The sequence below is a fragment of the Amblyraja radiata genome, chromosome 2, assembly GCF_010909765.2.
Source record: "Amblyraja radiata isolate CabotCenter1 chromosome 2, sAmbRad1.1.pri, whole genome shotgun sequence".
NCBI classification, from domain to species: Eukaryota; Metazoa; Chordata; class Chondrichthyes; order Rajiformes; family Rajidae; genus Amblyraja; species Amblyraja radiata.
The window spans coordinates 5043667-5113613 of NC_045957.1; the positions used below are offsets into that span (position 1 = coordinate 5043667).

The 69947-nt window shown below is 49.3% G+C and overlaps 1 protein-coding gene across 1 annotated transcript; it reads right to left on the minus strand.

The window, feature by feature from the left end:
* Positions 1–20198: 20198 nt before the first annotated feature.
* Positions 20199–60215, minus strand: LOC116985845 (nascent polypeptide-associated complex subunit alpha, muscle-specific form-like). Its single transcript, XM_033040920.1, has 9 exons — positions 58332–60215; positions 54663–54816; positions 46814–46885; positions 30220–30285; positions 27419–27497; positions 26027–26142; positions 25039–25221; positions 21289–21483; positions 20199–20294 (listed from the first exon to the last, which is right to left on the minus strand). The coding sequence occupies exons 1-9, from the start codon at positions 60212–60214 to the stop codon at positions 20256–20258; spliced, it is 2787 nt and encodes a 928-aa protein (XP_032896811.1). The 5' UTR covers position 60215; the 3' UTR covers positions 20199–20255.
* Positions 60216–69947: the final 9732 nt, after the last annotated feature.

Here is a 69947-nt window from a genome sequence, read left to right on the forward strand (position 1 = left end):
CTGATCTGCATTGAAATATTAAAGGATGTTTCAATGTGAATTCTTTCTCCTCATCTGTATTGTCACATAAACAAAGATGTTTAAAACATCTGCTTTCTGATCCTTTTATTTTATTTATATTTATCATGGAGGGAGTATAGGAGCCTTATGCCTCTGTCCCACTTAGGAAACCTGAACGGAAACCTCTGGAGTCTTTGCGCCCCACCCAAGGTTTCTGTGCGGTTCCCGGAGGTTTTTGTCAGTCACCCTACCTGCTTCCACTACCTGCAACCACCTGCAACCTCCGGGAGCCGCACGGAAACCTTGGGTGGGGCGCAAAGTCTCCAGAGGTTTCCGTTCAGGTCTCCTAAGTGGGACAGGGGCATAAGGCCTCAAATGCAGAAAATCAACAGAGCGCTCCATTCCACCCTTCTCTCAGATTCCATACCCCCTGTTGCCTTACAGGCGACAGCTCATGGCATAAAACCGTAGTGTTGTGGATAAAAACAGGATGACTAATGGAGAAGGGAAGGGGGCCCGAAAGAAACCCACGTACGGTGTGTGTTGTGAACCATGTGTTCCAAGACACGCACGTATAGTGAAGCATTTCTCAAGTTCAGCTTCACAAGCATCGTTCAAAAACCCGTGGTCAAGCCGTAATGTGTTATCTGTGCCACAAACTGACGTTTGGAGTCTTGTCACAGTGACCTGGCGGGGAAGGGCGTGGACTATTTCAAACGAAAAGAAGCTGCACTCAAGGGTTCCCGCATCGATTCGATGGGTCACTGCGCTCATCACAATGAGGCAGCGGTGGAGGCTTCATACCGGATTGCTTATCGAATCGCACACACTAAGAAACCTCACAGTATCAGTGATGAGGTTATTAAGCCATGCCTTCTCGATGCAGCGAAGTTGGTGCTGGGGGAACAGCAGTCAAACAAGTTCAGGCAGATTTCCCATTCAAAAGTCGAATCTGGGATATGAGTAATGATATTCTGCTGCAAGCAGTGGGCGTTGTGAAGAGCAATCGAGTGTATTCACTGTAACTGGATGAGTCAACAGATGTTGCCTCATGTTCCCAACTGCTAGTCTACGTTTGTTACCTCGATGGAGAAGCCATGGATGAGGAGTACCATTGGCCACTACCTCTCGGGGAGAAGATGTGTTCAGAATGCTGGAAGCCTTCCTCATCAAACATGAGCTTGGCTGGGAACGCCTTGTCGGGGTGTGTACAGATGGGGCACCTTCCATGGTCGGATGCAGATCCGGCTTCAAAGCCTTCGTGAAGGATGTCGCTCCCCATGTCTCCTTCACCCACTGCATGATACATTGCCATGCTATAGCGATGAAGACTCTCCCTCCTGGTCTTCGAGAAGTGCTTTCAGATGTGGAGAAGATTGTGAACCACATCCGAGGGAGCGCAACAAACTCAAGAATCTTCAAAGCGATGTGTGAAGAAATGGGCGCCGATTTCACTGTTCTGATATTCCACACAGAGGTGCGCTGGCTTTCGCGTGGTAAAGTTCTCAATCGTATGGTTCAACTTCTAGAGGAAATGGCGCAGTTCTTGGAGAGAAGGTGTACTGAAGAGAAGGAGAATCAGCTTCATGACAAGATGCAGGATGAACTGTTCGTGATGAAGGTTGCTAACTTGGCTGACTTCTTCGCCGAGGTGAATTCCTTGACCCTGTCACTTCAAGGAAACCTCCCAATGCTACACACGGCTCGTGACAAAGTGGCAGCGTTCAGGAGGAACCTCGACCAGAGAAGAGTCCAGGACGGTGACACGACTATCTTCCCTGAGATGACGACTCTCCTGGATGTTACGCCAGATGCTGTATGCCACTTCCACGAGGAGATCTCAACCCACAGTCTGGCAATTAGTGAAGCCATCGAACGTTACTTCCCCGGACTGGACGACCGCTCTCGTGATGAGTGGATCATCCGACCCTTTTCCGTTGAAGACGGTGCCATCAGCGATACTGACGTGACTGTGAAGGTTGAATTTTACCGAATTCGTGAAGATGCGCAGCTCAAGAGTAACTTCGTGGAACAAGAGCTCGCCACATTTTGGCTGAAAGTGAAGGACTGTCCTGGTCTTTCGAAGAGGGCCCTGACCCTATTGGCCTAGTCCCCCTCAACCTATCGCTGTGAGGCTGGATTCTTAACCATGGTAACTCTGAAAACGAAGGCATGTAATAGGCTTGTGATCAACGCTGACGTGAGGTGTGGCCTGTCCAGCATTCATCCTCGTTTTGATCGCCTGATGGCTGCGTAGCTATTTCAGCCGTCCCATTGACTGAGTATTGGCAAACATGTTTTAATAAATCGGGCTGTTTTTGTTTCGGGGGTCGCAGTACTGACCAAGAATGTCTGATGGGCTCGTGGGGCCAAAAAGGTTAAGAACCACTGGTTTAAAGGGATATGGGCCAAATGCGGATAAATGGGACTAGTTTAGATGGGGCATCTTGATTTACATGAACAAGTTGGGATGAGGGGCCTGTTTCCATGCTGTAAGACTGTGACACATTGTAGAAAGGTTGCAATTGCTCTGGTGATGATCCAGGGGTGATTTATAAAGATGTTGGCAGGGCTTGAAGAAAGATTTGATAACTGGGATTGTATTTCCTGCAGCAACGGAGGTGAAGAAGAGACTTAGCTGAGGTGAATAATATTATGAGAATAGGACCTGTTTCGCGTAACAAAGAGTGTAGGAAGAAACTGCAGATGGTGGTTTAAACTGAAGATAGACACTAAAAGCTGGAATAACTCAGCAGGACAGGCAGCATCTCTGGAGAGAAAGAATAGGTGATGTTTCAGGTCGACACCTTCAGACTGAAGAGGTTGAAAACCAGCCATAAAACACAATGACTGTAGATGTGTGTTATCCAACTAAGGGCAGAAATCACAATCATGTGTTCATCTTTATTGACGTGACACCATAATAAATATATTACAGAAAAAATAATGAATGGGGTGGCCCGGTGGTGCATCGGTAGAGTTGCTGCCTTACAGCAACATAGACCCAGATTGGATCCTGACTATGGGTGCTGTCTGTACAGTATTTGTACATTCTCCCTATGACCACATGGGTTTTCTCTGGATATTCCGGTTTCTCCCACATCCGAAAGAAGTGCAGGTTTGTAGGTTAATTGGCTTCTGTAAATTGTCCCTGGCGTGTAGGATACAACTGGTGTTGGGTAGATTGCTGGTCGGTGTGGACTTGGTGGGCACAAGGGCCTGTTTCCATATATACGTTTTGCATATATATCTTAATTTCATTGAACCACATACTTGGCTGAATATGAGGCATTATTTTTGTCTTGTTTCTATCGTCAAAGGGTAAGGTTGATTGATTTATTTGTGCAGAACAGTGATGGAAATCTGACTCCTCTTGTCTTGTTTTTCTGTTTTTTTCTCTATATATATGCATAACAGCATGAATTATAATCTGATTTCCATACATGAATATACTAAGGTAATTTATGTGCTGCACCTGTTGATCAGAGCCTGGCTCTACTGTGGAATGTAATTAGGAATGTAATTTAGCCTAACCTTATTCATACCTAATCCAATTTAAAGCATAAATGGTGCATTCAAGTGTAAGTTAAAAGACTCGCTACAGTATGCACCAGATTGCACAATTTCAAGCTGAAAAATGCAAAAGTTCCCACAGCCTCCCCCCCTCCCCCTCAGTCGCTTCACTCTCTCAGGCTTGGTCGCTGCACTTCCTCGCACTTTCTCACTCTCAACTCTCACCAATGTTGGCATACGTGATCCATATCCCACCATTATCAATGGGTGATGCCGCGAGCCGCAGCCTCACCAGCAGCTATTCGTCCTTTCCACTTTTATTCCTGTTTTTTGTAGTCTAAAAGTGTGTTTTAGTGTGGGGTGCTGGGGGCGGGGAAGGGTGAAACTTTTAGTCACTTACCTTGGTGGAACGCGACTTTTCTCCTAGTCACATTTTCGCCCTCCCTCGCGGCCTATCAGCTTGGATTGGTGCGGCCTCTCCCGGAGTCGGGCCCAGAATTTCAGCAGCGGGCGCAGTGCGTACTTTCCATCGCGGAGCCAGGTGATCCCTTGCCGGGGGTCGCCAGAAGAAGTGCTCTGATCACTGGCCCGCGGACTATAACATCCTGAAGCCACAGTCTGCGGAGCTTCTAGCCCCGGGTGGGGCGTGGACTTTCCATCGCGGAGTCTGGGATCCCTTGCCGGGGATCGCCAGAGAAGAGCTCCGACCGCCGGCCTGCGGCCCATAACATCGTGAAGCAGCGGTCTCCGGTAGGAAGCGGCCGATTCGGGACATGCTAGCCACGGAGTGTCCGTCAGTCCCGACGTCGGAGTTTTGATCATCGTATCTGCCTCCACCATCACCCCTGGCAGCACATTCCGGGCACCCACCTGCGTAAAACAACTTGCCCCACACATCTCCTTTAAACATCTGCTCCTCCACCTTCTAGTGTTTGATATTTCCATTCTGGGAAAGTATTTCTGACTGTCGAGCCAATCTGCGCCTGGTCATTTGATACGTTTGTATCTCAGGTCTCCCCTCAGCCTCCAACATTGCGGAGGAAACAATCCAAGTCTGTCCAACCACCAGCTACAGCTAATACCCTCCAACCCACTCAGCATGCTGCTTCCAGACACAAAAAGCTGCAGTAACTCAGCGGGCCTGACAGCATCTGTGGAGAAAGTTGGTAGAGTTGCTGCCTCATAGTGCCAGAGACCCTGGTTCCATCCTGACCACGGTTGCTGCCGGTACGGAGTTTGCACGCTCTCCCTGTGACCGCGTGGGTTTTCTCCGGGTGCTCCGGTTTCCTCCCACGCTCCAAACACGCGCGGGTTTGTAGGTTGCTTTGGTTTCTGTAAACTGTTCCCAGTGTGTAGGATAGTGTTAGTGTGCGGGGATCGCTGGCCAGCATGCACTCGGTGGGCTGAAGGGCCTGTTTCCATGTTGTTTCTCTAAACTAAACTCAACTCAGGCCCTCAAGTCCTGGCATCATCCTTGTAAATCTTCTCTGCATTATATCCAGCTCAGCAGCATCTTCCCTATAGGAGGGTGGGTGACCAAATCACCAACATCTTGTCCAACTGTAACATAACATCAGGGTGATACCACCAGCCCCGCCAACAATCTGTCTCATCCCCGCTCAGCCGGAAGTACTCATCGGACCCAGGCGCCGTAATCCATCCCGGGAGCCGGTCCCACACAATTTGAGCCGCCTTTCCTCGACACCCTTCCTCTCCCTCCGAGACGCAGGGAGGCTTGTCCTGTACAGGCTCCTCCTCCACACCCTGCACTTCCTCGCCCTGGTCCACCGTCCGGACACCAAGTGGCGGTCGGTGTTGCCTTCCGGTCGCGAGGGGGGCCCCCGGTGGGGGTCCCTCTACGCAGGGATTCTCCCCCTCTACATTGGGGATCTGGGGTGGAGGGTATTGCATCGAGGTGTTCCCTGCAACCTGTTTCTCTCGCGGTTCACAGACTCGCCAGCCGCCTGCCACTTTTGCGGGCTGGAAGAGTCTGAGTACCACGTGTACATGGAGTGCGTGAGGCTGCAGCCACTGTTTGAATACCTAAAGGGGCTGCTCCTTGCCTTCTGGCTGCATTTTTCACCCACCATCCTCATCTTTGGACACCCTGTGTGTAGGGGAGAGGGCAGGGCTGAAGATGTCCTGGTTGGGTTGCTCCTGGGCCTGGCCAAGCTGGCCATCCGCGAGTCATGGCACCAGGCGGTGGAGGGCTCTACCCGAGCCAGCTGCCTGCCCCTTTTCCGGGGTTACGTCCATGCCCGGGTGGGGTTAGAAAGGGAATACGTGCTGTCCACGGGCACCCTGGGGGAGTTCCGGGACCGCTGGGCACCGAGGGGGGTTGAATGTATCCTTGACAAGGATTGCAATATAGTTGTTTAGCAGTTGCTTAGCATATTTGTTCGTCTTGTATTATGGTGGTGTTTTGTTTTATTGTATTGTAAATACTATTTTAATATTTGAATAAATATTTTTGATTAATAAAAAATAAAAAACTAATAAAAAGTCTGTCTCATTTTTCGTCTTTTAAAATAATTTAGTGTGTTTTAAAAGTTTGTGTAAATGTTCTCCGGTTTGTTTCATGTTGTGGGTGGGGGAGGGGGCCGGGGGAAACATATTTTCAGCTTCTTACCTTGCCGGAGATGCGATTATTCTCTGGGTCGTATCTCCGGCTGCTCTGCGGCCTAACATCGATGGAGCTGGAGGCCTCCTCGGACTGTAGTGAGCCCCACGGTGGGACGTGGACTTAACATCGGAGCTGATCCCTTGCATGGGATCGCTCTAACCGCGGTCTGCAGACTTTACCATCGAGAGCTTGCAGTCTTGGGAGAGGCTGAGTCGGGAGCTCCAATGACGCAGAGGCTCGACCCGCCCCGATGCGAGGTTCGATCGCCTGGCGCGGGGGAGCTGACATTCCCCCCCCCCCGAAGCAGGAGCTGATCGCCCTGACGCGGAGGGCCCAATCGCCGCCAGCTACGAGAGTAAGATCGTCCCGTCAACGGAAGGCTCGAGGCTCCCGACCGCTGGAGGACAAAGAAGGGAGGAGATTGGACTTTGTTTCGCCTTCCATCACAGTGAGGGATGTGGAGGAGTCACTGTGGTGGATGTTTATGTTAAAATGTATTTTGTGTGTTCTGTTGCTTTTTATTGGTATGACTGACTTGGCAAATAAAGTTCCTCGTATGTTGCAAAACATACTTGGCTAATAAAGTATTATTTCTGGACAGTCCCCTGACTGATATAGCCAAGTGAAAGGCCTGGATAGAGCGGATGTGGAGAATGTTTCCACTTGTGTGCGAGAGTCTAGGCCAGAGGCCAAAGCCACATAAGGACGTACCTTTAGGAAGGAGATGAGGAGGAATTTCTTTAGTCAGAAGATCTACTCCAACGTTCTAGTATTGATCAAGCCTTTTAGTTATGGAAGAGGAAGGGATTAGTAGCTTTTCGTGATTTGTTTTTGGATGGTTGTTTTATGTCTTTCGAACAACTCTCCAATAAATATAATTTACCGAATTCACACTTTTTTAGATATTTACAAATTAGACAATTTTTGAAGGCTACTCTACCCTTTTTCCGCAACCACATCAAACTGAAATTTTTGGGGAAAAATTTACATTTGAACCCTTATCAGAAAGGATTAATAACGACTATTTATGAGTTGATTTTGAAATTACAAATAGATATATTTGATAAAATTAAGAATGACTGGGAAAGAGAACTCCAATTTTCTCTATCTATAGAGAAATGGGAGAGGAATCTTCAATTAGTCAATTAGTCAATAACATCACTCAGAGACTGCTGCTGTCCTTTTATCGGTGCTCCATTGAGAGCATCCTAACATACTGTGTATGCGTATGGTACACCAGCTGCACAGCGGCTCAGAGGAAAGCGCTCCAGAGGGCCATTGACAACGCCCAGAGGATTGTCGGCTGCCCTCTCCTTACCTTGGAGGACTTACACAGTTCCCGCTGCATCAAAAAATCCCAGAGTATTATAAAGGACATTTCCCACCCCGGACACTCCCTGTTTGAACTGTTACCGTCAGGCAGACGGTACAGATCTACAAGGACAAGGACAAACAGACTTAAAAACAGTTTTTACCCCACTGCTATAAAGGCACTAAATGTAGCCGCCAAGGAACGCAGGGGCGATACATACTAAGAGACTGTGAAATCGACAGAAGGATGTAGGGCTGGGTGTTTATGCGTGCTATTTTCATGATATTTATTTTAGTTGTTTATCTTTTTAAAAATATTTTACCTTGTATGTATCGTTAGCTTTTAGAAATGTTTGAATGGTGCACTGACTGGCTGACATTTTACAATTTCGTTGTACATGGTTCATGTTACAATGACAATAAAGAAACTATTCTACTATTCTATTCTACCTCTTCAATGTGTGCAAGACACGCTCTGATACAATTCAAGGTGGTTCCCAGAGTTCATATGTCAAAAGATAAGTTAGCTCATTTTTATGGTCATATAAAACCTACCTGTGACAGATGTAACTCTGAAGTGGCCTCACTGACCCATATGTTTTGGTCCTGCCCACTTTTGGAAAAATATTGGAAAGACATTTTTGATACTATTTCTGTAGTCTTTGGTATTGATGTAACAGCCTCATCCTATTACTGCAATTTTTGGGCTACCAATGTTAGATTCTATTCATTTGTCCCGCTCCGCCCATCGGTTGATTGCTTTTACCACATTAATTGCCGAAGATCTATTTTATTTAAATGGAAAGACTCCAACTCTCCGACCACACTCCATTGGTACTCAGAAACGATATCATGTTTAAATCTAGAAAAAAATCAGGAGTGACATTGTTGAACCCTTGGTTAAATTTGATAAGACTTGGGAAAAATTTATTCAACACTTTCACACAACATAAATTGCTCCCTCTCTAACCGTTATAAAAACTATTTTACATTTATATGGTGGAACGGACTTGACGACAAAAATGCTTAAATTGTTGAAATTCTCAGCTCAGATTCTGTTTTGCTTTCTTTTTTCCCCTTTATTTTGTTTTTGTTTTTATTTATTTATTTATTTTCTTATTTTCCTTTCTTTTTTTCTTTAGTTTAGGGGGGTTTTGTTTTTTCCTTTTTTCCTTTTCTTTTTGTCTTTTTATCTTGGTGTTTATTTTCTACATTTATAAGTTTCCTTTTAAAGATTTAACTATATTTACATAGGAGGTCGATATTCAATGTATATTTTGACACTGGTCTCATATTTAGGTTATACCTGTTATTTATGTAATCCTGATCCCTATGTATCAATACTATTGTTATGTTTATCATTATTCTTGTTGCTCTGTTTTTTATGTTTTGTCTCTGTTTTTTGGAAAAAAACTAATAAAAAGATTTAAAAAGAAATAGAAAGAAGATCTGCAGTAGGCACTGCCTCAAGAAGGCAGCCAGCATCACCGGAGACCCAGGCCACCCTGGCCAGGCTCTCTCTCATCTCGCTGCCACCATGGGGACATAGATACAGGAGCACGAGAACCGTGAGCTTCAGGTTGAGGAACAGCTTCTTCCCAGTCACCGTCAGGCTCTTGAGCCACCCTGCACAGCACTAACCATGACACCGAACCACTTTGTATAACACTGCGCTGCATACTTTGATTTGCACTGTTATGGTCTGGTTACTTAAGGGCCTGTCCAACGAGCATGCGACTGCATGCGGCAAGTGCGACCTAACATGATCGCTTGAGCCGTACGGCCTCGCGGGGCCGGTCCCACTTCGATCGCCGGAGCCGTATGGAGTTGTGCGGAGCTGATCCCGACATCGCGCGGGGCTCTGAAAAACTGACCGTGTTCAAAAATTCCGTGCGCTCGCCGCATGCAGTCGCATGCTCGTGGGACAGGCCCTGTACGGGGATCACTCGACCTCCGAGCGACCCCGCTTCCGGTTTGGTCGCGCTTGCCACATGCAGTCGCATGCTTGTTGGACAGGCCCTTTAGTAAACCTGATATTTTATTCTATTACTGATTATTTATTTGTTGGGTGGTTGCGTGAACATCCCTGTGAAGCTGCAGCAACAATTTCACTGTTCCCCTTCAATGCAAATGACATTGGAAGACTTTTACGAGGATGTTGCCAGGACTAGAGGGTCTGAGCCAAAGATCCTATAGCAAGTAAAATAGATCACTTGACGAAAAAGACGTAGTATGGTCATATAAACCATATAAACATATAACAATTACAGCACGGAAACAGGCCATCTCGACCCTTCTCCTCCGTGCCGAACACGTATTCTCCCCTAGTCCCATATACCTGCGCTCAGACCATAACCCTCCATTCCTTTCCCGTCCATATAACTATCCAATTTATTTTTAAATGATAAAATCGAACCTGCCTCCACCACCTTCACTGGAAGCTCATTCCACACAGCTACCACTCTCTGAGTAAAGAAGTTCCCCCTCATGTTACCCCTAAACTTCTGTCCCTTAATTCTCAAGTCATGTCCTCTTGTTTGAATCTTCCCTACTCTCAATGGAAAAAGCTTATCCACGTCAACTCTGTTTATCCCTCTCATCATTTTAAAGACCTCTATCAAGTCCCCCCTTAACCTTCTGTGCTCCAAAGAATAAAGACCTATCTTGTTCAACCTTTCTCTGTAACTTAGTTGCTGAAACCCAAGCAACATTCTGGTAAATCTCCTCTGTACTCTCTCTATTTTGTTGACATCCTTCCTATAATTTGGCGACCAGAATTGTACACCATACTCCAGAATTGGCCTCACCAATGCCTTGTACAATTTTAACATTACATCCCAACTTCTATACTCAATGTTCTGATTTATAAAGGCCAGCACACCAAAAGCTTTCTTTACCACCCTATCTACATGAGATTCCACCTTCAGGGAACTATGCACAGTTATTCCCAGATCCCTCTGTTCAACTGCATTCCTCAATTCTCTACCATTTACCATGTACGTCCTATTTTGATTTGTCCTGCCAAGATGTTGCACCTCACACATATCAGCATTAAACTCCATCTGCCATCTTTCAGCCCACTCTTCCAAATGGGCCAAATCTCTCTGTAGACTTTGAAAATCTACTTCATTATCCACAACACCACCTATCTTAGTATCATCTGCATACTTACTAATCCAATTTACCACACCATCATCCAGATCATTGATGTATATGACAAACAACAGTGGACCCAACACAGATCCCTGAGGCACCCCACTAGTCACCGGCCTCCAACCTGACAAACAGTTATCCACCATTACTCTCTGGTATCTCCCATTCAGCCACTGTTGAATCCATCTTGCTACTCCACCATTAATACCCAACCATTCAACCTTCTTAACCAACCTTCCATGTGGAACCTTGTCAAAGGCCTTACTGAAGTCCATATAGACAACATCCACCACTTTACCCTCATCAATTTCCCTAGTAACCGCTTCAAAAAATTCAAGAAGATTAGTCAAACATGACCTTCCAGGCACAAATCCATGTTGACTGTTCCTAATCAGACTCTGTTTATCCAGATGCTTATATATATTATCTCTAAGTATCCTTTCCATTAATTTGCCCACCACTGACGTCAAACTAACAGGTCTATAATTGCTAGGTTTACTCTTAGAACCCTTTTTAAACAATGGAACAACATGCGCAGTACGCCAATCCTCCGGCACCATTCCCGTTTCTAATGACATTTGAAATATTTCTGTCATAGCCCCTGCTATTTCTACACTAACTTCCCTCAATGTCCTAGGGAATATCCTGTCAGGACCAGGAGACTTATCCACTTTTATATTTTTCAAAAGTGTCAGTACTTCCTCTTCTTTGATCCTCATAGTTTCCATAGCTACTCTACTTGTTTCCCTTACCTCACATAATTCAATATCCTTCTCCTTGGTAAATACCGAAGAAAATAAATTGTTCAATATCTCCCCCATCTCTTTTGGCTCTGCAGATAGCTGTCCACTTTGACTCTCTAATGGACCAATTTTATCCCTCGTTATCCTTTTGCTATTAATATAGCTGTAGAAAACCCTGTGGATTTACTTTCACCTTACTTGCCAAAACAACCTCATATCTTCTTTTAGCTTTTCTAATTTCTTTCTTAAGATTCTTTTTAAATTCTTTATACTCCTCAAGCACCTCATTCACTCCATGATGCCTATAATTATTGTAGATCTCTCTCTTTTTCCGAACCAATTGTCCAATTTCCCTTGAAAACCATTGCTCTTTCCAATTTTTACTATTTCCTTTCAACCGAACAGGGACATAAAGATTCTGTACTCTTAAATTTTCACCTTTAAATGTCCTCCATTTCTCTTCTACATTCTTCCCATAAAACAAAATGTCCCAGTTCACTCCTTTTAAATCCTTTCGCATCTCCTCAAAGTTAGCCTTTCCCCAATCAAAATTCTCAACCCTAGGTCCAGTTCTGACCCTCTCCATAATTATATTGAAACTAATGGTATTGTGATCACTGGACCCAAAGTGCTCCCCAACACATACCTCCGCCACCTGACCTGTCTCATTTCCTAACATGAGGTCCAGCACTGCCCCTTCTCTAGTAGGTACCTCTATGTATTGCTGCAGAAAACTATCCTGCACACATTTTACAAACTCCAAACCATCCAGCCCATTTACAGAATGTGTTTCCCAGTCTATGTGTGGAAAATTGAAATCTCCCACAATCACTACCTTGTGCTTACTACTAATATCTGCTATCTCCTTACATATTTCCTCTTCCAATTCTCGCTCCCCATTTGGCGGTCTATAATACACCCCTATTAGTGTTGCTACACCTTTCCCATTTCTCAGTTCCACCAAAATAGCCGTGGGCAGATTCATGGGTAATTTTCGGCCCCATTTCCGTAACCGGCTTCCGTCTCCGCACCAAAGATCCCATCATAGTGGAGCAAAGATACTAGTGCGGAGACGGAAGCCGGTTACGGAAACATCCTCGTAAAAATAAAAGTTCTTTAGGAAAAATCTTCTCCTCATTTTCAGAATTATAATTTATTAACACAAACTGTTCCCCCGCAACGTTGATTACACTGCGAGTCGGGTCGGGTCGGGTCGGGTCGGGTTACTGAAATGGATGAAAAAAAGGCCCAGGTTCCGCTCCGTTGCGTACTACACGTCAGCCCATTGCATTTAGCAGGAGTGGTCTATAGGATCTTTGGTCTGAGCTATAGGGAGAGGTTGAGTTGGCTGGGTCTCTATTCCATGGAGCGCAGGAGGATGAGGGGTGATCTTATAGAGGTGTATAAAATCATGAGAGGAATAGATCGGGTGGTTGCACAGAGTCTCTTGCCCAGAGTAGCGGAATCGTGGACCAGAGGACATAGGTTCAAGGTGAGGGGAAAGATTTAATAGGAATCTGAGGGGTAACTTTTCCACACATAGGGTGGTGGGTGTATGGCTGTTCATGGAAACACGCGAACCCTTTCATACAAACTTCAGTCCCGAAGTGTACAAGTTGGTCTGGAAATGTGGCGATTCTTTGCGTACAGCCTCGGTGAAGTCTACTAATCTTGCACAATCGTTGCACTTTTGCACTTAGTTGCGCTTGCGTTTCGTATGAATTTACTGAATTGTGTGCTAAACAAAGCATTTCACTGTATCTGATCACCTGTAGCAATAATGTGCCATTGATTGATGGGCCCCAGGTAGTCAAGATGGGAGGGAATACATCGAAGTCCTTCACCCTGAGCACAGGATCGCCCCAGGGTTGCGTCCTCAGCCACCTATTGTACTCCCTGTACACACATGACTGTGTGGCTAGGTTCAGCTCCAACTCATTAATTAAGTTTGCTGATGACACTGTGGTGGTGGGCCTGATCTCAGACAACGATGAGAAGGCCTACCGGGAGGAGGTGGCTGGTCTAGTACCCTGGTGCCTGGATAACAGCCTTCTCTTGAACATCAAAAAAACGAAGGAGCTGATCGTGGACTTTAGGAGGGCACATCATCCGAGGACGTACACTCCATTGAGGATAAATGGGGATACTGTGGATAGGGTGAGCTGCTTTAAATACCTGGGAGTCCACATCTCCGAGGATATGACATGGGCATCACACGCCTCAGCACTCGTGAGTAAGGCAAGACAGCTCCTTTACCACCTCAGGCAATTGAGGAAATTCAGAGTGTCTCCGACGATCCTCCAGTGCTTCTACGCAGCGGCGGTGGAAAGCATCTTGTCCGGGAACATTACCATCTGGTTTGGGAATTGCTCTGCCCAGGACAAGAAGGCTCTGCAGAGAGTAGTGCATTCGGCCGAACGCACTATGGGAACTTCACTCACCCCCCTGCAGGAACTATACATCAGGAGGTGCAACTCCAGAACCAACAATATCATGAGAGACCCCTTCCACCCCTGCAACGGACTGTTCCAGCTGCTACGGTCAGGCAAACGCCTCCGTTGCCATGCGGTGAGAACGGAGAGGTTGAGAAGGGGTTTCTTCCCAGAGGCCATTCGGACTGTAAACGCCTATCTCTCCAGGGACTAACTCTACTGAACGCTTTTCCTTCCATTATTTATTATGTAAAAGAATATGTGTGTTATGATTGTGTTTATAGTTTGTTTGGTTGTTTGGTTGTTTGTCTTTTGCACAAAAGTCCGCGAGCATTGCCACTTTCATTTCACCGCACATCTCGTATGTGTATGTGACAAATAAACTTGACTTGATTGACTTGACTTGACTTGAAACATGCCTCTTAGTCTTAAGTCTGAAGGTCTCGACCCGAAACCCAGTTGCATTTACTCCCATCATCACCAAGTGCTTCGAGAGGCTGGTCCTGGCACACCTCAAAGGCTGCCTACCCCCCACATTGGATCCCTATCAGTTTGCCTACCGCAAGAACAGGAGTACGGAGGATGCCATCTCAACGGCACTTCACTCCGCCCTCTCCCACCTCGACAACAGAGACACTTACGTAAGAATGCTGTTCATCGATTACAGCTCAGCATTCAACACCATTATACCCTCTAAACTGATCACCAAACTCGGTAACCTGGGCATCGACCCCTCCCTCTGCAACTGGATACTGGACTTTCTAACCAACAGACCCCAGTCTGTTAGGTTAGACAAGCACACCTCTTCAACCCTCACCCTGACCGGCGTTCCACAGGGCTGTGTGCCGAGCCCCCTCCTCTACTCCCTCTTCACCTACGACTGCACACCTGTACATGGTACTAACACCATCATCAAGTATGCAGATGATACAACGGTGATTGGCCTCATCAGCAACAACGATGAGTCGGCCTACAGGGAGGAGGTCCAGCACTTAGCAGCATGGTGCGCTGACAACAACCTGGCCCTTAACTCCAAGAAGACCAAGGAGCTCATTGTAGACTTCAGGAAGTCCAGGGGCGGCACGCACACCCCCATCCACATCAACGGGACGGAGGTGGAACGTGTTTCTAGCTTCAGGTTCCTGGGGGTCAACATCTCCGATGACCTCTCTTGGACCCACAATACCTCAACTCTGGTCAAGAAGGCTCACCAGCGTCTCTTCTTCCTGAGGAGACTGAAGAAGGTCCATCTGTCTCCTCAGATTCTGGTGAACTTCTACCACTGCACCATCGAGAGCATCCTTACCAACTATATCACAGTATGGTATGGCAACTGCTCTGTCTCCGACCGGAAGGCATTGCAGAGGGTGGTGAAAATTGCCCAACGCATCACCGGTTCCTCGCTCCCCTCCATTGAGTCTGTCCAAAGCAAGCGTTGTCTGCGGAGGGCGCTCAGCATCGCCAAGGACTGCTCTCACCCCAACCATGGACTGTTTACCCTCCTACCATCCGGGAGGCGCTACAGGTCTCTCCGTTGCCGGACCAGCAGGTCCAGGAACAGCTTCTTCCCGGCGGCTGTCACTCTACTCAACAATGTACCTTGGTGACTGCCAATCACCCCCCCCCCCCCCCCCCCGGACACTCCTCCCACAGGAAAAACACTGTCTGTATATATGTAAATAGCTTAATTTATTGAAATCATATTCTATGTCGCTCTTCCAGGGAGATGCTAACTGCATTCGTTGTCTCTATTGTACACTGACAATGACAATTAAAGTGGAATCTGAATCTGAATCTGAATCTGAAACGTTGCCTATTTCCTTCGCTCCACAGATGCTGCCTCACCCGCTGAGTTTCTCCAGCATTTTTGTCTATCTCTTCGTCTTAAATTCCCCCACCCCAGGCAAAATACTGTGACCATTCATCTTATCCATGCACTTCAGCATTTTATAAACCTCTAAGGTAACCCATTAGCCTCCAAGGTGAGGGATGAAATGATGTCCAGCCAGGTAATAAATAGATGTTAGATACAACAAGCTGGAGTAACTCAGCGGGACAGGCAGCATCTCTGGAGAGAAGGAATGGGTGACGTTTCGAGTCAAGGTTCAAGATTCAATTTATTAAGGTGCAGTGAAATTTGAATTACCGTGCAGCCATACTAAAACAAAACAACAAGACACACAACTACATAAAAATTAACATCAACATCCACCACAGCGGATTCCCCACATTCCCCACTGTGACAGAAGGCAATAAAGTTCCCCCCCCCTGCCACGGGTACCATGTAATCCCGTGCTACCTGCTCCATGGTCGGATAGTCGGCGACTAAACCATCTCCCCCACCTGGTTTGCCAGGTGAGGAGGGGGCTGTGGACCTAAAACAAGACCTGTCAAAGGGCGGATGAGCTTCTAGCGAGTCAACGGCCATCCACACTTCAGTAGAAGTTGCGATCACTGTCGTACGTGGCATTGTAAGGAATGATGATAAAACACACACACACCAAAATCCTGTACTTCCAGTGGCGGAAGTCCGCAGGAACTGGAGGACAGAGATGTGTGGTGCGTCCGTCACCGTTCCCGTCGGATACCAGCGCCACTGCGTTGCTAACGTTTACAACGATGATGAATGAATTCCATTAGCTGGGGTGCTGTCCGATTCACCTCCAACCCATTGCTTTGTCGATGGAACTGATGCACTACAACCCTGGCAACTACATTCTGCACGATCTTCCCCTTTGCTCCACCTATCTAAACTAAACAGTGGGGGGGGTGGAGTCAACAACGTGGAAGCGTATGCGTGCAGTTAACGGGAAAGAGAGTGCAGGAGGTCACGTTTAAACTAGCAGGGCAGGGGGATGGGAACCAATACAAGGAGACAGAGGGCCATAACATGAGGACACAAGCAAAATGTAGAAGGGAGAAAAGAAAAACTAACCTGAAAGCTTTGTGCCTTAATGCGAGGAGAATTCGTAATAAGGTGGATGAATTGAATGCACAGTTAGTAGTTAAGGGATATGATATAGTTGGGATTACAGAGACATGGCTCCAGGCTAACCAAGGCTGGGAGCTAAACATGCAGGGGTATTCCATATTCATAGTCATAGAGTGATACAGTGTGGAAACAGGCCCTTCGGCACAACTGGCGAGTCCACACCTGGAGTATTGTGTACAGTTTTGGTCTACTAATCTGAGGAAAGACATTCTTGCCATAGAGGGAGTACGGAGAAGGTTCACCAGACTGATTCCTGGGATGTCAGGACTTTCATATGAAGAAAGACTGGATAGACTCGGCTTGTACTCGCTAGAATTTAGACGATTGAGGGGGGATCTTATAGAAACTTACAAAATTCTTAAGGGGTTGGACAGGCTAGATACAGGAAGATTGTTCCCGATGTTGGGGAAGTCCAGAACAAGAGGTCACAGTTTAAGGATAAAGGGGAAAGTCTTTTAGGACCGAGATGAGAAAAACATTTTTTACACAGAGAGTGGTGAATCTGTGGAATTCTCTGCCACAGAAGGTAGTTGAGGCCAGTTCATTTGCTATATTTAAGAGGGAGTTAGATGTGGCCCTTGTGGCTAAAGGGATCAGGGGGTATGGAGAGAAGGCAGGTACAGGATACTGAGTTGGATGATCAGCCATGATCATATTGAATGGCGGTGCAGGCTCGAAGGGCTGAATGGCCTACTCCTGCACCTATTGTCTAGATTTCTATGTTTCTAACTCGCCCATTCAGGAAGGATAGACAGAAAGGAAGAGGAGATCGGGTGGCATTGTTGGTTAAAGAGGAGATGAATGCAATAGTAAGGAGAGACATTAGCTTGGATGCTGTAGAATCTGTATGGGTAGAACTGCGTAATAGATAAGGACAGAAAACGCTTGTTGGAGTGGTGTACAGAACACCACACAGCAGTAGGGAGGTTGGGGAGAGCATCAAGCAGGAAATTAGGGATGCGTGCAGCAAAGGTACAGCAGTTATTATGGGTGACTTTAATCTACATATAGATTGGGCCAACCAAGTTGGTAACAGCGCTGAGGAGGAGGATTTCCTGGAGTGTAAACGGGATAGTTTTCTAAGCCAATATGTAGAGGAACCGACTAGATGGCAGGTCACCCTAGACTGGGTATTGTGTAATGAAGCTTAGTTAGCGATTTTGTTGTGCAAGGCCCCTTGGGCAACAGACAATAGACAAAAGATGCAAGAGGAGGCCATTCGGCCCTTCGAGCCAGCACCGTCATTCACTGTGATCATGGCTGATCATCCACAATCAGTACCCTGTTCCTGCCTTCTCCCCATATCCCCTGACTCTGCTATCTTTAAGAGCTCTATCTAACTCTCTCTTGAAAGCATCCAGAGAATTGGCCTCCACCGCCCTCTGAGGCAGAGAATTCCACAGATTCACCACTCTGTGTGAAAAAGTTTTTCCTCATCTCCATTCTAAATGGCTTACCCCTTATTCTTAAACTGTGGCCCCTGGTTCTGGACTCCCCCAACATCGGGAACATGTTTCCTGCCTCTAGCGTGTCCAAACCCTGAATAATCTTATATGTTTCAATGAGATCCCTTCTCATCAGAGTGTACAAGCCCAGCCGCTCCATTCTATCAAGATATGATAGTCCCACCATCTCGGGAATTAACCTTGTAAACCTACACTGCACTCCCTCAATAACAAGAATGTCCTTCCTCAAATTTGGAGACCAAAATTGCACACGATACTCCAGGTGTGGTCTCACTAGGGCCCTGTACAACTGCAGGAGGACCTCTTTGTTCCTATACTCAACTCCTCTTGTTATGAACAGTGACCATAATATGGTGGAATTCTGCATTAGGATGGAGAGTGACACGGATAATTCACAGACTAGTTTCAGAACTTAAAGAAAGGAGACTTTGAAGGTATGAGATGGGAATTGGCTAGGATAGACTTGCAAGTTATACTTGAAGGGTTGACGGTGGAGATGCAATGGCAACGATTTATAGACCGCTTGATGAACTCCAAAAAATCAGAAAGCAGGAACGGGGTACTGATTTTGGAAGGCCGAGTGGTCGACCTTCACCTATTTTTCCATGTTTCTATTGACGAGTTTGGTTTGATTGTATTCATGTATAACATTATCTGATTGGATTGCGACATTGGAGAGGTGGCACGGTAGGTCCAGAGTCCCGGGTTTAATCCTGACTACAGGTGCTGTCTGTTTGGAGTTTGTACGTTCACCCTGTGACTGTATGGGTTTTCTCCGGGTGCTCCGGCTTCCTCCCACATTCCAAAGATGTGCAGGTTTGTAGATTCATTTGCTTTTGGTAAAATTGTAAAGTTGTCCCCAGTTTGTAGGATGTTAGTGGACTGGCTGGCTGGATGATACTGGCTTGTCAGAGCAGACTCGGTGGGCCAAAGGACCTGTTTCTGCCATGTATCTCTATAAGTCTAAACTTTGCTCCATAAATGCTGCCGCACCTGCTGAGTATCTCCAGCACTTTTGTCTACCTTCATGCAAACAAAGCTTTCCACTGCACACGTGACATTAATTTAGTCATTTTAGTCCTTTTCTTTCTTTGATATTTTTAGTCTGTTGTTAAATGTATGTTTTAGTGTATCTTTAGTTTAGTGTTATGTGGGGTTTGGGGGAAACTGTTTTCATCTCTATCCTGGATGGGGAAGCAACTTTTTCCGTATTGTATCTCCGTCCGCTCTGCGCCTAACATCGTGGAGCTGGGGATCGACCTCGGGAGCTGCAACCGCGGGAACCTGCGGACTTTAACGTCATGGAGCTGGCGTTCCCTGGTCAGGGACTGACTTCAGGAGCTCCAAGCCGCAGGCTCCAGCTTCGAACTCCCTGACGCGGGGGCGACGCTCAACCCGACTGCGGATGGTTCGACTGCCCCGACCGCGGGAAAATAAAGGGGAAGAAGATTAGACTTTATTGCTTTTCATCACAGTGGGGAACGTGGGGAACCTGCTGTGGTGGATGTTTATGTTAACTTTTATGTAGTTGTGTGTCTTGTTGCTTTTTTCTGGTATGGCTGCATAGTAAATGAAATTTCACTGTACTTTAAAGGGCTTGTCCCGCAATGCGAGTTTACCCAAGAGCTCTCCCCAGTTTAAAAAACAAATCAAACTCGTGGTAAGTACGTAGAATGTACGTAGCGGGTACGTCGGAGCTTGTGGATGTCTCGTAGCGGCTCGTAACGTTAACGGCAGGTACTCGGGAAACGCGGAAACTCGTGATGTTTTTTCAACAGTGAAAAATTTCCAAGAGTAAAAAAATACCCCTGATGGGGTTTATTTATTTAATTGGGGAGAGCTCTTGGGTAAACTTGCATCGTGGGACAGGGGCTTTAATGGTACATGTGACATTAAAGGACCGTTGAACCATTAATAACCCTAAACTGAAGCTGAATGCTCTGATGAAGACAAGTAGACAGAGAATTGGTTTCAGCACAGGATTCCTTTATTTGTCAGTAACTCAGGGAGTGCAGGCAGACTTTAGACTTTGTTAAAGGCAGCAACGTCAACACTTTGCACCTGAAAACAAGAGCAGAATGGAAACAGATGAGGTAGGGCCAAGGAACAGTTAACCACACAGGTGAAACAGCATCACCTCCACTCAGCACAGAACGACAGAGGAAGCCCAGTACACAACCCCAGGTCTGAGCACCACACAACTCATCTGGGAGCCTAGAGGCTCGAATCAAGGGTCTGGACATGGATTCAAACCATCTTACCGAAGCCCAATCATTAATTTAATTTGTGGTGACACAGTTGATAGAGTTGCTGCCTCACAGCGCCAGACACCCAGGCTTGACTCTGACTACGGAAGCTGTTTGTACGTTCTCCCCGTGACTGCGTGGGTTTTCTCCGGATGCTCCGGTTTCCTCCCACACTCCAAAGACGTACAGGTTTGTAGGTTAATTGGCTTCTGTAAGTTGCCCCTAGTGTGTAGGGAGTGGACGTGAAGGTGGGATAACAAAACTAGTGTGAACGGGTGATCGATGGTCGGCGTGGACTCGCTTGGTGGGATGAAGGGCCTCTTTCCGTGCTGTATCTCACAACCACAGCTTTAGAAAGCGCCACATACTCCACCGCCATTTTAACACAGGTGAAGGGGAAGCAATCAATTGGCCCTGGTGTGGAGTGGATGGATGAGACGGTGGGATAAGATGCAACTGGTATGAACGGGTGATCAATGGCCAGCGTGGGCTCACTTGGTTGGCCTGTTTCCATGCTGTATCATTCAAATGATCAAATCGATCAGGAGTGAACACAAAGTGCTGGAGTAACTCAGCGGGTCGGGCTGGGTATGGAAAGGTAAGGTTGCAGTAACTCCTGACCCGCTGAGTTACTCCAGCAGAGAGTGTGTGTGTGTGTGTGTGCGTGTGCGTGTGCGTGTGCGTGCGTGCGTGCGTGTGTGTGTGTGTGTGTTCATCTGCAGTTGCCCGCGTGCCACCATTGACAGGGTTGGAGCGTTGAGGAACAGGTGGCTCTGGGCTTGGGCAAGAATAGAGAGGTCAGCACTCACGTAGTCCTCAAACTTGGTGATTCCCTCCTCCAGCTGGTCGGTGCCAACTTTGTCGTCCTCCACCACACACTGGATCTGCAGCTTCTTGATGCCGTAGCCCACGGGCACTAGCTTGGAGGCTCCCCACACCAGCCCGTCCATCAGCACCGTACGCACGCACTCCTCCAGCTTGCCCATGTCCGTCTCATCGTCCCACTGCAGGGGGGGGGGGTACACGTTACAGGACCCGGCTCCCACACAGGCAACCCCCCCACCCCCCACACCGCCAAACCCCCCATGTCCTCACAGTCAGACGGAAGGACCCGACCCAAAACATCGCCTATCCATGTTCTCCACAGATGCTGCCTGACCCGCTGAGTTACTCCAGCACTCTGTGAAACGTCACCTATCCATATTCTCCACAGATGCTGCCTGACCCGCTGAGTTACTCCAGCACTCTGTGAAACGTCACCTATCCATGTTCTCCACAGATGCTGCCTGACCCGCTGAGTTACTCCAGCACTCTGTGAAACGTCACCTATCCATGTTCTCCACAGATGCTGCCTGACCCGCTGAGTTACTCCAGCACTCTGTGAAACGTCGCCTATCCATGTTCTCCACAGATGCTGCCTGACCTGCTGAGTTACTCCAGCACTCTATGAAACGTCACCTATCCATGTTCTCCACAGATGCTGCCTGACCTGCTGAGTTACTCTAGCACTTCCCTCTCCCTCTCTCTCTCTCTCTCTCTCAGGATAAGATGACCAATAACCAGACCCAGCAGCTGAAAACCAGGCTTTTAACCATATAACAATTACAGCACGGAACAGGCCATCTCAGACCTACAAGTCCGTGCCGAACACTTATTCTCCCCTAGTCCCATCTACCTGCACTCAGACCATAACCCTCCATTCCTTTCCCGTCCATATACCTATCCAATTTATTTTTAAATGATAAAATCGAACCTGCCTCCACCACTTCCACTGGAAGCTCATTCCACACAGCCACCACTCTGAGTAAAGAAATTCCCCCTCATGTTACCCCTAAACTTCTGTCCCTTAATTCTGAAGTCATGTCCTCTTGTTTGAATCTTCCCTACTCTCAGTGGGAAAAGCTTATCCACGTCAACTCTGTCTATCCCTCTCATCATTTTAAAGACCTCTATCAAGTCCCCCCCTTAACCTTCTGCGCTCCAAAGAATACAGACCTAACTTATTCAACCTTTCTCTGTAACTTAGTTGCTGAAACCCATGCAACATTCTAGTAAATCTCCTCTGTACTCTCTCTATTTTGTTGACATCCTTCCTATAATTGGGCGACCAAAATTGTACACCATACTCCAGAATTGGCCTCACCAATGCCTTGTACAATTTTAACATTACATCCCAACTTCTATACTCAATGCTGTGATTTATAAAGGCTAGCACACCAAAAGCTTTCTTTGCTACCCTATCGACATGAGATTCCACCTTCAGGGAACTATGCACAGTTATTCCTAGATCCCTCTGTTCAACTGCATTCCTCAATTCGCTACCATTTACCATGTACGTCCTATTTTGATTTGTCCTGCCAAGATGTAGCACCTCACACTTATCAGCATTAAACTCCATCTGCCATCTTTCAGCCCATTCTTCTAAATGGCCTAAATCTCTGTAGACTTTGGAAATCTACTTCATTATCCACAACAGTATCATCTGCATACTTACTAATCCAATTTACCACACCTTCATCCAGATCATTGATGTATATGACAAACAACAGTGGACCCAACACAGATCCCTGTGGCACCCCACTAGTCACCGGCCTCCAACCTGACAAACAGCCATCCACCATTACTCTCTGGCGTCTCCCATTCAGCCACTGTTGAATCCATCTTGCTACTCCTGCATTAATAACCAACAATTGAACCTTCTTAACCAACCTTCCATGAGGAACCTTGTCAAAGGCATTTACTAAAGTCCATATAGACAACATCCACTGCTTTACCCTCATCAATTTCCATAGTAACCTCTTCAAAAAATTCAAGAAGATTAGTCAAACATGACCTTCCAGGCACAAATCCATGTTGACTGTTCCTAATCAGACCCTGTTTATCCAGATGCTTATATATATTATCTCTAAGTATCCTTTCCATTAATTTGCCCACCACTGAAGTCAAACTAACAGGTCTATAATTGCTAGGTTTACTCTTAGAACCCTTTTTAAACAATGGAACAACATGCGCAGTCCGCCAATCCTCGGGGACTATTCCCGTTTCTAATGACATTTGAAATATTTCTGTCATAGCCCCTGCTATTTCTACACTAACTTCCCTCAATGTCCGAAGGAATATCCTGTCAGGACCTGGAGACTTATCCACTTTTATATTTTTCAAAAGTGACAGTACTTCCTCTTCTTTGAATCTCATAGTATCCATAGCTACTCTACTTGTTTCCCTTACCTCACATAATTCAATATCTTTCTCTTTGGTGAATACCGAAGAAAAGAAATTGTTCAATATCTCCCCCATCTCTTTTGGCTCTGCAGATAGCTGTCCACTCTGTCTCTCTAATGGACCAATTTTATCTCTCGTTATCCTTTTGCTATTAATATAGCTGTAGAAACCCTTTGGATTTACTTTCACCTTACTTGCCAACACAACCTCATATCTTCTTTTAGCTTTTCTAATTTCTTTCTTAAGATTCTTTTTACATTCTTTATACTCCTTATACTCCTCAAGCACCTCATTTACTCCATGCTGCCTATAATTATTGTAGATCTCTCTCTTTTCTTTTGTATTTACAAAACAAGACACAAAGTGCTGGACTAACACGTTCATAAGTGATAGGAGCAGAATTGGGCCATTCAGCCCATTGAGTCTACTACACCATTCAATCATGGCTTATCTATCTCTCCCTCTCAACCCCATTCTCCTGCCTTCTCCCCATAACCCCTGACACCCGTATTAATCAAGAATCTATCAATCTCTGCCTAAAAAATACCCAATAATGTCCTCCACAGCCGCCTGTGGCAATGAATTCCACAGATTCACCATCTGCCTAAAGAAACTCCTTTCTAAAGGTACATTCTTTTATTCTGAGGCTCAGCGAGTCAGGCAGCATCTCTGGAGATGTTTCGGGTCGGGATTCTGAAGAAGGGCCCCAACCTGAAACGTCATGTGGCACGGTGGCGCTGCGGTAGAGTTGCTGCCTCACAGCACCAGAGACCAGGGTTCAATCCTGACTACGGAGTTTGTGCGTTCTCCCCGTGACCTGTGTGGGTTTTCTCTGGGCGCTCCGGTTTCCTCCCACACTCCACAGACGTACAAGTATGTAGATGAATTAGCTTGGTAAATGTAAAAATTGTCCCTAGTGTTTGTAGGATAGTGTTAGTGTGCGGGGATCGCCGGTCGGCGCGGACCCGGTGGGCCGAAGGGCCTGTTTCCGTGCTGTATCTCTAAACTAAACTACCGTCTACCTCATTGGAGACCCTCGGACTATCTTTGATTGGACTTTACTGGATTTTATCTTGTACTAAATGTGCTTCACATTATTCCCACATCATGTATCTGCACACTGTGGATGTTCCCGTTCATAAGTTAAAGGAGAAGAATTAGGCCATTCGGCCCTACGAGTCTACTCCACCATTCAATCATGGCTGACCTCTGCCTCGATTGTGATGATGTGTAGTCGTTCTGCTGACTGGTTAGCAGGCAACAAAAGCTCTGCACTGTACCTGGGTGCAGGTTAGAGTAAACGACACTGAGACTGGGCGGGAGGGCGGGTGACTTACGGGTTTGACGTCCAGCAGGATGGAGGACTTGGCCACCAGGGCGGGCTTGTTGGATTTCTTCACCGCGTACTGGCGTAGTCGTTCATCACGGACACGCTCGCTCTCCCTGCTGTCCTCCTCATCACTGCTCCCGAACAGGTCGATGTCATCGTCACCATCCTCCACCGGCTGCTGGGCTGCGGGCTGGAGGACCCGGCACAGGGTGAGGAGGGTCATGGGTTACAGGGTGACGCAGGGGTCATGGGGTGAGGCAGGGGTCACGGGGCGAATCAGCGGTCACAGGGTGAAGCAGGGGTCACGGGGTGGCAGGGGTCATGGGGTGAATCAGCGGTCACAGGGTGAAGCAGGGGTCATGGGGTGGCAGGGGTCATGGGGTGAGGCAGGGGTCACGGGGTGAAGCAAAGGTCATGGGGTGAGGCAGGGGTCATGGGGTGAGGCAGGGGTCATGGGGCGAATCAGCGGTCACAGGGTGAAGCAGGGGTCACGGGGTGAAGCAAAGGTCATGGGGTGAGGCAGGGGTCATGGGGTGAGGCAGGGGGCATGGGGTGAGGCAGGGGGCATGGGGTGAGGGGGGTTAGACGGTGGGGGGGGGGTAGAGGGTGAGGGGGAGTAGAGGGTGAGGAGGGGGGTAGAGGGTGAGGGTTACAGGGTGAGGGGGGGTTAGAGGGTGAGGGTTACAGGGTGAGGGGGGGTTAGAGGGTGAGGGTTACAGGGTGGGGGGGGGGTGGTTAGAGGGTGAGGGGGGGCACAGGGACAGAGGGCAATAAACTGCTCCCGGACATCGGCCAACATCCCCTCCACAGTGAACCCACAGCCACCCCTACCCATCTAGCACCATCACCCCCAACTCCCCTCCTATCCATTTACCCCACCCCTCCCCCCTCATTTACCCCTCACCCCCATCCCTTGCCTCCACCGCTGCCCCATCCAGTGCGCGTGTGTGTGTGTGTGAGGCTGCCCTCTGTGGTGAGGGGCAGCTGCCACCTACCTGGGCGCGGGTGGGTGCGGGGGGGCACACCGCGGGCTTGCTGCCACCCAAGGATTTCTCCATGGTTGAGAGACGGAGCTCCAACTTGGACAGTGTCAACCTCAGCTTCTCCACCTCTGGTTGTGTGAACGAGAGAGAGAGAGAGAGACAGAGAGAATATAGAGCAGCTCCAGAGTCCAACACACTCATAAACCTTTCATAGAATGATAGTGTGGAAACAGGCCCTTCGGCCCCAACTTGCTCAAACCGGCCAACATGTCCCACCTACACTTGTCCCACCTGCCTGTGTTTGGTCCATATCCCTCTAAACCTGTCCTATCCATGTACCTGTCTAAATTGTTTCATAAATGTTACCGATAGTCCCAGCCTCAACTACCTCCTCTGGCAGCTCGTTCCATTCCACCACCCTTTGTGTGAAAAAAAAAAAATCACCCCTCAGGTTCCTATTATATCTTCCCCCCTTCACCTAAAACCTATGTCCTCTGGTTCTTGATTCCCCTACTCTGGGTAAAAGTCAACCCAATCTTTTCCTCTCATAATTTTATACATCTCTATAAGGTGTATCCAAGTATCTTTAGAATGCTGTTATGGTGACTGCATAAACTAAGATGTCACCGTGACACAGCTGGTAGTCACTGCCGACAAGCACCAGAGACCCCAGTTCTATCCTGACATCGGGCGCTCTCTGTGTGGAGTTTGCATGTTCTCCCTGTGACCACATGTGTTTCCTCTGTATGCGTCTGGTTTTCTCCCACTTCCCACAGACGTGGAGGTTTATTGACCTCTGTAACTTGCCCCCAAGTGTGTAGCGAGTTGATGAGATGGTGGGAAAACCCAGAACCAGTGTGAACGGGCGATCGATGGTCAGCGCCGATTTGGTGGGCCGAAGGGCCTGTTTCTATGCTGTATCTCTGAACTAATCTCTAAGCTACCTCCACTGGCAGCTCGTTCCATACACCCACCACCCACTGAGTGAAATAACCGCACAATGGCTTCCCATTAAATATTTCTCCGCTAATCCTCGGCCCGCTGATTTCCCAACTCTGGCTAAAAGACTAGTGCTGACCAGTGACCACCCCGTACACGAACACCATCCTACACACTGGGGACAAGTAACATTTTTTTACCAAAGCCAGTTAACCCACCAACCTGTACGTCTTTGTGGGGGGGAAACCGGAGCACCCGGAGAAAACCCACCCGGTCACAGGGGAGAACGTACAAACTCCGCGCAGACAGAACCCGTAGTCAGGATGGAATCCGGGTCTCTAGCGCTGCGAGGCAGCAACTCTACCGCTGCACCACCGTGCCTCTCAACCCCATTCCCCTGCCTTCCCCCCGCGAGAGCCTTGGAGCGAGGCCTCCTGGGCTCTAACCCCGCCCATCGCCACCTACCATTGTGTAGGCCGAGGTTCTCCTTCTCCAAGGTAGTGACCCGGGCGCACAGCTCCCCATCTCCACCCTGCAGGGCACTCTGTGGGGGAGAAGAGGGCAAGGATTAGCTCAGCGCGCGGGGCACAATGCGGCCCCTCGGTCCCCTCCCCCGTTGGCGAGAGGCCAGCCAGCTGTGGGAACGGGGGGGGGGGTACAAGAGTCCCAACTGCGACACAGGCCTCTCACCGAGGGAGGGGTATGCTGGGCTCAGCGCAACAGGGACCCCAGAGGAAGTGAGCAGGAACAAGCACACGGGCCAGGCAAAAGCAGGAGACATAAACACCGCCATTCTCTCCCTCAACTCGGCATTAGTCAACCATGGCTGACTGCAAGACTATATTCAGTCAGCGTCCGGAGATCGGAAGCACTCTGCACACACGTACTCCCTTTCTCGGGGGCACTCTTTATAACTGTACAGGTTCTCCGAGATCATTATTTGGTAACAAACCAGAACAGATTCAACGCTTTAGGATTAGTCTCATGGAGACACGAGGGCAACTGCAGACGCTAGAATCTTGAACAAGCCACAAAGTGCTGGAGGAACTCAGCGGGTCGGGCAGCATCCGTGGAGGGAATGGACAGGCAAGGTTTTGGGTCGGGGCTCATTTAGACTTTAGAGATGCAGCGCGGAAACAGGCCCTTCGGCCCACCGAGTCCGTGCCGGCCAGCGACCCCCGTACACCAGCACTATCCTACACACTAAGGACAATTTACAATTCTTTTTTAAACCAAAGCCAAAGCCTGCACGTCTTTGGAGTGTGGGAGGAAACCAGAGCACCTAGAGAAAACCCACGCGGTCACAAGGAGAAGGTGCAGGCTCTGTACCGGCAGCACCAGTGGTCAGCATCGAACCCAGGTCTGTATGGGCATGGAACACTAGCCGAGATGCCCGACTAGAATGGGCCGACTGGGCTTGTATTCACTGGAGTTTAGAAGGATGAGAGGGATTCTTATAGAAACATATTAAATCCTTAAGGGATTGGACAGGATAGATACAGGAAACATATTCCTGATGTTGGGGGAGTCCAGAATCAGGGGCCACAGTTTAAGAATAAGGGGTAGGCCATTTAGGACTCAGATGAGGAAAAACATTTTCAGCAAGAGTTATGAATCTGTAGAATTCTCTGCCACAGAAGGCAGTGGAGGCCGATTCACTGGGTGTTTTCAAGGGAGAGTTAAGGGCCTGTCCCACTGTACGAGGCAATTCAAGAGTTCTCCCGAGTTTTCCCCTGATTCGAACTCGGAGAATGTCCGTAGCGGGTCCGTAGTAGTTGACGGATGTCTCGTAGCGGCTCGTACGAGTAACGGTAGGTACTCAGGGCATCCGGTAAACTCGGGACCTACGTACCCGCTACGGACATTCTCCGAGTTCAAATCAAGGGAAAACTCGGAAGAACTCTTGAATTACCTCGTACAGTGGATTTCACAGATTCACAACTCTCTGGGTGAAAAGGTAATGTATACTTGGTTCCCGACACGCCAGGGTAGGTAAGAGCCCGGCTCCATCTTCACACAGGGAAGCCAGTGGCACCACCCGGCTCCCCGCAGTCACAACGCGGGACAGGATGGGCACGGACCACTGAATGGTGCTGGGTGGTCACAAGAGCATCAGTGCCCCGTTCTCCAGCCGTGAAGAGCAGCAGCTCGTCCATGTGTCTGGCTCCGTCAATGTGGTACCTCAACACAAAGTCAAGCTGAGACGGCCAGGGGAGGGCTGGGCCTGGTGTGGAGACGGGGCCTGGTGAGATGCACCACCATGATTCAGGGCTGCCGAGTCCAACTACCGCTGCACGCTACAGTGCTTCTCACGGCAAGACATGCTCTGGGCTGGTGAGGAGCAAACGGCAGGGAGAGACTGGGCACTACTGCATGCTGCTGGGGTGAGGACCTCATTCTGTCACCGAGCTACAATGTGGAGAATGAGGGGGAGAGGGGGAGGGAGAGAGGGGGGGAGAGACAGGGGGGGATAGAGAGGGGAGGGGGGGAGAGAGACAGAGGGGGGTTAGAGAGGGAGGGGATAGAAAGAAAGAGAGAGATGGGCTGAGAGAGTAAGGGACAGGGAGAGACAGAAGGGGGGGGAGAGAGAGAGAGAGAGAGAGGGGGTAGGCAGAAAGAGAGGGGCAGAGAGAGGGAAGGACAGAAAAAGAGACAGAGGAAGGGAGGGGGGGAGAGAGAGAGAGAGAGAAGAGGGGAAGGAAGAGAGAGGGGGGGAAAGAGTGGGTGGAGGTGGAGAGAGGGGGTGTGAAACTCAAATCAAAGTGCAAAAGCAGGCACATGCTACTTACTTGCTGGAGCTTGGGGGGGGGTTATAAAGACAAATGGCACGTGTTAATGCAACCATTTGAGGTGGATTTAACAGCAACACACTGGAGGGATGTTCACACCTAGCAGCTGCTCTGTGGGGGGACACTGCAAAGGTGCGGGGGGGGTTGTGAAAGGTGGCAGTGATTAAGGACCGTGTCGTGACAGGCCAGAGGAACAGGAGGTCGACACTCGAGTACACGCACGGCACGAAAGAGGACGGATTGTGGCAACAAAGAGCGTGCGTGCGAGCAGTGACATTATCCTCACAGCACGAGTTTACACGGCATGCTAACAAATGCAACAGGCACCACAACACAGCACACAAATCACGTCAAAAAGCCAGCAAGGGTGAGTGATTAGATCGAGGCCAGGGTCAGCAGAGCAGGGGGTGACCAAGGCGAGGGATGTGGCCGGTGAACGGGAGGGTGGGTCAGGCCAGCACTGCCGTGCGATCTCACATGGGCCGAGACTGGGTCGGTGCTATCATGGGCTGTTTCTCCTCCGGCCTCCCGAACAGACGAGACCTGGTCACGGAAATACACGCATGATGGAGGTTTATTGGGTGCGACGGGTCACCAGGCTCCACAAGCCCACAACTGTTCCTGCAGTTGACACAACTGCCCCGTGGATACGCATCACAACACAACGAACTCACACTGGGAAACCCAGCGGCCTCCACTCTCTCTACCCCTGCCCTACTCTGCCCCAACCTCTCCCTGTAGCTCAGTCCCTCGAGTCAATAGACAATAGGTGCAGGAGTAGGCCATTCGGCCCTTCGAGCCAGCACCACCATTCAATGTGATCATGGCTGATCATCCCCAATCAGTACCCCGTTCCTGCTTTCTCCCCATATCCCCTGACTCCACTATTTTTAAGAGCCCTATCTAGCTCTCTCTTGAAAGCATCCAGAGAACCTGCCTCCACCGCCCTCTGAGGCAGACTCACCACTCTCTCTGAGAAAAAGTGTTTCCTCATCTCCGTTCTAAATGGCTTACCCCTTATTCTTAAACTGTGGCCCCTGGTTCTAGACTCCCCCAACATCGGGAACACGTTTCTTGCCTCTAGTGTGTCCAAGCCCTTAACAATCTTATATGTTTCAATGAGATCCTCTCTCATCCTGGCAACATCCTGGTAAACCCACTCACTCTACACCTCTGCCCTAATCTCTCCCTGTAGAAACATAGGTGCAGGAGTAGGCCATTCAGCCCTTCGAGCCAGCACTGCCATTCAGTATGATCATGGCTGATCATCCACAATCAGTACCCTGTATTGCTCAGTCCCTCGAGTCCTGGCAACATCCACCCCCTGTCACATTCATGGGTTTGCCCACACATAAAGCTGTTAGTTGCAACATATCTCCCTCACCTCCACCCCTCTTTGCCAATTCAGTGATTTTATTAACAAGGTGCGGGTGGGAATCAAATCCAACCACAATCTACACTGGTCGTCATTTTTAATCAAAGGCTTAATCATTTTAATTTAAATGACTTTTGTTAAAAAAAGGTGTACTTCCCAACAGGCCCCCTGAGCTACTGCTGGTTGTGAAAGGGACAACTCATGATCCCATCACCTTAAGATGCTTTATAATGCGACATACGTTGGAAGCAGTAGCTTTCTTTTCATTTTGTGTACAAATGTAATTCTCCCCAATCACCCCCCCCCCCGCCCCACCCACCGATTAAGTTAATAAATGATAGGAGCAGAATTAGGCTATGCAGCCCATCAAGTCTACTCTGGCTGATCTATCTTTTCCCTCTTAACCCCATTCTCCTGCCTTCTCCACATAACCCCTGACACCAATACTAATCAAGAATCTAATGCCCCTGTCCCACTTAGAAAACCTGAACGGAAACCTCTGGAGACTTTGCGCCCCACCCAAGGTTTCCGTGCGGTTCCCGGAGGTTGCAGGTTGTGGAAGCAGGTAGGGAGACTGACAAAAAACTCCGGGAACCGCACGGAACCCTTGGGTGGGGCGCAAAGTCTCCAGAGGGGCATAACTATCTCTGCTGTAAAAAATGCCATTGTCCTGGCCTCCACAGCCTTCTGTGGCAATGCATTCACAGATTCACCACGCCCTGACTCGAGATTTGTGCAGTTCTTTAACCAGAGCCATGGGCGTGATATCTGGCCAAACTCCTGGCAATGGTGCTTGACAAAGGTTAGGAGCGGCGCTTCATGTATTTTGGGCTCCTATCGTAAAGGACAAGAGGGAGGCTATTGGCTACCCGAGACCGGGACTAATCGGGGAAACCTGATCATAGGTCGATCGCGGGCCAAACTCAGGAGAAAACTTAGTCAGCCCGGACGAGTCGTACGTTTAAACCTATCCTCAGTCCAGATCAGTTACCATAATGTGCAGGAAGGAACTGCAGATGCTGGTTTAAATCGAAGATAGACAAAACATGCTGGAGTAACTCAGCGGGACAGGTAGCATCTCTGGAGAGAAGGAATGGGCGACGTTTCGGGTCCAGACCCTTCTTCAGAAACGTCGCCCATTCCTTCTCTCCAGAGATGCTGCCTGTCCCGCTGAGTTACTCTAGCATTTTGTGTCTACCTTCAGTTGCCACAATCGTGTTTAATAAGCTCTTGGCATCTTATAAAAAGAATTAATAACTTTAATATTAGTTTACCACAATAGTGTATAATAAACTCTTGGTGACTTGTGACCCACTGAACGGGACGAAACGTCGCCTATTTCCTTCGCTCCATAGATGCTGCCGCACCCGCTGAGTTTCTCCAGCATTTTTGTCTACCTTCGATTTTCCAGCATCTGCAGTTCCTTCTTGAGCCATTTAAAAATAATCAGCTAATGGATAAATCATAGTTCTCCAGCATGGAGACAGGCTCTCTGGCCTGAGGTTAGGTCAAAGTCTGCTTCCATGCTGTAAAACTCTATCACTTATTTTAAACTATTTAACAACATTTGAGTGTTCTGTAGGCCATATGAATTAGCAAGAGTTTGCTTATGGTAAACTAATTTGACAATTATTGATTTATTATTTTTTTTAAATATCTATTATGTGTGTGCATTGTGTTTACGGGCCTGTTAGCCTCGGCAAGCAAGAATTTCATTCTGAAGAAGGGTCCCGATCTAAACGCTACCTATCCATGAGCTGCTGCAGGGAGGAACTGCAGATGCTGGTTTATACCAAAGATGGGCACAAAATCTTGGAGCAACTCAGCGGGTCAAGCAGCATCTCTGGAGAGCAGGAATAGGCGACCTTTACTGGTTGGAACCCTTCTTCAGACTGAAAGGTGGAAAGGTGGGGAAGGCCAGAACAAACCAGGGCCTGCAATGGATGACCTCGGGAGCCCATAGTTGGCTGGGGAAGATGCGCTCACGACAGGGGAACGATACAAACAGTGGAACTAGCACGACAAATGCTACGGCGGTCACGGTGACACAGCGGCAGTGTTGCTGCCTTGCAGTGCCGGAGACCTGGGTTCCATCCCGACTACGGGTGCTGTCTGTGCGGAGTTTGTACGTTCTCCCCGTGACCTGCGTGGGTTTTCTCTGAGATCTTCGGTTTCCTCCCACACTATAAAGACGTGCGGGTTTGTAGGTAAATTAGCTTGGTAAATGTAAAAGTCGTCCCTAGCGTGTGTAGGATAGTGTTAATGTGCGGGGATCACTGGTCGGCACGGACACGGTGGGCCTGTTTCCACTCTGTATCTCTAAACTAAATTAACATGGGGGGGGGGGGGGGGTGCATTAGATGCTGCCTGACCCTCTGATTACTCCAGCACTTGGTGTCATTTCAATAATCCCATTGTTCCGGTGTGGACACACATGACAATCAAACACCCTTGACTCTGATTAAAGATGAAAGCAATGGTTGCTCAATCAGTGGTTTGGACTGAGGATTGGTTTAAGGATAGAGAACAGGAGGGATAATTATGGAGCCGGGGGAGCGTGACTAGTGGAATGGTGGCGGGGGTGGGGGAGGATTAGTTTTGGGGCCTCGATTGGGCCTTCACAATGATTTGGATAAAGGGATGTAGATTAGCAAATTCAAATTTGCTGATGGCATGAAGCTGAAGGCAGTGAGTTGTGGAGAATGCAGAGAGGCCGCAGGGGGAATGCTGCAAAAATACCACCTCATCAATTTTGTGAGAAAAACATACAGTAGCAAAGCAGAATATCTTTACAGAGGGTGGCAGGTACATGGAACGAGGTAGCAGAGGTGGGCACAAGTTTAGTTTCATTTAGTTTAGAGATACAGCACAGAAACAGGCACTTCAACCTGCCGGGTCCGCACCAACCAGCGACCCCCTCACACTAACACTACCCTACACACACTAGGGACAATTTACACTTATTCCAAGCCAATTCACCTACAAATCTATACGTCTATGGAGTGTGGGAGGTAACCGAAGATCTCGGAGAAAACCCACGCAGGTCATGGGGAGAACGTACAAACTCCGTACAGACAGCACCCGTAGTCGGGATGGAACCCGGCGTTGCAAGACAGCAACTCTACCGCTGTGCCACCCTGCCACCCAGTTACAATGTTTACATGGCATTTGAACGGGTACGTGGATAGGAAAGATTTAGAGGGATGTGGGGACAGAGTCAGCAAGAGATCTTGGTCAGTGCAGACAAGCTGCATAACTCTAAGACATGTCTTTTAAGTGGTTAACAAACATTAGATGTTGGCGTTACGAGGTAGCTGGATGCCTTGGCCAGCAATGCATAGTTACTGCAGGTCATTAGAAAGGCTAGTGGCATGTTGTCCTGTAGTCAAGAGGGCATTAGTGCGAGAAACAACAAGAAGCTGGACAAACTGGTTAAACAAGCTCGCTCAGTGCTGGAGGGAAGAGTAGACTCTGGGATGGATGTGCTTGAGAGGCGTATGAGGCACAAGGTGCAGGGCATCCTGGAAAGCCCGGGCATCCCCTCCATGTAATTCTGGAGTCAAAAGAGCACTCGGAACAACAACCGGCTCCTCTCCCTGCGCTGTAGTACGGAGCGGTTCAGGAGCTCCTTCACCCCTGCAGCCATTAGATTTTATAATACAGCTGTAAGGGGATAAGTTTTTGCATTTTTTAAAAATTGTTAATTATTGGTCTTTTTAAGTATTTATTGCTCTCAGGTAGTGTCCACATTGTATTCTATGTATTTTCTGTCTGCGTTCGTTTTTAATGTGAGGGTTTGTTGGTTGGGGGCTTCTGGACATCTGAATTTCCCTGAGGGGATCAATAAAGTATGTATTATTATTATTATTATAATTGACCACAGGATTAACGCAGCTGAGACAATAACTTGGAGTAGTGTACACAGCAAGAGAGATACAAAAAGCTGGAGTAACTCCGCAGCTCAGACAGCATGTCTGGAGAAAAGGAATAGGTGACATTTCGGGTCGAGACCCTTCTTCAGACTTCAAACCCGTCTTGTTGAGTCTCATTGAGTCTCAGCTAACAAAACAGCCTGTTCACTTTATCATCGTTTTTGCATCTCTTTCATTCATTCGTTCTATATCTCTCGATATCACCGCCTACATCTCTTGTTTCCCTTTCCCCTGACACTCAGTCTGAAGAAGGGTCACCCGTTCCTTCTCTCCAGAGATGCTGCCTGTCCCGCTGAGCTACTCCAGCATTTTGTGTCTACCTTTGGTTTAAACCAACATCTGCAGTTCCTTCCTACACATGTAGTGTGTACACAGGTCTGGTCTTCCGACATTATGGAGGATGTGTTTACCACAGCAGGTCTGAGGGGCAAGTTTGAATGAGCTGCCAGACCTTAGAGGGGGCAAACAATCACAATGTTTAAGAAGCATTTGGACAGGTATTTGGATAGGAAACGATCAGGGGGCTATGGGCCTAATGTGGCCTGCACAGATAAGGCACTGTGGTTGGCACAGGGAGCTTGGGCCAAAGGGCTCGTGCAACAAACGTTCCTTGTATTGATCCCGGGATCGGCGGCAGGGGTGACTAGATTGTCCCCGGAGAAGGTAAGCAGATCAAACGTGGATTTAGACAGATGACCCACTGAAGGAGCCTGACTAATACGGGTGCATCATCTATGCACTAGAATGGATGTATTCATCTATTGACAATGTTACTGCTTCACTATACTCATGGAGTCATGCAGCACAGTTACAGGCCCTTCTGCCCAACCTGCCAATGCTGACCAAGATGCCCCATCTACACTAATCGTAGAGGCTTCACAACAGCTACAGGCCCTTCTGCCCTACTTGTCCATGCTGACCAAGTTGCCCCATCTACACTAATCGTAGAGGCTTCACAACAGCTACAGGCCCTTCTGCCCTACTTGTCCATGCTGACCAAGTTGTCCCATCTAAGCTGGTCCCATTAGCCTGCGTTAGGCCCACATCCCTCTAAACTTTTCCTATCCATGTGCCTGCACAAATGTCTTTTAAACGCAGTGTGAAATAAAGAAACCTAATTCGTTAAAATCTCATCATGTTAACACTTCCGATCAGGTAAAGCATCCAATTTGCATTTAGCTTCACTCTGACAATGGAGGAGGCCCAGGACAGAAAGGTCTGTGTGGGAATGGGAAGGAGAATTAAATTGTCCAGCAACCGGGAGATCAGGTTGATTCAGGCGAGCTGAGCGAAGGTGTTCCGTGAAACGATCGCCCAGTCTGCGTTTGGTGTCGCCGATGTATAAGAGTCCACATCTTGAACAATGGATACAGTAGATGAGGTTGAAGGAGGTGCAAGTAAATCTTTCTGTCCTCGGTCTCCTCCATTGTCAGAGTGAGGCTAAACGCAAATTGGAGGAACAGCATCTCATATTTCGCTTGGTCAGCTTACAGCCCAGTGGTATGGATATAGATTGCCCTCACTTCACGTAGCCCCGGCATTCCCTCTCTCTATCTATCCCCCCCCCACCCAAGTCGCACTCGCTTCTCATTTTCACCCTACAAACAGCTAACAATGGCCTGTCTCCTTTATCATCGTAACTTTTGTGCATATCTTTCATTCATTTTTCTTTATCTCTCCACATCACCGCCTATATCTCTCGTTTCCCTTATCCCCTGTCTCTCAGTCTGAAGAAGGGTCTCGACCCGAAACGTCACCCATTCCTTCTCTCCAGAGATGCTGCCTGTCCCGCTGAGTCACTCCAGCTTTTTGTGTCTACCCCTGACACCCTTACTGATCAAGAATCTGTTCATCTCCATTTAAAAAAAATATTCAATGACTCGGCCTCCACAGCCGCCTGTTACATTAAATTTAGACTTTAGGCGCAACGCGTCTAAACAGGTTAGAAACAGGTTCTTCAGCCCACCGAGTTCTCATCAACCAGCGATCGCCCTGTACAATAGAACTATTCGACAAACTAAGGACAATTTACAATTTTACCAACGCAAATGAACCTACAAACCTTTACGCCTGAGGAGTGTGGGAGGAAACCGGAGATACCAGATTCTCCACCCCACCCCACCCTCTGCCTAATGAAATTCCTCCTCATCTTCACTTACAAGGTACATCATTCAAAAAGGAATCTGCTGCAGACCTGGACAAAGACCCTATAGCGAGCAAGATAGATCACGCGACGAAAAAGACGTAGTACGGCCACGGGCAGATTCATGGGTAATTTTCGGCCCCATTTCCGTAACCGGTTTCCGTCTCCACACCAAAGATCCCATCATAGCGGAGCAAAAATACTAGTACGGAGACGGAAGCCGGTTACGGAAACATCCTCGTAAAAATCAAAGTTCTTTGGGAAAAATCTTCTCATTTTCAGAATTATAATTTATTAACACAAACTGTTCCCCCGCAACGTTGATTACACTGTGAGTCGGGTCAGGTTACTGAAATGGATGAAAAAAAAGGCCCACGTTCCGCTCCGTTGCGTTCTGCACGTCAGCCCATTGCATTTAGAAGGAGTGGTCTATCTTGCTCTGCTATAGGATCTTTGAACCTGAATGCCTAAAGTTTACCGGGTCCGAACTAGTCGTCCTGAGAGTGTCTGGGTTTCTTGTACAACAAGATCAATTGGAGCCCTCTCCCTCCCGCACACCCCCAGAACAAGAGCCTATGGGGATGAAATATGCCACCTCATAGACGGCTCTCCACATTGCCTTGCAGGCAGGTCCCTAAATCGTGAGAGCATTCAACACCTGTCTTTCACCGAGTTGATGACCTTCCAGCAGCACTTGATGTCAGTCTGTGAATGCGTCCCTGGGAACAGTCCGTAAATCAGAGGCTTCTGTGACGGAGCTGTTTGGAATAAACTGTGACAGGGACCCTTGCAGACCTCTGCAGACTCTCTTTGCAAATCCACACTCTGCAAAGACTCATAGAAACATAGAAAATAGGTGCAGGAGGAGGCCATTTGGCCCTTCGAGTAGCACCGCCATTCATTGTGATCATGGCTGATCGTCCCCAATCAATAACCCGTGCCTGCCTTCTCCCCATATCCCTTGATTCCACAAGCCCCTAGAGCTCTATCTAACTCTCTCTTAAATCCATCCAGTGACTTGGCCTCCACTGCCCTCTGTGGCAAGGAATTTCACAAATTCACAACTCTCTGGGTGAAAAAGTTTCTTCTCACCTCAGTCTTAAATGGCCTCCCCTTTATTCTAAGACTGTGGCCCCTGGTTCTGGACTCGCCCAACATTGGGAACATTTTCCTGCATCTAGCTTGTCCAGTCCTTTTATAATTTGATATGTTTCTATAAGAGCCCCCCTCATCCTTCTAAACTCCAGTGAATACAAGCCTAGTCTTTTCAATCTTTCCTCATATGACAGTCCCGCCATCCCAGGGATCAATCTCGTGAACCTACGCTGCACTGCCTCAATCACAAGGATGTCCTTCCTCAGATTAGGAGACCACAACTGTACGCAATACTCCAGATGTGGTCTTACCAGAGCCCTATACAACTGCAGAAGAACCTCTTTACTCCTACACTGAAATCCTCTTGTTATGAAGGCCTACATTCCATTAGATTTCTTCACTGCCTGCTGTACCTGCACGCCAACTTTCAGTGACCGGTGTACAAGGACACCCAGCCCTCTCCATAGCAGCCGCCCCGAGGGCAGCGTGCGTTGGTAGTGAGGTTCCGACGGTGCAGGAAGGATCTGACTGGGAGGGCTCCCCTCACCGCCAGCCAAGCCAGGTCTTGGTGCTTGTTGGTGAGTTCTGGCGATGAGGCAGTCTGCTCTGGGAACCACGCCACCGGATCCATGGAGTCCTTTCCCTGCAGTGCCTGCAGGACGTTCCGTGGCCGATGGACTAGTGGTCAATTGCACTCTGCCCTGGCAGCTTCTCGCATGGGTCCCAATAAATCCACGGCACAGTCAAATTTCATGCCTTCAAACACAAAGGCAGATTTCACGTTGATTCAGGCAAGAAGGTTGAAAGGCATCAAGCTCAGCAAGCATGGGAACAGACCCTTTGGTCCACAATGTCCGTACCCAACATGATACCTGGAGCATCGCTGGTCTACCTGCACATAATCCATATCCCTGACTATCCATGTGCCTATCCAAAAGCCACTGTCGTAACTGCCTCCCTCACCACCCCTGGCAAACGTTCCAGGCCCCCACGACCCTCTGTGTAGAACAAAACTCGGCCCGTGCGTCTCCTTTAAACCTTGCCCCTCTCACCGTAACGTTATGCCCTCTAGTATTTGACGTTGCCAGCCTGGGGATAAAGGTTCTGACTGTCTACCCTATCTATGCCTGTCATAATTTTATATACTTATCAGTTCTTCCCTCAACTAGAGAAAGCAATCCACGTCGGACCAACCACACCTTGTAGCTAATGCCACTTAATCCAGGCATCATTCTGGTGAACCTCCACATCCTTCCCGTAATGGGACAACCAGAACAACACGCAACCCCTTCATTATTCGGTATTTTGATTCATGCAAGGGTAGACACAAAATGCTGGAGTAACTCGGCGGGACAGGGCAGCATCTCTGGGTGAGGTTTCGGGTCGAGACCCTTCTTCAGACTGATCATTAATGCCTTCTGGAGCCCGGGCGCTGTTGAAACACAGAGTTTAGGTGAACGGAGGTGGGATGGTGAGAGCAGGATGCTGCAGAGTTTCAGCCACAGTCCTTGATGCGGAGGCACCGACAGACCAGTGGGGGTGGGGGGGACGTGGCCTTGTGTGAAAGGGATGCTCAGTTGGAAGCCACCAACACAGGGGCTATGGTGCAGATGGACCATCCAGCCACACCAAGAAATGCAGACAACTGTTGCCTCTAGTACAACATAGAGCAGGACAGCACTAGACATAGGAGCACAATTAGGCCATTCAGCCCATCGGGTCTGCTCTGCCATTCAATCATGGCTGATCCATATTTCCCTCTCAACCCCACTCTCCTGCCTTCTACCCGTAACATTTAACACCCTTATTAATCAAGAACCTGTCAATCTCTGCTTTAAAAATATCCAATGCCTTGGCCTCCACAGCCGTCTGTGGCAATGAATTCCACAGATCCATCACCCTCTGGCTAAAGAAATTCCTCCTCATCTCCATTCTGAAGGTACGTCCTTGCCTTCTGGTCCTCGTACTAGTGGAAATAGGGCGGGAACATGTCCGTTGGTCCACAATGTCTGTGCTAAACATAATGCCAATCTCCTCTACCTGCACGTGTTTCATATCCCCGCACATCCATGTGCCTGTCTAAAAGCCTCGTACACATCACCATCACATCTCCATAACCACCCTCTGCAGTGCATTCCAGGCACCCACTACCCTTTGCGTAAGAAACCTGCCCCACAGCTTCTGTAAACTTTCCCCCTCTCACCTTAAACCCAATGCCCTCTGGTCTCTAGGCATAAAAGATTATGACTGTCTGCCCTATCTCTGCCTCTCATCATTTTACAAACCTCTAGCTGGTCTCGCCTCAACCTCTGATATTCCAGAGAAACTCATCCATCTTTGTACAACTTCTCCTCCCAGCTAAGAAAGCTAATGGCATGTTGGCTTTTATAACAAGAGGGATCGAATATAGGAGCAAAGAGGTCCTTCTGCAGTTGTACAGAGCCCTAGTGAGACCACACCTGGAGTATTGTGTGCAGTTTTGGTCCCCTAGTTTGAGGAAGGACATTCTTGCTATTGAGGGAGTGCAGCGTAGGTTTACAATGTTAATTCCCGGGATGGCGGGTCTGTCATATGCTGAGAGAATGGAGCAGCTGGGCTTGTACACTCTGGAGTTTAGAAGGATGAGAGGATATCTCATTGAAACATATAAGATTGTTAAGGGTTTGGACACGCTAGAGGCAGGAAACATGTTCCCGATGTTGGGGGAGTCCAGAACCAGGGGCCACAGTTTAAGAATAAGGGGTAAGCCATTTAGAACGGAGACGAGGAAACACTTTTTCTCACAGAGAGTTGTGAGTCTGTGGAGTTCTCTGCCTCATAGAGCGGAGGCAGGTTCTCTGGATGCTTTCAAGACAGAGCTAGATAGAGCTCTTAAAAATAGCGGAGTCAGGGGATATGGGGAGAAGGCAGGAACGGGGTACTGATTGGGGATGATCAGCCATGATCACATTGAATGGCGGTGCTGGCTCGAAGGGCCGAATGGCCTACTCCTGCACCTATTGTCTATTGTCGAACATCCTGTAACCCAGGCAGCATTCCGGTAAAACTCCTCAGCATCCTCTCCAAAAACTGCACATCCTTCCTGCAATGGGGCGACCAGAACTGCATTCAATACCGCAAATGTGGTCTAGTTTTACAAAGCTACAACCTGACTACCAGACCCTTAAACTCAATGCCCCAACCAAGTTTAGGCAAGCATAACACATGCCTTCTTTACCATTCTATGGACGGAAGAAGGGTCTCGTCACCTTTTCCTTCGCTCCACAGATGCTGCCTGACCCGCTGAGTTTCTCCAGCATTTCTATCTACCTTCGATTTTTCCCGCATCTGCAGTTCCTTCTGAAACAACTCTATGGACTCATGTTACTTTCAGGGAGCTACGACTTGACCCTCAAGATCTTTCCGTACATTAATGTTAATGATCCTTTCATTCACTGCATCCCTTCCCCTAACACACAACCTCCCAAAAGTGCGACACCTCCTTCTTTTCCCAATTAAACTCCATCAGCCATTTCTCCGCCCTCATCTGCAAAATACATCCCACTGTATTCTTTGATATCCACATGAACCATCTGCAACTCTGCCACTTTTTATTAGTAATCTGCAAAATTATTAACCAACCTATCTATATTTTTGTGTAGGAAGGAACTGCAGATGCTGGTTTAAACTGAAGATAGACACAAAAAGCTGGAGTAACTCAGCGGGACAGGCAGCATCTTTGGAGAGAAGGACTCGGTGACGCTTCGGGTCGAGACCCTCTTCAGATTCTCTCCTAATTCACTGCTGAAGAAGGGTCTTGACCGAAAATGTCACTCATTCCTTCTCTCCAGAGATGCTGCCTGTCCTGCTAAGTTACTCCTATCTATATTTGTGTCGGTCAAATAGAGGTCCCAGCAGGGATCCCCGTGGACCACCACAGGTCATCCACCTCCGGCCAGCACAACCCCCTTCCTGCACCACCCTCTACCCTCCCTTCCATGGGTAAACTTGTTGTTAATCCAAACTACCACATCGCTCTCAACAGCATGCATCTTGACCTTCTGGCTCAGCCCACGAGATGCCTTAAAGTTCATGTATCCACCATCCCCAGCCCCATCGATCATCTTCATCACCTCGATCAAGCTCTAAGACATGACCTGCTGCTTACAAAACCATGCTGACTGTCCCTAATCAGGCCATCCTTTTCCATACGCATGTAAACCTTGCTCCTACAAAATCCTTCCCTACACCGATGTGAGTTTTATTGGTCTACAATTTCCTGGATTACCTCTGCTTCCCTTCTTATACAAAGGAATATTGGCTGTTGTCCAGACCTCTGAGACCTCGTCTGTGATGAGCAAAGACACAGGCTCCCACAATCTCTTGCCTCGCAATAACCTGGGATAGATCCCACCAGGCCCTGGGGACTTATCCTTACCTTAATGCTCATCAAGGGAACTAACACCACCTCCTTTTTGATCACTAAATGCCCTTGCATGTTAGTCTTGTTTTTAATGGATGCATTAAATGTTTTAGGATTCTCATTAATCCTACTTGGCACATAGGACATTTCACTGGCCCCTTTTAGTACGGGTGTTAGGCATTATGTGGAGAAGGCAGGAGAGTGGGGTTGAGAAGGAATGATAGATCAGCTGTGATTGAATGGTGGAGTAGACTTGATGGGCCGAATGGCCCTATTCTGCTGCTGGAACCGATGAACCCTTTGGCTCTCCTAATTGAGTTCCTTCCTGCTTTTCTATTTGCCTCGAAAGCCAAGTCTGATTTAATCTTCCTAAACGTTACACCTGCTTTCTGTCTCTCTGTGACCAAATTTACACCCGTTCCCATCATCCAAGGCCCATTCACCTCGCTCCTCCCGGACTGAAACGTGCCGATCCTGAACCCTGATCAGCTGCTCTTTAAACAACCATCCCTCACTGGATGTGGACGTACCCAATAACTGCTGCTGCCAGTGTACTCTCCCTAGCTCTGGCCTGATGATGTTATCTCCCCACAATATAGCCCACACCTCCCGCAAGGTCCAGACCTATCCTTATTCAGAACGAGCTTCACACTTTAGTACGGGTGTCAGACCTTACGGGGAGACGGCAGGAGAGTGGGGTTGAGAGGCAGTGGAGGCCGATTCTCTGAATGCTTTCAAGAGAGAGCTAGATAGAGCTCTTAAAGATAGTAGAGTCAGGGGATATGGGGAGAAGGTACTGGTTGTGGATGATCAGCCATGATCACATTGAATGGCGATGCTGGCTTGAAGGGCTGAATGGCCTCCTCCTGCACCTATTCTCTATTGTCTATTTGATCTCTGTTCGCTAAATGCTCCACGACTGACATGCCAGTCTGTCAGCCAGGCTTGTTTCCCCACCACAAGGTCCTGTAGCCTTTAGACATCTTCACCGTGTGAAACAGACTCTGGCTATCTACCTTGTCTGTGCCCCTCACAATTTTACAATCCTCCATCATGTCACCTCTCTGGCCCCAGGGAACAGAGGCCCAGCCAATCCAATCTCTCCCAATAACAAGTGCGCAGGAAGGAACTACGTGTGTGTGTGTGTGTAGGAAGGATGCTGATTTACTCCGAAGGCAAACACAAAATGCTGTTGTAACTCAGCATCTCTGGAGAAAAGCAAGTTGATGTTTCAGGTTGAGACCCTTTTCTTGAGTTTGAAGAAGGGCCTTGACCAAAAACGTAACCTATTCCTTCTCTCCAGAGATGCTGCCTGAATCGTTGAGTTGAGGGCCTGGCCCACTTGGGCGGCATTTGCGTGTCACGCAGATGGCGCGCGAAGATTTCTGAAGATTTAAAAATCCTGGGGCGCGGCGTGCGACACTGCCGTACGCGCGTAATGATGCGTAAATGATGTCGCGTAAGTTACACTCAAATGATGCCCAAGTGGGACATGCCCTTTACTCCAGCATTTTGTGTCTATCTCCCGATAACGAGCCCAGTGTACCACCCCTGTGAATCTTCTCTGACCCCTTTCGAACTTAATTAAGTCCTTCCTATGGTGTGGTGAGCGGAAATGCACATTTTGTATAACTCGACCATGACCCCCCCCCCCCCCCCAACACTTATACTTAACGTCTCAGCCGATGAAGGCAAGACAAGCAGGCCGTATGCTTTCATCATAGAAACATAGAAAATAGGTGCAGGAGTAGGCCATTCAGCCCTTCGAGATCCAATATGATCATGACTGATCATCCAACTCGGTATCCTGTACCTGCCTTCTCTCCATCCCTTTAGCCACAAGGGCCACATCTAACTCCCTCTTAAATATAGCCAATGAACTGTGGCCTCAACTACCTTCTGTGGCAGAGAGTTCCACAGATTCACCACTCTCTGTGTGAAATTGTTTTCTTCTCATCTCGGTCCTAAAAGATTTCCCCCTTATCCTTAAACTGTGACCCCTTGTTCTGGACTTTCCCAACACCGGGAACAATCTTCCTGCATCTAGCCTGTCCAACCCTTTAAGAATTTTGTAAGTTTCTATAAGATCCCCCCCTCAATCTTCTAAATTCTAGCGAGTACAAGCCGAGTCTATCCAGTCTTTCTTCATATGAAAGTCCTGACATCCCAGGAATCAGTCTGGTGAACCTTCTCTGTACTCCCTCTATGGCAAGAATGTCTTTCCTTAGATTGGGAGACCAAAACTGTACGCAATACTCCAGGTGTGGTCTCACCAAGGCCCTGTACAACTGCAGTAGAACCTCCCTGCTCCTATACTCAAATCCTTTTGCTACTCATGACTCCTGTCTACATGCGTTCACATTTTCAGGGGTACCACGTGCATGCTTGTATCCCATAATGTCTCCAACACTTCCCAGGGCTGTATCATTCACTGTGAATACCCAAACCTGGTCCAACCTCCCAAGATCCATGGCGTCGCACTCACCATCTGCCATTCCTTCGCTGACTTTCCAAGTTGATCTTAATCCTTTATAACTTTAGACAACCTACTTCAGTGTCCACTAAATCACCAGTTTTACAATAATGAAAGGCAAAGATAGGGTGGACGTGGAAAGGATGTTTCTACTGGTGGGAGAGTCGAGAACCAGAGGTTAAAGGGCGCTCTTTTAGAAAGGAGGTGAGGGGGAACTTCTTTCGTCAGCGGGTAGTTAATCTGTGGAACTCATTGCTGTGGAGGCCATCATTGGATGTATTTTAAGGCAGAGATATACAGATTCTTGAAAGGAACAGGCATTAAGTGTTATGGGGAGAAGGCAGGATAATGGCAGGGATTAGGAGGCAGCCATGATTGGATGGTGTAGTAGACTCGATGGGCCCAATGGCCTAATTCTACTCCTGTAACTTGTGAACATCTGCAAACTTACTGACCATGCCACAAACATTCTCATTAGTACGCACAACAAACAGAAGACCCTGCACCAATCCCATGGTCATAGTCATCCAATCAGAAAAATAACCCTCCTTTACCATCAAGACAATTCTATTCTGGTTTTTGAGATCAAGTATGGAAACAGGCCCTTCGGCCCACGCCGGCTATCTGCTTGCTCTTTTCTTAATGTTGTCCCACTTTCCCCATTCTGCCTACTCACTAGGAGGCAATTTAACAGAGGTTGATTGGCCCACAAACCCGCACATGTGGGGGGAAACTGAAGCACCCAGGGAGAACGTGCAAACTCCACACACACACACACACACACAGACAGCACCCAAGGTCAGGATCGAGCCGGGGTCTCTGGCGACGTGAGGCAGCAGCTCCACCCGCTGCGCCACCGTGCCGCCCGAAATCTTGCATCCAATTTACTAACTCAACCTGGATCACATGGTCTGACAATGTTTATCACCATCAATCCCCTTGGCTAACTCTTCAAAAGAACTCTAATTAACATGTAGGAAGGAACTACAGATGCTGGTTTAAACCAAAGATGGACATAAAATGCTAGAGTAATTCAGCGGGACAGGCAGCATCTCTGGAGAGAAGGAAAGAAAGGGGGATGTTTATGGTCGAGACCCTTCTTCAGATTCTCTCCTAACTCACTTCTGAAGAAGGGTCTTGGCCCGAAACGTCACCCATTCCTTCTCTCCAGAGATGCTGCCTGCCCCGCTGAGTTACTCCAGCTTTTTGTGTCCATCTTCAAATGAATGAGACTTGATTTCCCACATACAAAACCATGCTGACTAATCACTCCTCGGCTTTCCAATTGCAGATGAATCCAATAACTCTCTCCCTTTCTAATGTTAAGGCCCACTGGCTTGTAGTTTCCTGATGTATCCAATATGTGGTGCTGCATGTAAGAATGTCATCGTTCTATCTGGGACATCTGACAATAAACACTCTTGACTGCCCTACTTCAAGGTACGATCTTCGGGATATTTGAGCCGAACCACAAGGACAGTCTGCTCTAATAAGTTGTGTAGACATTTTTAAACAAAATGTGGTGTGAACTGGGTGTGAATGTGGCCCAGAGGTTGAAGCAGGTTTGAGGAGATGTCCTTTGTAAGGTGTTTGTGTGCAATTCAATGGGGCATCTGAAGTCTGCAGCCAGCTAAGAGGAGCAGGTACTCACTCCGGCCAGTGACTTCTGGATATTCTCCCTGGCTCTGGCAATGTCTCGAAGGATGTTACTCGCTCCATTCTCCTAGGTAGTGGAGAAAGAATTTAGTCAAAGGCTTCATCTTTGGTCAAACCACAGCAACAACAGTCTGAGGGCTTTAAATGTCGACACAAGGAACTGCAGGCGCTGGTTTACACACACACACACACACACACAAAAAAGTGCTGGAGTAACTCAGCAGGCCAGGCAGCATCTCTGGAGAACATGGCTGGGCCGGTGTTTTGAGCCGGGACTGATCTTCTTCAGACTGATTTAACAGGTACATGGATAGGAAGGGGTTTAGAGGGATATGGGCCAAATGTAGGCAGATGGGACTAGTGTAGATGGGGCATCTTGGCTGATGTGGGGAAAGTTGGGTTTCCACACTATGCGACTATGATCGCAGTAAGGGGGAGAAAGCTGGAGGAGAGGTGAGGGCAGGACAAAACCAGGCAAGCAGGTGAGAGGGAGCTGGATACAGGTGAGAGGGAGTTGGATTTGTGGATAGGTGGACAAAGGCTAGAAATGAAAAGACAAAAAGTGTGAGAAGGATCGAAGAGCATAAAATGTGGAGCATGGGGAAGGAATACAGGATTATCCCGCGTGGAATACGAGGTGCTTGTTCCTCCAGTTTGTGAGTGGCTTCACTCTGGCAAAGGAGGCAGCCCAGGACAGAAAGGCTGGTGTAGGAATGGGAGTAAAAAAGGTGGCAACCAGCAGGCCTTGGTGGAGCGACTGCAAGTGTTGCAGAGTCTACACTTGTGAGGAGGGAGATTGGAAGATGGGCGGACAAAAGCCAGATGGGGGGGGGGGGGAAGACAAAAGGGCGCGAGATGAGGAGAGAAGTGGTGGTAAAATGGTTCCCAATGTTGGGCGAGTCCAGAACCAGGGGCCACAGTCTTAGAATAAAGGGGAGGCCGTTTAAGACCGAGGTGAGAAAAAACTTTTTCACCCAGAGTTGTGAATTTGTGGAATTCCCTGCCACAGAGGGCAGTGGAGGCCAAGTCACTGGATGGATTTAAGAGAGAGTTAGATAGAGCTCTAGGGGCTAGTGGAATCAAGGGATATGGGGAGAAGGCAGGCACGGGTTATTGATTGGGGATGATCAACCATGATCACAATGAATGGCGGTGCCGGCTCGAAGGGCCGAATGGCCTCCTCCTGCACCTATTTTCTATGTTTCTAAATGTCACCTATCCATATCCTCCAGAGATGCCGCCTGGCCTGTTGAGTTACTCCAGCACTGTGTGCCAAGGGCTGGAATGACTGGCGACTGGAGATTACCCAAGCACAGTGCCCCGTGGACCAAGCGGCTGCAGGATGGGCCCCAAACTGTGGCGACCAGAAAGCAGAGAAAGCAGAAAGCAAAGCCCCCCCCCCCCCCCCCGGAACGATCACGACTGCCCCTCACTGACACCAGGACGCCTGCCGCTGGGGTGAACAGAGCTGCAAACAAAACCAACGCTGTTAGTCAGAGCGCACTCTCCTTCTGTGCAATCTACTCCTCTGTGACAGAAGCAGCACCACAGGACGCAGAGAGTGTGTGACTTGCAGGCTGAGATCACTGTTGAGAAGACAGGAAAACCACAGCCCTCTGCCCCACCAACCCCTGCAGTATTTACCCCCTCCCCAATCAGAGGTACCCGAGGACATGTGCTCTAATGTCACACCCCCTTCAGGTAGATTCTGTCAGGACCATTACATGCAGAGAAAATCAACGGTAAAGAACCTTGACCATTCAGCACCAGTAAACCAACAGCCCTTGGGAAGGGGCAGTGTTAAAACGTATTACAATAACAAGTCCAGCAGTTAAAAAGGACTTTCTGGTTTGTTTTACACAAATGCAGGATCAGATTGCTGCTGCTCTCAAAGTAACTTGACAGAAAGCATCACCAGACCCTCAATAAGCACCAGATGTTTGGCTGAGGAAATAAAGACATGCAGAGTGAATGAAAAAGAAAGGGTCATTTCAGATTTAATTTCTGAAGAGCACAGGGAGAAAAAGGGAGCATAGTTACAAAGGAGTCAATTAATACGTATAGATAGCTCGGTAATTGGCATTAAAACATTTTAAAAGATCACACAGGACATTTGAACGTTTTTTTTTAGGTTTAGACACAGCGCGGAAACAGGCCCTTCTGCCCACTGAGTCCATACCGACCAGCGATCCCCATCCACTAACACTATCCTACACTCTAGGGACAATTTACTATTTTTACCGGCCAATTAACCTACAAAGATGTGCGTCTTTGGAGTGTGGGAGAAAACTGGAGCAGCCGGAGAAAAGCTACACGGTCACAGGGAGAACGTGCAGACTCCGTACAGACAGCCCGGGATTGAACCCGGGCCTCTAGCGCTGTGAGGCTACAACTCCAACGCTACGTCACTGTGCTGTCACTAAACTAACGTTACTGACATTATTTAGAAAGTAAGAAAGCGGATTGTCATTGCTACATTGCCGATACATATGCCTCACCATAGAGTGGTTAATCCCAGGTAAATCAGGTGTTCCTGGTGTGCACGGCTCAGTTAGTCGGTGAGGGCTAGCTTTAGGGCCTCGGGGAATCCCAGTTACAACTCACCAAAACCAACTAACCTAAAAGCCCGCACGTCTTTGGAGTGTGGAAGGAAACTGGAATGCTTGGGAAAAAAATCTGCGTGGTCACCGACCGGGAGAACGCACAAACTCCGTTCAGACTACTCCAGGAGTTCCCTCCCATGCTAAATGGGGTGGAGATGTCATGAAAGCCGCCACTCAGGATCCGAGCACTGATTTGGGCGATTCCCTCGACTCAAGTTAATCCTTTGCTCATCCCAGCACCTCAGCAGGAAACGCGACCCTTACGAGGGGCGCTCCTGACACTAATAATCAAAGATCCTATAGCGGAGCAAGATAGACCACTCCTGCTAAATGCAATGGGCCGATGTGTAGTACGCAACGGAGCGGAACGTGGGCCTTTATTTTCATCCATTTCAGTAACCCGACCCTACCAGACTCGCAGTGTAATCAACGTTGCGGGGGAACAGTTTGTGATAATAAATTATAATTCTGAAAATGAGGAGATTTTTACCAAATATTACGAGGATGTTTCCGTAACCGGCTTCCGTCTCCGCACTAGTATCTTTGCTCCGCTATGGGATCTTTGGTGCGGAGACGGAAGCCGGTTACGGAAATGGGGCCAAAAATTACCCACGAATCTGCCCATGACCGTACTATGTCTTTTTCGTCGAGTGACCCATCTTGCTCGCTATAGGATCTTCGCTATGAATCAGACAGCACCCTAGATTATAGTAGGACAGTTCAGAAGCCCGACAACAGAGGGGAGAGTCTGGTGGGGCGCGCTTTTCAAGCTTCTGTGCTTTCTGCCGGACGTGAGCAGGGAGGAGGAGGAGGAATGACCGGGGTGGGACGTCTTGGTTGCTTTCATGGGACGGCAGTGTGACAGAACAGTGAAGATTACTAATGACCAGCACCAGTGAGTTGAGCCAGCTTCACAAGACAAAGTATTAAGTGATTCTTCTGCTGGGATCTAGCAGTGAGACCACCCCTTAACTGGGACTCAGACATCCGCCCACAATCTCTACAGCTATTGAGCCGCCCGCCTGTTCCAAATACCTGGGTGCTGCCGCAGGTTTACAATCAGTTCAAGAGGGCCAAGATCTCAACTGCCTGGATCCAGATTACCTGCCCACTATCGGGGCTGCACCAGACATCTCACAGGCAGAGTGGTACATTACATCGAATCCACACACATACACACAGACCAAACCCTGCCCACAGCATGGACACTGAGAAATTACCGCACACAGGAATCTGGAATAGGAATCTGAGGGGTAGCTTTTCCACACAAAGGGTGGGTGGGTGTATGGAACAAGCTGCCAGAGGAGGTAGTTGAGGCTGGGACTATCCCAACGTTTAAGAAACAGTTAGACAGGTACATGGATAGGAGTGGTTTGAAGGGATATGGACCAAATGCAAGAAAGCGGGACTAGTGTAGCTGGGACATGGTGGCCGATGTGGGTAAGTTGGGCCTGTTTCCACGCTGTATCACTCTAATGACAGTGGGAGTGGCAGGAAACCGCTCGACTCCTGGCTATTTAGTTATGGGTACACACAGGCGCAGCTGCTGCCTCACAGCTCAACCGGGTTCAATCCCAACCGTGGGTGCTGCCACTATGTGGAGTTTTCGTGTTCTCCCTGTGACTGCGTGGGTTTCCTCTGGGTGCTCTGGTTTTCTCCCACGTCCCAAAGCAGTGCTGGTTAAGTTTGTATGTATGTATGTCGTGTTGTTACTTGTGGGCGGAGCACCAAGGCAAATTCCTTGTATGTGAATACTTGGCCAATAAACTTACTTACTAACTTACTTAATTTGCTTCTGTAAATTGCCCCTAGATCATAGGGAATGGATGGGAAAGTGGGATAACATAGAACTAGTGTGAACGGGCGATCTCTGTTCGACGTGGACTCGGTGGGCCGAAGGGCCTGTTTCCATGCTGTATATTTTCAATCAACTGCAGAGATGCTGAAGCATAACCACATGGATATTGACAAAATGCTGGAGTAACTCAGCGGGACAGACAGTATCTCTGGAGAAAATGGATAGGTGACGTTTCGGGTCTGGGCCCTTCTTCAGATTCAAAACGTCACCTATACATGTTCTTCAGTGATGCTGCCTGACCCGTTGAGTTACTTCAGCACTTTGTGACTATTTTTGGTACAAACCAGCATCTGCAGTTCCTTTTTCCTGTTCATATGTTATAGGGGCAGAATTAGGCCATTTGGCCCATCAGTTCTACTCCACCATTCAATCATGGCCGATCTATCTCTCCCTCTCAACCTCATTCTCCTACCCCATAACTCAACACCGTACTAATTAAGAATCTATCTCCGCCTCCAAAATGTCCATTGACTTGGCCTCCACAGCTGTTTGTGGCAATGAATTCCACAGATTCACCACCCTGACTTAAGAAATTCCTCATCTCCTTCTTAGAGGAGCATCCTTTAATTCTGAAGCTAAGGCCTCTGGTTCTGGACTCTCCCACTAGTGGAATCATCCTCTCCACATCCACTATATCCAGGCCTTACACTATTCGGCAAGTTTCAATGAGGTCCCCTCTCAACCTTCTAATCTCCAGCGACTATAGGCCCAGTGGCATCATTCTTGTAAACCTCCTCTGGACCCTCTCCAACACCAGCACATCCTTCCTCAGATATGGTGCCTAAAGCTGCTCATTATACTCCAAATGCGGCCTCAACATCGAGCAGTTCTCAGTCTTGGGTAGAGACTGATGTCGGGAAGCTCCAAAGTCGCACGATGAGCAACTAGCCCCGACCCGGGGACCGATCGGCCGGCGCGGGGGAGCTGAGACTCCCCCCCCCCCCCCCCCCTGTGGGAGCCAAGATCGTCCCGTCAACGGAAGGCTCGAGGCCCCCAACCACGGGGGAACTAAGGGAAGAGATTGAACTTTTTTTTTGCCTTCCATCACAGTGAGGAATGTGGAGGAGTTACTGTGGTGGATGTTTATGTTAAAATGTATTTTGTGTGTTCTGTTGCTTTTTATTGGTATGATGTATGGCAAATGAAATTCCTCGTATGTTGCAAAACATACTTGGCTAATAAAGTATGATTATGATGATTATGACCAGCGCCTTAAAGAACCTCAGCATTACATTACTCCAAAGACGTGGGTTTGCAGGTTAATTGCCTTCTGTAAATTGTCCCTAGTGTGTAGGGTAGAACTAGTATCTAGGGGATCGACGGTCGGAACTCGATAGGCCGAAGGGCCTGTTTCTCTCTCCACAGATGTCTGCCAAATATTGAGAGCATTTTTGATTGAATGACAATGCAGTGAAGTGCTAGAGGGATGTTTTACTGCATTAAACACACCAGTGAATGCCGTTTACTTTTGTTTTGAGATACACCACGGAAATAGGCCCTACGAGTCTACACCGACCATCGATCACCCGTTCACACTAGTTCTACGTTATCCCACTTTCCCACCCGCTCCCTTCACACGAGGGGCAATTTACAGAGGGACAAGTAACCGACAAACCCGCACGTCTTTGGGATGTGGGAGGAAACAGGAGCACCCGGAGAAAACCCACAAGGTCTCAAGGAGAACGTGCAAACTCCACCAACAGCATTGGAGGTCAGGATTAAACCACATCTCTGGCGCTGAGGCAGTGTCGACCATAACACAGCTGCTCGTTGTTTTACAAGTAGGTTTACGAATAGTGAAAGGCTTGGATAGAGTGGACGTGGAGGGGATGTTTCCACTAGTGGGAGAGTCTAGGACTAGTCATAGCATCAGAATTAAAGGACATTCCTTTAGGGTGGAGATGAGGAGAAATTTCAGAGGGTGGTGAATCTGTGGAATTCTTTGCCACAGAAGGCTGTGGAGGCCGTCAATGGATATATTTAAGGCGGAGATAGATCGATTCTTGACTAGTACGGGTGTCAGAGGTTGTGGGGAGAAGCAGGAGAATTGGGTTAGGAGGGAGAGATAGATAAGCCATGATTGAATGGGCGAGTAGACTGGATGGCCTTATGAAGGTCCAATAGCAGATGAAATTTAGATGAGCGGTTACATGATTCCACTAACCTGAGAAGGCACCACAGGTCAAAGAGGGCCCAGCATTGGTTTGTTTAAATGGTCAATTACCGACCGAGGAGCTGTGTGTTTTCACAGTTCCGATCCAAGTAACCACAGATTTTTAAATAAGGCTTTAGAGAGATTGGCCGAATGATTTGGACAAGAAATTACAGACTGTTAGGCTGAGGAAAACTCTAGTCTGTTGGAGATACAAATGAGCCTGAGAACCATTGCCTCTAGGTCGGGGAACAGCCTTTTACCCCATCAAGTATCAGGCTGTTGAGCCACACTGTACAACCCGACTGCAGAATCGAACTACCACGGATCTTACACTCTGTACTTTGGTTTGCACGATTATGATCCAATTTACCTAGAACAACCGATAATGTAAATTGTATATTTGTGTGTGTGCGTGTGTGTGTGGTCGCATTAATGTGCTTGTGAAACAACGGCAAGTAAGAATGTTATTGTTCTGGACCCAGTGCGTGTGACAATTATTAACACTCTAGGCTCTCTTGAGGGACGTCTAAGCCTGAGATGAGGAGAGATTTCTTCTCCCAGCGAGTGGTGCGTCTGTGGAATTCTCCACTACATGGTTGAAACCAAATCATTCGATACCTTCAAGGAGTTTGATATTTCTTTCATTTCAGAGAGTGAGTTTTTAAGAGACACAGCATGGAAACAGGCCCTTCGGCCCACGCCAACCCACCGATCACCCGTCCACTTTAGGTTAGTATCAGCCCGCTCCCTACACACGAGGGGGCAATTTACAGAGGGCCAGTTAACCTACAAACCCGCAAGTCTTCAGGAAGTGGGGGGAAACTGGGATACCCGGTGGAAACCCACGCGGTCACAGGAAAAACGTGGCAAACTCCACACAGACAGCAGAGGTGAGGAAACGTGCAAACTCCACACAGACAACCAGAGTCTCTGGCGCTCTGAGGCAGCGGCTCTACTCACCACTATCGGGAATCAGAGATTATGGGTGGAAAGCTGGCACAGGGGAATAAATTTGGACAATCACCCACCATCATAGTAAGTGGCAGAGAGGACCTGAAGGACCATGTCCTTGTATAAAGGGTAAGCGGACATCTTGCAAGCTAACGTCCTTTGCTCTTTAATTAGAAACCAAAGACATTTGCAACTTGAAATGTTAATATTGTTGTTATTTTTCTGTACATTTCTTTTTTTCTCTTTCTCACACACTGGTCCAAGCAGCATACAGTACCTGTGTGGCTGGTGGATTCCACGCTGTATTCTGTACGGGGGTGTTGGCAGGAACTGAATCGTGCATCTCGCTGTAGTACTTCATCTCCGCGTCGTCATACTTGCATTTGTCAAACCAGATATTCTCGTTTGCTAGAACGTTAACTGCCATGGTCCTAGATGGAGGGAAAGGTGACGAAAGGCAGTCAGACCCCGTTCAAAGCAGACGAGAGCCCCCAATCAACACATGGATGGGGTGCTGCTGGTTGGCTGCGGGACCAGCTCAGTACTGTCCCACTGCAACTGAGACACTCCTCAGCCCCATTCCCCACTCATCAGCCCCATTCTCTAATCCGCTGCCGTTACACGAGTTTCATCGCAAAAACATAGCTCCTAAAAAGTTCATAAAGTGATAGAGGAGTAGAATTAGGCCATTCGGCCAAGAGTCTACTCCGCCATTCAATCATGGCTGATCTATCTTTCCCTCTCAACCCCATTCTCCTGCCTTCTCCCCGTGTCAATTAAGAATCTATCTATCTCTGCCTTAAAAATATCCATTGACTTGGCCTCCACCGAAGTCCACAGATTCACCACCCTCTGACTACAGAAATTCCTTCTCATCTCTTTTCTAAAGGTACGCCCTTTTATTCTGAGGCTGACCTTTGGTCTTAGACTCCCCCACTGGTGGAAACATCCTCTCCACATCGTCTTTCCGCCCCTGCCAATGGTTCACACATGATGGGGGGAAATTAAATGGTAGCAGGAAGGCACCCCAACCTGAAAGATCAGTCCATACTTCCTTATGTAGCAACATAACCGATCAAATATCCCATCTTCCACCCACCGCTCACTCAAGTCTCACTGCTGCCCATCTCGAGAGAGAGCAGTTCTCAGGCGATTTGACGAGAGGACAACACCTTCAACGTGGTTGCAATGCTGGTCCGTGTGGTCAGTCCGACTACAACACACCTCACCCCTTTGGTTGCTTGACCTGCCGACAGGACAATCATCTCACGCCACTGGTCGTTTGGCCAGTCCAGCAAAACAATCACCTCAAGTCAACACAATGCACAATTGCATTGGTTGCTGAAGGGTGGGAAAAGGTCTGCAGATTCACACAAGGTGAGTACTGTTATAGCCCTGTCCCACGGTGCGAGTTCATTCCAAGAGCTCTCCCGAGTTTAAAAAAAAAATCAAACTCGTGATAAGCACGGAGAATGAACGTAGCGGGTACGTCGGAGCTCAGGGACGTCTCTTAGCGTTAACGGCAGGTACTTGGGAAGACTCGCTAACGGCAGGGTAAGCACGGGAAGGCTCGTGAAGATTTTTCAACATGTTGAAAAATGTCCACGAGAGCCCCGAGTACCGACGAGTGGCCATTACCGTAAATCTCCAAGTTCGAATCAGGGCAAACTCAGGAGAGATCTTGGAATGAACTCGCACCTTGGGACAGGGGTTTTATTCGCCCGTGCGTTGCTCATACGAAACGTAAATAATGCACAGATTAAGACATATGCAAGTGGTAAATTTTGGAAATAAAAAGGAACTGTAGATGCTGGTTTATACAAGACAGACACAAAAATGCTGGAGTAACTCAGCGGGCCAGGCAGCTACTCTGGAGAACCTAAGATAGGAAACGTTCAAGATCGAGATCGACACAAAAATGCTGGAGTAACTCAGCGGGACAGGCAGCAATTCAGGATAGAAGGAATGGGTGACGTTTCAGATCGAGACCCTTCTTCAGACACAAATTGTTGGAGTGACTTAGCACGTCAGGCAGATTGAGGCTTTTCTTCAGACTTTGTAGAGGGAGGGTGGGATGACTGGAAAGTAAGAAAAGGGCAGGACAGATCAGAGCCGGCAACAGATTGATTAGTAATGGGTGTATGGGGAGAAGGCAGGAGAATGGGGTTGAGAGGGAAAGATAGATCAGCCATGATTGAATGTTGGCTTAAACATGACGGGCCGAATTCTGCTCCTATAACCCATGGACAGATGACCTCAGCAGCGAGGTTCCCCGATAGGCCGATTGTTGGTTGGGGGCAGGGCGATCCCAGGAGGGATACAATAATAGAACATTATAGTACTCAGCTGAAGTGATGTTGCAAGTGGAACATCAGGTGCAAAGTCCGAGCAGTACACGCACAATAGAAGCATTGCCCGCTGCCTCGCATGCAAACCCCACCACCCCTCTGCATGCCATGCGGGGTTAGGGCAGCGTCACTGCATCACTGCAGGGCTCGCCAGCAACCAAGAGGGGACCACGACAAAGAAATAGCTGCAGAGAGCTGCAGCACAGAAATAGGACCACCGAGCATTGGCATCATGAAACAGCACCGGTCATGTAATCAGGGGCACCGATTTTGAAGTGGATGGATTATTGTGAAGTTTTGGCGGGTTCAATAGTGGGACAGCACAGTGGCGCATCACAGCGCCAGAGACCAGAGTTCCATCCTGACAATAGACAATAGGTGCAGGAGGAGGCCATTCGGCCCTTCGAGCCAGCACCGCCATTCAATGTGATCATGGCTGATCATCCCCAATCAGTGACCACAGGTGTTGTCTGTACGGAGCTTGTACGTTCACCCCGTGACCACGTGGGCTTTCGCCGGGTGCAGGTTATTAAGTCGATTGGCTTCTGTAAATTGTCTTGTTTGTCGGATTGGGGTAATTATGGTTGGTGCGGACTCAGTGGGCCGAGCGGCTTGTTTGCATGCTGTATCTCTAAACTAATCTTGGAACCATGCCCCGTGTTCATCAGACTGGCCCACCTGACCCTAGATGGCACAACACTTGCCCATTATAAATCTGCCCGCGCTGGTTAAAAGTGGCCCTAAGCATCGTCACGGAGTTCTGACGATGGACAGTTCTTGGTTCTTGGTTTCTTGGTCCTCCAAAATATTCCAAATGGAATTTAACTGGAGGTGGTGGAGGGAGGACAGTAAGCCCAGTCTTGTCACAGCTACCCAGAGCCCACGAGTAGAAACCATTTTAACACAAAAAAATGCATTTAAATTAACCTTCTATGGTTAAAGAATGGATGATCAGCCATGATCACATTGATTGGCGATGCTGGCTCGAAGGGCCGAATGGCCTACTCCTGCACCTATTGTCTATGTTAAAATAAATCTGCTTGTGGTGCAAATCCTATCCGATGCCAATTGTAAAGTGGTTGGAGATTCACCAACAGGATCCTGTATTGATTTATTGATTGGAACCTCATACGATCAGAGTTGTACAGCACAGAAACAGGCCCTTCGGCCCGACTTGTCCACAATCCCCATCTGAGCTAGTTCTACTTGCCCGCGTTTGGCCCATATCCCTGAAAGCCTTTCCTATCCAGGTTCCATCCTTTTTCTCCAAAGATGCAGCCTGACCCGATGAGTTACTCCAGCACTTTGTGTCTAATTTGACTTGACAGTCGAGTCAGGTAGGATCACCCAGTGACTTCATTTGATGACACCCAGGTTAAGTTTACAGTCTAATTCCCCCACCACTCCCCCCCCCCCCCCCCCCCCCCCCGCCCGTGTTATAATGGCACGGCGTGGCTCTGCATTATTTTACCAGATACCCAAGAAAATAAATTGGATGCAAGTATGATGGAGGACTTCAAAACGTAGGAAGGAATGGCAATGGGTTGGTCAGGGACCTTGTGTTGGGTTAGGGTGCATGAAATATGATCCAAGCCTACTTATCCTGAGTCCTGGGAGAGCGAGGTGCAGGGCTAGTTCTCTCTGTGGGTGGTGCTGGTGGAGGGACAGACGGCAGCTCCTGGGTTTTGTCGGCCATTTCCCGGCTGTCGGGCAGGTGGTGGCGCAGTTCTGCAGCATCGTGGGCGGCTTTGTTGAACCACACCGGCTCATTGTCCTGATGGATGAGGTGGTGATGGGCCGATGCCGGAGGTGGGCAGGGTTTGGGCGAGGGGCCGGGACCGGGGTCCATGGCGCGAGGTGTTGGTGGCGGTGCTGCGCCACTGCGGTGCGGGCCGTCTCTCGGCACCGCCCGCCCCTCGTGGTAGAGCCGCTCTGCCTCGTCGTACAGCGGCTTCTCCAGCCACACCTCGCGGGCAGGTGGGCGGTGGATGGGCGTCCCACTAACCGGGGGGCCGGGTGTAGCCGGGGTCACCGGCGTGGCACCGACGCTGGCGTAGCCCTCATCCAGGATGGGCCGCGGCTTCTCCAGCCACACCTCGTGGGCTGGTGGGCAGTAGATGGGCACGGTGGGAGATGGCCCGTTCCCCTGGGGGCCGGGTGTAGCCGGGGTCACCGGCGTGGCACCAACGCTGGCGTAGCCCTCATCCAGGATGGGCAGCGGTTTCTCCAGCCACACCTCGTGGGCTGGTGGGCAGTAGATGGGCACGGTGGGAGATGGCCCGTTCCCCTGGAGGTTGGGTGTAGCCGGGGTCACCGGCGTGGCACCAACGCTGGCGTAACTCTCGTCTGTGGTGGGCCGCGGCTTCTCCAACCACACCTCGCGGGCTGGTGGGTGGTAGACGCCAGCACTGGGAGACGTCCCGTTCCCCTGGGGGCCGGGTGTAGCCAGGGTCACCGGCGTGGCACCAACGCTGGCGTAGCCCTCGTCTGGGGTGGGCCGCGGCTTCTCCAGCCACACCTCGCGGGCTGGTGGGCAGTAGATGGGCACGGTGGTGGATGTCCCGTTCCCCTGGGGGCCGGGTGTAGCCGGGGTCACCGGCGTGGCTCCAACGCTGGCGTAGCCCTCGTCTGTGGTGGGCCGCGGCTTCTCCAACCACACCTCGCGGGCTGGTGGGTGGTAGACGCCAGCACTGGGAGATGTCCCGTTCCCCTGGGGGCCGGGTGTAGCCAGGGTCACCGGCGTGGCACCAACGCTGGCGTAGCCCTCGTCTGGGGTGGGCCGCGGCTTCTCCAGCCATACCTCGCGGGCTGGTGGGCAGTAGATGGGCACGGTGGTGGATGTCCCGTTCCCCCGGGGGCCGGGTGTAGCCGGGGTCACCGGCGTGGCGCCGACGCTGGCGTAGCCCTCGTCCGGGGTGGGCCGCGGCTTCTCCAACCACACCTCGCGGGCTGGTGGGCAGTAGATGGGCACGGTGGTGGATGTCCCGTTCCCCCGGGGGCCGGGTGTAGCCGGGGTCACCGGCGTGGCACCAACGCTGGCGTAGCCCTCGTCTGGGGTGGGCCGCAGCTTCGGGCTCCGGCGGGAGCTGGAGATGGGGAGAGAGCGCGGCACTGCCCGTGCTTGGGAACGGGTAAGGAACAGGAGCTCGGCCTCGTCGAAGATGCTCCTGTTGATCCAGACCCCGGCCACCAGGTGATGGCAGGCCACGGCAGGCCGCCGTTCACGGGCCGGAGTCCCAGAGTCGCCCGCTGCCGCCTCCTCTTCAACCCAGCGCCGGTCAGCTTCCCTCACCACCACCGGCCTGCACCGCGGGGCGCACTTCTCCTGCCTTTTCTTGCCCATCCCGTCTGGCGCGGGCGGACCAACCCCGGCCTCCGGGCGCCTCTGCCCGGCTTCGTAGAACAACCTTTCCGCCTCGTCGAACCTCCACTTGTCCAGCCAGACGGTCTCCAACTGGAAGGGATGCCGTGTGCTCCTCATCCTCATAGCGCAGCACAACACAGGGGAAGAAAGCTCACAGTCAGCACATAAATGCAGCCCGCCATCGCCACACAACAGTCTCAACGTCAACCCGTCTTTCTGATCTCACCGCGCCATTCAACTCATTTTTTTAAACCGGGTTTAGTCTTACGCACGCACACGCTCGCGTGCAGTCTGATCACTGAAATATTTACCAAGAGCAAATTGAGTCAGCGGGGAAACCAGAAAGACAAGGAGTAATAAAAATGAACTGCAGATGCTGGTTTATACCAAAGAGACACAATATGCTGAAGCAACCCAGTGGGTCAGGCAGCATCTCTGGAGAACATGGACAGATGATGTTTCAGGTCAGGACCCTTCTTCAGACTTGACACTGAAGAAGGATGCCGATCCGAAACATGTTCTCCAGAGATGCTGCCTCACCCACTGATTTACCCCAGCATTTTGTGTCTCTCTTCAGAACGACACGGTTCAGGTCACTTATTAAACTTGAGGAACTTGCTGGAAGAGTTGGGTTGGGTAGGGGGGCTTCCAGGGTGAAGTGGGGGTTTCAGATGTTTGGAACGAGGGAGGGGACGGGGCAACTGTTGGTCGAGGGAGGGAGGTGGTTCTAGCATTGGGGAATGCCTCATCAATAGGGGTGGGGCAGCTGGTCGAGCCGCTCCCTCAGTGTCAGACACCCGGGTTCGATCCTGACCTCAGGTGCTGACTGTGTGGAGTTTGCACCTTCTCCCTGTGTATGTAAGGGGGAAATCCTTTAAAACCGAGATGAGAAGAACTTTTTTCACACAGAGAGTGGTGAATCTCTGGAACTCCCTGCCACAGAGGGTAGTCGAGGCCAGTTCATTGGCTATATTTAAGAGGGAGTTAGATGTGGCCCTTGTGGCTAAGGGGATCAGAGGGTATGGAGAGAAGGCAGGTACGGGATACTGAGTTGGATGATCAGCCATGATCATATTGAATGGCGGTGCAGGCTCGAAGGGCCGAATGGCCTACTCCTGCACCTAATTTCTATGTTTCTATGTATTTCTATGTGTAGGTTTTCTCCAGATACTCAGGTTTCCTCCACATCCTGAAGACGTGCGGGTTTGTAGGTTAATGGGCCCTCTGTAAATTGGCTTCTAGTGTGTAGGGGGTGGATGAGATAGTGGGATAACATAGTACTAGCGTGGCCGAGCGATCGATGGTCGGCGGGGCCTGTGTCCATGCTGTCTCTTTGAACTAAAGTAAATTAGGGCAATGGGTTGTGGCGAGACTGTTGGGATGAGAGAGGGAGGGGACGGGGTAAAAGCTGGAGAGGAGTGGGTCCAAGGGAGGGTGTGAGATGGGGGAATGCCTGATCATAGGGCAATGGGTGGGGTTGGGGAAGAACGGGTGTGGAGCAAGGGTTGGGATGGGAGCAAGGGTAGAGAAAGCTAGATGTGACGGGGTGTCATGGTGCTGTTAGGACCGATAGAAATTGCTTTACAGCCCAATTTTATTGACTTAAAGACAGGTAGCTAAAAGAAACAACCTCCATGCCACCAATTGCAGTAGAGTGGTACCTCATGTCAATGGACAGGTAAAATAAATCGTGGCTGTGCCTGTGGCAGTACATTTAGCACCACACCTTGCTCAATGAAGTACAGCAACACTGGCATCACACATGCAGGCACCAGGGAACCACACTGGTGGTCGACCACAACACTGATCGGAGCTGTCCTGTGGCATCTTTACACAGACACGTTAGAAAATGAGCTAGGAAGGTGAAAGAGAACAGAGTCCAAGGGTTGACAGGTACTCACCTTCTCATCCCACAGCTGCCAGCAAAGGAAGGAAGAGAAAAGAAAGATTAAGCGATTAACGTCACCATTCAAAACCTTGCTAACCACTTGCTTTGCAGATAACAATCGCAGCAGCCCTGCGGGCAATGGAGCAAGTCAGTCGTGTATCGTGGGTTGATGGGCACATGCATCACCCACCCCTCCCAATAGTGGCCATTAACCCACAGGACAACAGGCACCATGTTGTGTCCCTTCACATACACAGCTGGGTACAAGAGAAGGAAGTCCTTACAAAACACAAAAGTGCTGGAGGTACTCGGCAAGTCAGGCAGCAAGGAACATGGAACTGTCCTGCACAGGAGCAGGCCCTTCGGCCCATAATGTCTATGCTGAGCATGGTGCCGAGATTAATTGTTATCTGCAGCAGTTGCGGAAGAGGCAATATTGAACGCGTGCAGTGACATGATCCAATAGTCTACCTATCAGTGTAGGTTGAAAGTAACTGGCATTATGCTTCAGCCACATTAGTAAAAGTTGTTTTAATCTGTGAGTGAACATCCAACAGTACAAAACAAGAACAGCTGCATCTCTGTCTGGTTTGGGGACTGCGAAGCCTCCGACTGGTAGTCCGTGCAGAGAGTGGTGAGGACGGCTGAAAAAACCATCGGGACTTCTCTTCCTTCAATCCGGGACATTGCGAGCAAACGTTGCTTGTCCAAGGCCAACAGCATTATAAAAGACCCCACACATCTCCATCATGGATTGTTCAAAAGGTATCGCAGTATAAGGAGCAGAACGGCTAGGTTTTGCAACAGCTTCTTCCCCCGAGCCATCAGACTCTTGAATTCCACATAATGTGCCACCACTATTACCTATTTTATCCTTTTATCCTTTTGTTATTTTATGTTGCACGGTGAACCAGATGCAACAAAACTTTGTTCAGACTTGCATTTGTTGGTGTATTTTTGAATGACAATAAAGTCTTAGATTGATTGATTGAGCTCTTTCCCACAATGTCCTGCATCGAACATGATGCCAAGTTGAACTAATCTCTGCATATCCCTCTAACCCCTGCGTTCCCACGTGTCTGTGAAGGGAATGGGATAGGCAACCTAGCAGATCGGGACCCTTCTTCAGTCCATTCCCTCCACAGATACTGCCCGACACACTGAATTCCTCCCTGCACCTTTCAAGATTCCAGCACGTTGATGCCCTCACTTGCTGTGAGAGCCTCCTGTGTATGGATTAAGTGGGATGTTGCAATAGTGCCAACACCGCAAACAATACTTCATTTGCCCCTCCCCCTGTTGTTGACACACAACCGTCTCACACACGCACTAGAATGATCAGCATTAGAAATCAGCAGCTGTGACTGATCGGACACTAGCTCTTGGTACCACCAACAATCTGCGGCAAGCTTCAGACAGAGCAATGATTCACTGCTGATTGCAAAGTCTGATCTCAGCCACCTCCCAAAATATTTGTTGAGGTGATGTCAGGCTGGATAGGGACGGCGAAGATTCACAAGGATGTCGCCAGGACTAGAGGGTCTGATCTATAGGGAGAAGTTGAGGCGGCTGTGACTATATTCCTTGGAGCGCAGGAGGATGAGGGGAGATCTTATAGAGGTGTATAAAACCATGAGAGGAATAGATCATGTCAACGCTCAGAGTCTCTTGCCCAGAGCAGGTGAATCGAGGACCAGAGGATACAGGTTTAAGGTGAAGGGGAAACGAGTTTATTGGAATCTGAGGAGTAAAGTTTTCACACAAAGGGTGGAACAAGCTGCCAGAGGAGGTAGTTGAGGCTGGGACTATCCCAACATTTAAGAAACAGTTAGACAAGTGCATGGATTGGACAGGTTTGGAGGGATATGGGCCAAACGCAGGGAGGTGGGACTAGCGTAGCTGGGACATGTTGGCGGGTGTGGGCAAGTTGGGCTGAAGGGCCCGTTTCCACACGGCATCACTCTATGACTATAAGCTGCCATTGTAATGACAATAGACAATAGGTGCAGGAGTAGGCCATTCGGCCCTTCGAGCCAGCACCGCCATTCAATGTGTTCATGGCTGATCATCCACAATCAGTACCCCGTTCCTGCCTTCTCCCCATATCCCCTGACTCCGCTATCTTAAAGAGCCCTATCTAGCTCTCTCTTGAAAGCATCCAGAGAACCTGCCTCTACCACCCTCTGAGGCAGAGAATTCCACTTACCACTCTCTGTGAGAAAAAGTGTTTCCTCGTCTCCGTTCTAAATGGCTTACTCCTTATTCTTAAACTGTGGCCCCTGGTTCTGGACTCCCCCAACATCGGGAACGTTTCCTGCCTCTAGCGTGTCTAAGCCCTTAACAATCTTATATGTTTCAATGAGATCTCCTCTCATCCTTCTAAACTCCAGAGTGTACAAGTCCAGCCGCTCCATTCTCTCAGCATATGACAATCACGCCATCCCGGGAATTAACCTTGTAAACCAACGCTGCACTCCCTCAATAGTAAGAATGTCCTTCCTCAAATTAGGGGACTAATGCTGGTGTGATTCGGGCAGACAGTAGCAGCCTCAGTGATGACATTGCCAGGATACACGTCACCACCACTGCAAACTCAGCCCAGGCTCTACGCATATATATTAAACAGCTGTCATCCTAAAGTCAATTGACACCGAGTTGCACTGGATCTGAGTAGACAACTGCTTTCATAATTATACATGTTTCGCTTTAGTTTAATTGAGAGATACAGTGTGGAAATAGGCCCTTCAGCAATCACCCGAACACTAGTTCTGTCCTGTAAACGTGGGACAATTTACAGAAGCCAATTAACCTGCAGTTTTGGAACGCAGAGGAAACTCCTGGAGAAAACGCATGTGGTCACGGGAAGAAGTACAAACTCCGTAGTCAGCGCCCGAGGTCAGTATCCTACGTGGATCTCTGGCGCTGTAAGGCAGCGACTCTACCGCTGCGCCACCGTGCCACCCCATTACTAATAGACAAGGTTTCTCGACTGCCCCCAAAACAATCAGAGCACTGCTGCATTTCCCTGCAGTCACCACTTTCACCGAATGTAGACAAATGTGCTAGACAAACTCAGCGGGTGCGGCAGCATCTATGGAGCGAAGGAAATAGGCAAAGTTTCGTCCCGAAACTTTGCCTATTTCCTTCGCTCCATAGATGCTGCCGCACCCGCTGAGTTTCTCCAGCACTTTTGCCTACCTTCGATTTTCCAGCATCTGCAGTTCCTTCTTAAACACTACTTTCCCCGATGGAGTTACAGCACTGTAACCTACATTGGCCCTTTAACCCACAATGTCCGTGCCCAACATGATGCCGTGGTAAACTGTTCTGGACACAATCAATATCTCTCCGTTCCTTGTGTCTGTATGGAAGCCACCTAAATCCCACTATCATAATCTGCCTCCAACACCTCTCTAGGCAATGCATTCCAGGCCCTCACCATTCTGTGTAGGGAAACATAGAAACATAGAAAATAGGTGCTTTCGGCCCTTCGAGCCTGCACCGCCATTCAGCATGATCATGGCTGATCATCCAACTCAGTATCCTGTACCTGCCTTCTCTCCATACCCCCTGATCCCTTTGGCCACATCCAACTCCCTCTTAAATATAGCCAATGAACTGGCCTCAACTACCTTCTGTGGCAGAGAATTCCACAGATTCACCACTCTCTGTGTGAAAAAAAAATTCTCATCTCGGTCGTAAAAGACGTCCCCCTTATCTTTAAACTGCGACCCCTTATTCTGGACTTCCCCAACATCGGGAACAATCTTCCTGCATCGAGCCTGTCCAACCCCTTAAGAATTTTGTAAGTTTCTATAAGATCCCCCCTCAATCTTCTAAATTCTAGCAAGTACAAGCCGAGTCTATCCAGTCTTTCTTCATATGAAAGTCCTGCCATCCCAGGAATCAGTCTGGTGAACCTTCTCTGTACTCCCTCTATGGCAAGAATGTCTTTCCTCAGATTAGGAGACCAAAACTGTACGCAATACTCCAGGTGTGGGCTCACCAAGACCCTGTACAACTGCAGTAGAATCTCCCTGCTCCTATACACAAATCCTTTTGCTATGAATGCTAACATACCATTCGCTTTCTTCACTGCCTGCTGCACCTGCATGCCTACTTTCAAGTCTGAAGAAGGGTTTCGGCCCGAAACGTTGCCTATTTCCTTCGCTCCATAGATGCCGCTGCACCTGCTGAGTTTCTCCAGCATTTTTGTGTACCTGCCTACTTTCAATGGCTGGTGTACCATGACATCCAGGTCTCGTTGCATCTCCCCTTTTCCTAATCAGCCACCATTCAGATAATAGTCTACTTTCCTGTTCTTGCCACCAAAGTGGATAACCTCACATTTATCCACATTACAGCAGTTGAACCTCCCTGCTCCTATACTCAAATCCTTTTGCTATGAAACGCCGCACATCTCCATTAAAATTTCTCCCTCTCACTTTGCAGCTGTACCCTCTGGTGTTCATTTCCACCCAGGGAATATTAAATCTCCTGAGCACCCACACCAGTGCAATCACACATCTGTCCTGTAACACAGCGACGAAAGTTGCATCCGAGCCATGGCAGAATTGTTGTATTCCTACAAGTATTGACTTCGTACATCACCATTATGAAACAAAATACAAAAATGCTGGTAAAACACATCAGGCTGCATCTGTGGAAAGAGAAGCAGCCAATGTTTCATGTCTGCGACTTTCATTAAAAGTGGGAAAGAGGGGGGATGCAAGATAGTTTTCAGTAGAAGGCCGAGATGGACAGAATCTTCATTAGTCAGGGTATCAAGGGTTATGCGGAGAAGGCAGGGTTTGAGAGCGAGAGATAGATCAGCCAAGATTGAATGGTGGAGTAGACTTGATGGGCCGAGTGGCCTAATTTTACTCCTAGAACTTATGAAGATGGGGAAGGATGTGGAGAACGTGGAGAATGTATGCGATGGGATGAGTTGTAACGATTGAAGAACAGCATGTTAAGCTTCTTGGTTGGTATAAAAAAATTGAAAATTCCCATTAGTTCTCATCTTAAAACATATTTGTGGACAAGAAAGAGACCTGATCACAATCTGCTGCTGTCCACGACTGAGTTATGGACTAAACTATATCAAATGGGAGCAGGAATTCAATTCTAAGCTGTTGTCTCCAAGGTCGTTCCTTTTGCCCTTCTTCTCAAGGTTCGAGTCTATCGACAATCTCACGACCACTGGATTCGACACATTGTGTTCGTGTGAAGATGTTCGCCTCAGCTCAACGTCACCTCATAGATAGGTATGGACGTTACAGCACCGCTACTAGCAACACAGGACAATTGGCCCACCATAGTGATGATGAGACAGACATGTGATAGTTCCCTCATCCAAACCTTCATCCCATCTTTCACACACTACACCTTCTACAGGCAGGTTCTGATTCAAGAAGTACACTCCAGTCATCTCAGGGTCCACAAGTCAATTTGTAGTGCTGGTACTCAATAGCTAGAACACACCTTATATCTCTTTATATACGTTTCGGAAGGAGATGCAAATGTTGGTTTACACCGAACATATATACAAAATGCACGAGTAACTCAGCGGGCCAGGCAGCATCCCTGGAGAAAAGGATTCTGAAGAAAGGTCTCGACCCTAAACTGCACCATTTTCTCCAGAAAGGCTGCCAGCTCCACTCAGTTACTCCAGTGTGTTGTGTCTATCCCTTCACATATATCAGTTCTGTCTCAATCTTATTTTAGGCTTGAATGCCTCATTCCTCAATCTCCAACCGCCCCGCGATACACCCTCCGCTCATTCCGTCTTTACCTACCTGATCTCCCGGTGGCCCAGCACTTCAACTCCCCCTCCCATTCCCAATCTGTCCTGGGACTCCTCCATTGTCAGAGTGAGGCCCAGCGCATATTGGAGGAACAGCACCTCATATTTCGCTTGGGTAGTTTATACCCCAGCGGTATGAACATTGCGTTCTCTAACTTCAGATAGCCCTTGCTTTCTCTCTCCATAGAAACATAGAAAATAGGTGCAGGAGGCCATTCAGCCCTTCGATTCAGCACCGCCATTCATTGTGATCATGGCTGATCATCCCCAATCGATAGCACGTGCCTGCCTTCTCCCCATATCCCTTGATTCCACCAGCCCCTAGAGATCTATCTAACTCTCTTCCCCATTCTCCCACCAGTCTTACCGTCTCCGACTACATTCTATCTCTGTACCACCCACTCTCCTGACATCAGTCTGAAGAAGGGTCTCTCCAAAGATGCTGCCTGTCCTGCTGAGTTACTCCAGCAGTTTGTGTCTACCTCCCTCTGAACAACCTCCTCTTTCAAACCCACTCTCCTCCAGGCACCCGTTTCTGCAAACCCAACACTCACTACTCCGGGCTCCCTCTCCCCCACGCCAGACATCCTCCTCTCTCCTCCCCGCGCCCCAGATTGGCCATTTCTTTCCCCCAGCAACTTTCTACCCTGGAATCCTGATTCCCCCGAACATCCTTCTCATCCTCTCTCCCCCTTCTCCACAACACCCTCTACCTGATCTAACTCTCACCCTCCGCCTGCCTCAACATCACTCCCCCCTCCCCCACCATCTAACCCGGACAGCCTTTCACACTTGCCCCTCTCCCCCACCCTCCTTTTCACCCACCTCCCCAACCACCTTCTTATCCCATCTTCCCCCCCTCCCCCCGCCCCAGATTACGTGTAGTGGCCCCCCTCCCCTCCGGGGACGCTCCCTCACTGCCCCACCCCCACCCAGGGGACGCTCCCTCACTGCCCCACCCCCACCCAGGGGACGCTCCCTCACTGCCCCACCCCCACCCAGGGGACGCTCCCTCACTACATTCCCCCACCCAGGGGACGCTCCCTCACTGCCCCACCCCCACCCAGGGGACGCTCCCTCACTTCACTCCCCCACCCAGGGGACGCTCCCTCACTGCCCCACCCCCACCCAGGGGACCCTCCCTCACTGCCCCTCCCCCACCCAGGGGACGCTCCCTCACTACACTCCCCCACCCAGGGGACGCTCCCTCACTACACTCCCCCACCCAGGGGACGCTCCCTCACTACATTCCCCCACCCAGGGGACGCTCCCTCACTACATTCCCCCACCCAGGGGACGCTCCCTCACTACATTCCCCCACCCAGGGGACGCTCCCTCACTACACTCCCCCACCCAGGGGACGCTCCCTCACTACACTCCCCCACCCAGGGGACGCTCCCTCACTACACTCCCCCACCCAGGGGACGCTCCCTCACTGCCCCTCCCCCACCCAGGGGACGCTCCCTCACTACACTCCCCCACCCAGGGGACGCTCCCTCACTGCCCCTCCCCCACCCAGGGGACGCTCCCTCACTGCCCCCCCCCCACCCAGGGGACGCTCCCTCACTACATTCCCCCACCCAGGGGACGCTCCCTCACTACCCACCCCCACCCAGGGGACGCTCCCTCACTTCACTCCCCCACCCAGGGGACGCTCCCTCACTGCCCCACCCCCACCCAGGGTACGCTCCCTCACTGCCCCTCCCCCACCCAGGGGACGCTCCCTCACTACACTCCCCCACCCAGGGGACGCTCCCTCACTACATTCCCCCACCCAGGGGACGCTCCCTCACTACATTCCCCCACCCAGGGGACGCTCCCTCACTACCCTCCCCCACCCAGGGGACGCTCCCTCACTACACTCCCCCACCCAGGGGACGCTCCCTCACTACACTCCCCCACCCAGGGGACGCTCCCTCACTACACTCCCCCACCCAGGGGACGCTCCCTCACTGCCCCTCCCCCACCCAGGGGACGCTCCCTCACTGCCCCTCCCCCACCCAGGGGACGCTCCCTCACTGCCCCTCCCCCACCCAGGGGACGCTCCCTCACTACACACCCCCACCCAGGGGACGCTCCCTCACTGCCCCTCCCCCACCCAGGGGACGCTCCCTCACTACACTCCCCCACCCAGGGGACGCTCCCTCACTACACAC

Excerpts from the sequence above, each read along its gene's own strand:
- LOC116985845 (XM_033040920.1), bottom strand. The coding sequence starts at position 60,214 with ATGAGGAGCACACGGCATCCCTTCCAGTTGGAGACCGTCTGGCTGGAC. Across the intron at positions 54,817-58,331 it reads TCTCCCAGGACTCAGGATAA|GACCATGGCAGTTAACGTTC; the intron begins GTAGGCTTGGAT and ends CCCTCCATCTAG. Across the intron at positions 30,286-46,813 it reads TCCAGAAGTCACTGGCCGGA|GTCTCGTCTGTTCGGGAGGC; the intron begins GTGAGTACCTGC and ends TTCCGTGACCAG.